The 60,948-nt window shown below is 33.0% G+C and overlaps 8 protein-coding genes across 10 annotated transcripts; 4 read left to right on the top strand and 4 right to left on the bottom strand.

Annotated features, from left to right (window-relative positions):
- Positions 1 to 578: 578 nt before the first annotated feature.
- On the top strand, positions 579 to 16,512 carry LOC101207609 (rho GTPase-activating protein REN1). Its single transcript, XM_011651398.2, has 24 exons — positions 579 to 956; positions 1,143 to 1,238; positions 1,442 to 1,519; positions 3,112 to 3,148; positions 3,255 to 3,331; positions 4,258 to 4,328; positions 4,433 to 4,511; positions 4,999 to 5,134; positions 5,807 to 5,932; positions 6,028 to 6,105; positions 6,440 to 6,495; positions 6,606 to 6,675; positions 7,562 to 7,646; positions 9,020 to 9,263; positions 9,660 to 9,863; positions 11,161 to 11,496; positions 11,740 to 11,789; positions 13,366 to 13,426; positions 13,507 to 13,590; positions 14,066 to 14,179; positions 14,265 to 14,434; positions 14,582 to 14,645; positions 14,996 to 15,199; positions 15,697 to 16,512. Exons 2-24 carry the CDS (start codon positions 1,209 to 1,211, stop codon positions 16,159 to 16,161), a joined length of 2,919 nt encoding a protein of 972 aa, XP_011649700.1. The 5' UTR covers positions 579 to 956; positions 1,143 to 1,208; the 3' UTR covers positions 16,162 to 16,512.
- On the bottom strand, positions 14,775 to 18,163 carry LOC101203029 (mitochondrial uncoupling protein 5). 3 transcript variants are annotated; one of them, XR_004214339.1, is made up of 3 exons: positions 16,915 to 17,969; positions 15,711 to 15,985; positions 14,775 to 15,263 (listed from the first exon to the last, which is right to left on the bottom strand). XR_004214339.1 is itself a non-coding variant. In XM_031880636.1 (2 exons), the coding sequence occupies exon 1, from the start codon at positions 17,883 to 17,885 to the stop codon at positions 16,926 to 16,928; it is 960 nt and encodes a 319-aa protein (XP_031736496.1). In that variant the 5' UTR covers positions 17,886 to 17,969; the 3' UTR covers positions 14,775 to 15,263; positions 16,915 to 16,925. The 3 variants fall into 3 exon arrangements, 2 of the variants coding, with proteins under 2 accessions (XP_031736496.1, XP_031736495.1); XM_031880636.1 differs by lacking the exon at positions 15,711 to 15,985; XM_031880635.1 differs by lacking the exons at positions 14,775 to 15,263; positions 15,711 to 15,985 and adding an exon at positions 18,027 to 18,163 and having other exon boundaries at positions 16,836 to 17,886.
- On the top strand, positions 18,154 to 20,217 carry LOC116401994 (serine/threonine-protein phosphatase 7 long form homolog). The gene is made up of 4 exons (XM_031880637.1): positions 18,154 to 19,210; positions 19,284 to 19,371; positions 19,445 to 19,843; positions 19,920 to 20,217. The coding sequence occupies exons 1-3, from the start codon at positions 18,987 to 18,989 to the stop codon at positions 19,742 to 19,744; spliced, it is 612 nt and encodes a 203-aa protein (XP_031736497.1). The 5' UTR covers positions 18,154 to 18,986; the 3' UTR covers positions 19,745 to 19,843; positions 19,920 to 20,217.
- Positions 20,218 to 21,917: 1,700 nt separating this feature from the next.
- Positions 21,918 to 23,217, top strand: LOC101203264 (mitochondrial uncoupling protein 5). Its single transcript, XM_004148369.3, has one exon. The coding sequence runs from the start codon at positions 22,124 to 22,126 to the stop codon at positions 23,081 to 23,083; it is 960 nt and encodes a 319-aa protein (XP_004148417.2). The 5' UTR covers positions 21,918 to 22,123; the 3' UTR covers positions 23,084 to 23,217.
- A 23-nt stretch (positions 23,218 to 23,240) lies between these two features.
- On the bottom strand, positions 23,241 to 25,382 carry LOC101203506 (aspartyl protease AED3). The gene is made up of 2 exons (XM_004148370.3): positions 24,810 to 25,382; positions 23,241 to 24,238 (listed from the first exon to the last, which is right to left on the bottom strand). The coding sequence occupies exons 1-2, from the start codon at positions 25,272 to 25,274 to the stop codon at positions 23,393 to 23,395; spliced, it is 1,311 nt and encodes a 436-aa protein (XP_004148418.1). The 5' UTR covers positions 25,275 to 25,382; the 3' UTR covers positions 23,241 to 23,392.
- A 2,874-nt stretch (positions 25,383 to 28,256) lies between these two features.
- Positions 28,257 to 31,504, bottom strand: LOC101203754 (universal stress protein PHOS34). Its single transcript, XM_004148371.3, has 5 exons — positions 31,137 to 31,504; positions 30,948 to 31,051; positions 30,424 to 30,542; positions 29,558 to 29,660; positions 28,257 to 28,801 (listed from the first exon to the last, which is right to left on the bottom strand). The coding sequence occupies exons 1-4, from the start codon at positions 31,339 to 31,341 to the stop codon at positions 29,561 to 29,563; spliced, it is 528 nt and encodes a 175-aa protein (XP_004148419.1). The 5' UTR covers positions 31,342 to 31,504; the 3' UTR covers positions 28,257 to 28,801; positions 29,558 to 29,560.
- A 5,586-nt stretch (positions 31,505 to 37,090) lies between these two features.
- On the top strand, positions 37,091 to 44,213 carry LOC101207855 (ubiquitin carboxyl-terminal hydrolase 16). The gene is made up of 11 exons (XM_004148386.3): positions 37,091 to 37,816; positions 39,001 to 40,441; positions 40,517 to 40,605; positions 40,876 to 40,961; positions 41,066 to 41,228; positions 41,336 to 41,456; positions 41,644 to 41,801; positions 41,994 to 42,078; positions 42,182 to 42,394; positions 43,186 to 43,247; positions 43,331 to 44,213. Exons 1-11 carry the CDS (start codon positions 37,536 to 37,538, stop codon positions 43,971 to 43,973), a joined length of 3,342 nt encoding a protein of 1,113 aa, XP_004148434.1. The 5' UTR covers positions 37,091 to 37,535; the 3' UTR covers positions 43,974 to 44,213.
- Positions 44,214 to 52,547: 8,334 nt separating this feature from the next.
- On the bottom strand, positions 52,548 to 53,977 carry LOC101203998 (AT-hook motif nuclear-localized protein 17). The gene has a single exon (XM_004148372.3). It carries the CDS (start codon positions 53,672 to 53,674, stop codon positions 52,814 to 52,816), a length of 861 nt encoding a protein of 286 aa, XP_004148420.1. The 5' UTR covers positions 53,675 to 53,977; the 3' UTR covers positions 52,548 to 52,813.
- Positions 53,978 to 60,948: the final 6,971 nt, after the last annotated feature.

Genomic DNA, 60,948 nt, shown 5'->3' with positions numbered 1-60,948 from the left:
TCTAAAAAACATCTTATTGAAATGAACAAGATGTAAGCCATGGTAAATTGTAATGAATCTACATGCTAAAGGATGGGTCTCAAACCTAAGCAGTTCAACAACATATACACCTCTATATAGATGCGACAAAAGAATCTATGATGCCTCACAAATGCTCATGCTAATTGATTTGTTCGGATACCTTTTTAATTGTCAGACTTTAGCATATTTTCTTTACAAATTAACAAGTAGATAGATTCACGCTAGTAACCTTTTACATATCAATTCAACCAAACATCATTCTACTACTACTTTATTTTATTTGATTTAAAAAAGAAAAATCAATCACTATTCAAACTATAAAAACAAAAGTGGAAATGATTAATGATGTAAGGTGTAACATGAATGATTTTAACTTTTTACCTTTTTCTCCAAAATCAGAATGATGCCTAAGGAATTATTATTAGTTACCGTAGATCAAATCACAGCCGTCCACGTCAGAAAAGGGAGGCAGGGTAAAAGGTCCCACATTATCCCTTGCAATGCTCCCTCAAACATAGGAACAAAACGACCACAGCGGACAAACCTCCAAAAGGAAGGGCAGAAGAGAGAGGATGTAAAATTACACAAAAGCCCTTCTTCTCTTTCCCTCCAACACGTTCGTAGCGCCAGGAATTGAGGTGACGTGTACAACTGCCGTCCCATTCGGAGAGACTCCGCTCCCAACGGCGATTGCTTGCTTGACCTCCGGACTTCCGTTGAGGAACATTTCTCTCTGCTTCAATCCATCACAGGAAGAGAGAGAGAGAGAGAGAGAGAGAGAGAGACGAGAAAATCCACAAGTCTCTCTGTTTCACTTTACGCTTCTTCTTCTTCCTCTTCTTTGTGGAAAAACAAAACAAAACAAAAAAAAAAAAAGAAAAAAAAGAAAAAATTCTTTTCCTCTCTCTTCTGCTCTTTTCAATTCACTACACGAGGTGTTTTCTTTTTGTTCTGATTCCTTTGTGTTTTTCGAATTGTTTTTATGATTATAATAATCCTACATTGTTCTTTTCGTTTCCTTGAATGAAAACGCATTCTCTGGAAAACCTTGATTCTCTTATCTGCTTTATCTGCGGATGTTTTAGCTGCATTTTGACGATGCTATTCGGTATTTGTTGCAGTGATTTTCGCTCGATTAATTTAATTGATGGTTGATTGATATGGTGCTTTGATTTGAGAATACGACGATGACTAACCGAAACGTTGAGCCTTCTCAGGTTTTGTTTTCTGTGCTAACTATTGCCTTGGTTATTTTGTTGTTTCAGCATTAAGCGTGATGAGTTTTTTTTTTTTTTTTTTTTTGGGATTTCGATGTGTTCGTGGCATTTGTGTCGAGATGTATGTGGACGAGCTGTTGGAAGAGGTAGTAACTGACGTTTGATTGAGGGAGTTAAATGTATCTTTTGATGTTGTGTTATAGTTAGAATGCGGCGCTCCTCCTCCTCCTCCACCTCCTCCTCCACACGATCCTTCGGCTGGTTCTCGTGCTGGCAATACGGTGAGTTTTTTTTTTTTTTTTTTAAAGGCTTGTTAATATCTATATTTCTTTATGTACATTGTACGAATGTGACTTTGTATCTCAAATGTTTGTCTTATTTTGTCATTTTCTCGATGTTGAGATTTCGTGTATAAACTTTGTTCTTGCTTAGCCGGCACGCTGAATTAACGAAAATAACAAATTCACTTGATTTGGCACAATTTGATGCAATTTTAGTGAGAAATGGACAATAAAGCTCTGGGAATCCTTGCAAAGCGACTTTAGGAATTATCATTTGGTGGTTTTTTTATTTACTGGAAGGAACGACAGTGTATAGAGGCTGCTTTAACATCCTACCTTAAGAGAAGGGTGAGTGCAACGACTGCTAGTTGGACATGCAAGAACATTAACCGAGGATGAGAAGGTAGTTTTTTTAAGCAGTTGGCAACCTGATTCAATGAGGGGACGTACTGAAGTTGAGCCAAATGGATATCAATTGGATATTTATAGCCAGAGCATTTGTTCCCATGTTGTCAAATCATATGACTGGTGGTTCAGGAAGAGGAAATTGGATTTTTATTATTATTATTTTATTTTATTTCATATTATTTTTGGAGAAGGACGAATCATCTATCCAAAACCAATAGTAGTTACTGAGAACTCTTTCAGCTGGAAAATAAAAGAAGAGGGAATTAAGTTCCATGCAGGAAAAAAGACAACTACGTACCAGATCTATCCACCCCATTTTTGTTTCTTTGAAGATCAAGATTTTAGGAGCTGCTAAGAATAATATCGTATGCAGCAATGGCTGGAGTGTTGATGTGGTGCCAAAGTAGTGGAGGAGTACATTAATAAATCTACACTGCAAGGAAAATAAAGACATCCTCTAAGGCTACTGACGCATGGTTAAGAAAGACTTTTCTTGGAACAATTTGATGACCCACTAAGACTTCTAGAGTTTCAATAGTTCCTTGGAACAATCTGATGGTGGGAGACCTCAAAGAGAATTTGTCTCAAAAGAAGGTAAGTGAAGATAAAACATGTTGAAGACATGTTTTTATTTAGTAAAAGAAGAGAAAATATACAGATCAAAAGAGGGAAATACAGCCTAAAGCCTTTTGCGACAAGAGGTCCCAAAGCCTAAGATTAGGGAATGTCAAAGAAAAGCTCTACAATCTAAGTGAATAAGGCAATGTTGTGTTTTACAAAAAGAATTGCGAGCACACCATGCAGAGGCACTAAATTGTATATTTTCACAAAGGAAAAAAAAGAACAAGAAATAATTGGAGAAAGGTTTGTCTCAAAGAGCCTGACAGACCACCAAACAGCCTGCTCTCATCACACCACAAAGTCCTAGCTTGATAGTAATTCACAAAGGCCAACAGTAACATCCTTTGGAGGGAACCAAGCCAAGGCGAAAAGATTCAAAGGCCCAAGTATTAATAAGCAATATATATATAGTTATTTATTTATTAAGTGTAGCATGTTATTTCTCTTCTCACGAATATTTTTCTGTTTACTTTGGTGTGTCGTATAAATAATATTATTATATATTCATCGATCGTGGGGTAAAATTTTAGGCTTCATACCTAAAGTATTTAAATCTATTGCAGGTTTTCAAGAGTGGACCACTTTTCTTATCATCCAAAGGTGTGTTTATTTGATTTTTATTTGTAGAAGTTGGAAAAGTTGTTAACTCACGAATCGAGTTCTTTTTTCCACCCCCCCCCCCCCCCCCCCCAAAAAAAAAAAACAGGAATTGGATGGACGTCCTGGAAAAAGAGATGGTTCATTCTAACACGTACTTCACTCGTTTTTTTCCGAAGTGATCCAGTAAGTGGGTTGTTCTTTTTTATATCTGACCATGCTTGTGTTGGCAGTGGTGAATTCATAAATTTTGTATAAGGGAGATACTACATAAAAATGTAAAACAATATTTATCGCTTGCTTCATATGTTAAGCAAGGTGCGGACGATTACCAACAATTCAAACAAACGTTTTGATAATTATTATGAATTTATTTATATAATATTAAATATTACTTGGAATGTATATTAAAAATACAAAAGGCGATAAATAATTTGAGGGCAGCACGTGCCCCTGTGACCCTTATGTGGATCCATCACTGTGTTAATGCCAAATGCTTTTGCTATTGTGCTGTCGTTAGTTAGTAGCTTGGTGCTGAGATTATATGGCAAGAAATCATGCATGGGGATGGGTATTTTATCATTTTAGGTAACGACCAAGAGCGAGGAGAGTTGCTGTGCCCCTCTCAAATGGTTGGGTTACATGCATGGTGATCTTTACCAATTTTGTTGTTTTCATATTTGGATATCCTTTTGAGTACTTAACAGTTTGCTTTCATTATCTTCGAAAATATTTATTTAGAGGGCGGATAATTGGATTTCAACTTATTTCTTTTGATCTTGAAGAGATTGAAGAGTTACCGTTACCTCAGGCGTAGATTTTTTCGATGATCTTTAGCCTGAATCTGGTTTTAAATTTAATTTAAATTTTGGTGATTGAAACTAGTGTCTTGACCTTGTTTCAAGCAGGAGGATGAACCACTTGGAGTTAGTAGTTTGTCTATCACATTAAAACAAGATAAAGCTATTTTATTATCACTTTTTCTTTGTATTATAAATGCACAAGAGGGTACATGTATATTATTTGTTATATGTTATCATTGATTATTTGTCATTTTAATTTCCTTTTTGAATTGTTGAGTTGAATTTTTAATCGTTTGTTACACATTTCAGAATGCTGTTCCTCAGAAAGGGGGTGAGGTGAATTTGACTCTCGGTGGCATTGATCTCAACAATTCAGGCAGGTTAGCTTGTTTTCTAAATTTAGATGGTACTTGCTTTATCTCTGCAAGGAAAGTAAGGCAGCAAACTAATTTGGTGGTGTTACCATTTACCATACATTTTCAAGTGTTGTTGTGAAAAGTGAAAAAAAACTCCTGACTGTGCTCTTTCCCGATGGTCGAGAAGGACGGGCATTCACACTCAAGGTGCTCTCTCTCTCACTACCTTTTCTTTTTATTCTAACATTTCTTTGTGTGAAGTGAAACTTTTGTTTTGACCTTTATAAGCATTTAGTTTCTCCATTTTGTGGCTGTCTGTTTTTTCATTTTTTTCACCCTCAAAGGTTAGGCATATGAACTAAATGAAAGAAGCTAAAAACTTCTCTTGGGTTGGATGAACTAAATGAAAGAAGCTTAAAACTTCTCTTGGGTTGGATGAACTAAATGAAAGAAGCTTAAAACTTGGGAACTTCCTTTGAAGCTACTCCGTTGTTTAAGTCTTAAATTGCATTCTTACATTCTGCTTAAAAAATAATCATTCATAAAATAACTCTAAGCATAGTTTCCATTCCAATATAACTTTGCTTTTGGATTGAATGCAAAGTGAGAATTCTAAAAACTTGAAAAAGGGTGTTTTTGTTCATCTAGTATGTATCTCACAGCCTACTGCACCTTATGTTATCTAATTTTGCAGGCTGAAACATTGGAGGATCTCTACGAGTGGAAGGCTGCACTGGAAAATGCTTTGGCACAGGCACCTAGTACTGCCCATGGTAACGGTATCTTGAAGAATGATAAGATCGAATCAAATGATGGGTCTTCAGAGACGTGTATGCCCTTTTCATCTGGTTTTCTTTAGATACCACTTATTCTATTGTATTTCTAGCTCCCAAGTTTATGCCATTCTCTTTATATTTGTTCTGTTAGCTTGACCTTATATGCCTTTTAAGAGAAATGTGATTAAGCTATATTTCAGATGTTTAGTTTCTTTGAAATGTACAATATTTTATCCTTCTCGTGGTTGCATTTGTCAGAAGCTTTGCCTTTTGTATTAGTGAAAAATATGTATATTCTACTTAGGCATAGGTGTGAACTTGCAGTCCTGTTTGGATGATGTATGGCAAAAGTACCAAAATTTTAAAACTTGGTCATGGAAAAATTGTTATTTCTAATTGAATTCTTGATACTTGTTAGAAATTTGCTGAAGGAAGCTTTATCAGATGCTGCGTTCTCGTGGATTTAAATATATTAGTTTGTTGTTCTATTAATGTTTGATATTTCTGTGATGCACTCATGATCTGTTTCTCTCTCTTGTAGTTTTTTATTTGAAACTTCACCTAAACATTGAATTAGTAGATTGGTTAGCTTTGTTTCATTCTCGTTTGACACCTGGATTTTCACTAAATTGGGCCTGCTTGTAATATGCTTCAACTTCAATAACTTCCATGCTCTTCATTTTTCGCCTCATTAATTTGTTGATGTTCTCTATTTGCCTTTTCTAGTGAAGGATAACCAACCACAGCCCGTAAGACCAAGAGTGCTTGGCAGGCCAATTTTGCTTGCTTTGGAAGATGTTGATGGAACTCCCTCTTTTCTGGAGAAAGCCCTTAGGTTTATAGAGGGCCATGGTAGATTAATTTATATTATAGCATACAAGTATATCTTTCTGTAAAATGTCTTCTATTATCTTATTTTTAAGTTAATGTATCTGAGTCAATAATAGGAGTCAAAGTTGAAGGAATTTTGCGACAAGCTGCAGACGTTGATGACGTTGAACGTCGTGTGCGGGATTATGAACAGGGTCAGTTATTTGATTATTATAATGATAATCTAGATTTAATATCCATAATATTGTTGGTAGTGTTCTGTTGTAATTATGTCACAGTCCATAGCGACTTACAAAATTCACAACTTATTTTTTCACTTACCGATGGGGGATGAATTGTACACGTACCTTCCTCTTTTCAAACTACGCACAAATAGTAGGTGGTTATTGCTAACAGTGACGTTTGGAGTCTTTTCTTTCCATTAGTAATAATTCATGATTATAAGAGTTATTACTGTCTTTAGCTACTGCTCTTACTGTCTCAATCAGAAGAACAATATTGTTTATTCATGCTTTCTTTATACTGCAGGAAAAAACGAGTTTTCTTCGGAAGAAGATGCACATGTAGTGGCTGACTGCGTGAAGGTAGAAAAGTTTTTCAAAATTTGGATACTACTGATGGCAAATCTTTAAAAAATAGTTGTTGCCTGCTGTAGAAGTTTTCTTCTATCTTATGTTTTTATACTCTATTTCAGTATGTCATCCGGGAGTTACCATCATCTCCAGTTCCGGCATCTTGCTGTAACGCATTACTAGAAGCATGCAGTAAGTCATTGGAGCACCTAATTTTAGTATCTTAAATAATTTAATTTACCAGGTGCACAACATACATTCTCACTCATAAAGTCATGACGAGACTAGAAATTGTGAAAGCATAGAAACATAATATATTGCAACAATTTAAAACATAAAAATATTTACATGAAAAATCGCTGAAAAGAAAAGGCAAGGGAGTTGGTGTTGCCTCAAGAAACTTAGGTGGGTATCGACTTCCTTTTATTTTATTTTCTAACATAATTACTAAATTTGCACCTGGGCTGACTGTGGTTCCTCAAGATTTTCCAAGTTAATTGAGCCTTTGGGTCTTTCTTTGAGCGATCTTATCTGTCCAGTAGTTACTTTTACCTTGTCCAACTTCTGAAAGGGGTGGCTTTTTGTTGAATTGGTAGATTTCAAGTGGCTAAGTTGTGATTGGACAGATTCTCCAACCGTAAAGCATATGGACTTGAAAGAATCACATTTTAACATTTTTCTAGTTTCCTTGAAGCTGCATTTCAGCTTGGGTGGGACGTTCCTCCTGTAGGGTCTAACATACGAGGGATAATCACATACATACACATTCTCCATAATCCCGCTTACAATTATCATCTTAAAACAGTCATTGACTAACCCAAAACCGACTAGGAGTTGCATCCTCAATCCTTCTCTCCTTTCAAATGTAATTTTTAGTTATGGGAGGTCTAATATTGTTGTTTTTGTTTTCTTTGGAGTCTCTCTGTCTCTGGGTAAAAGTTTGAATACTCTATTCTTTATTTTCAATTATCTTTTCATTGAGGTTTATGTATTTTCTAACTATTTCTTTGTTTTTAATTTTCAAAAACAGTTGTTTAAGATTGACTTATTTGCCCCCTTATTTTTGTATGCATACTAGAAACTGATCGAGGTATCAGAGTAAATGCTATGCGATCTGCAATATGTGAAACCTTTCCGGAGCCCAATCGCCGTTTACTGCAGAGGTAGCTATGCCTCCTGCTTTGTCTATTTTGCATTTGTTTTTTATTTTAATTTAGAAGTTAATAGAGAGGAAGTCAACCTTGGCGATGCATGCTATAAACAATTTCTATTGTTAGCAATGTAACATATATTTATAATTTATGTTTGAATCCATGCATCACCAAGGTTGACTTCCTATTATCAATGTGTCATTTTATAAGATATGGCTACCAACTGGCCAGAGCTATAGAAGTTTATTCGAAGCTTTGACTATTTACATCGTTTATAACTTCATCTTGTTTGTGGCGTATGTTCATCTTGTGAGTTCTCTCTGAAAAAGTATCTAGTAATTGGTCAACAAGACTTATTTTGATGCTGGTTTGTTTGATGTTTTCGTTAGTTTGTAAAATTGCACGTTAACTTGAACACTGCATACAAGCAATGGTGATGAGCGATAGACAAGTCATGCAGTGCGCAGGATTATATTGTTCTAAAACTACACTTAATAACTCAGTGGTTTTGACCGCTTGAGAGACTCTTGTAATAGCTTTTAATTAATTTTTTTAAAGAAACATTAGTCTTAGGGATGTGGAATCCGTAAGCCTAAGGGGAAGATGTATTAAAAAAGCCTAAAATCTAGATTGATGAGAATGGGAATATTACGAAAGGATTAGTGGGTGCCTCCCCAAATGGAGGCCGTATATTGTACATGAACACAAAAAGAATCTAATAAGATATTGTTTTGTTGAATGCATCTTTGGAGGAGTTGGTTATGACAAGGGAGATACCGATGTCAAAAGTTGCAACGGTAATAACTCAGTGGTTTTGACCACTTGAGAGACTCTTGTAATAGCTTTTAATTAATTTTTTTAAAGAAACATTAGTCTTAGGGATGTGGAATCCGTAAGCCTAAGGGGAAGATGTATTAAAAAAGCCTAAAATCTAGATTGATGAGAATGGGAATATTACGAAAGGATTAGTGGGTGCCTCCCCAAATGGAGGCCGTATATTGTACATGAACACAAAAAGAATCTAATAAGATATTGTTTTGTTGAATGCATCTTTGGAGGAGTTGGTTATGACAAGGGAGATACCAATGTCAAAAGTTGCAACGGTAAGGAGGACCAATTCTATTTCTTCTTAAATTATGAGTTTATAGAGGAATGTCTTGCTATCCTAGATGAAATAGTATTTCTTTGTGTAGATGGTGGGGCATTTTTTTCATGATTTTCTTGTGTCACGCTCCTATTATTTTTTGGCGATCAACAAAATACTTCTAACCGTGTCCCTATTTCATGTCCAACGGTGTTATTCTTTGTTTCATCTGCCTTTTTGTACTGTTTTAGCCTTTAAATGCAACTTTTTTCACAAATTCTTTCTTTTATTCATTCAACAGAATTCTTATGATGATGCAAACTGTAGCTTCCCATAAAGCTGAGAACCGAATGAGCTCTTCAGCGGTGGCAGCTTGCATGGCTCCCTTACTCCTTCGTCCTCTTTTAGCCGGTGATTGTGAAATTGAAACCGATTTTGACGTGGGGGGTGATGGTTCTATTCAACTTCTTCGGGCAGCTGCTGCAGCAAACCATGCTCAAGCCATAGTTATTACTTTACTGGAGGAGTATGGCAAAATTTTTGGGGTAACTATTATATCTGTTCTTATATTTGAAATTTTCTAATATGATGCAGACATTTTCAGAAGGCTATAAAGGTTTTTTTTTTTTCTTTTTAAAGTTTACTTTGACTAGAATGAGTTTAGTGCACATATCCCTTGGTCAAGTTGTGAGTTTTATTTACTGACTACTTCGGATTTCTATGGCTGCTCCAAAAAGGACAATTTTTTTTTCCAGAATTAGGCATATTATTTAGAAATGTTTTCTTTTCCTTACAACATCTATTATTAGAAAGAAAAAATAAATAAAACTTGAAATTATTCAAGGAATCTAATATTATGTATTTTGTTGTCATTGTTCGGAATACTTGGAAGATTAGTTACCTTGTAATTTGAGATCCATAAGTTACTAGTGTGATTGCAGGAATGTTCCATGTCCCCTATTATGTACTCGGATTCGGATGAGAGTGGAAGTGAGAGTGAAGAGGCAACTGATGATGAAATGTCTTATGACGATGAAGACCAAGATGATGTCACTGGTTCTGATGCAGAAACAGGTGACGAACTTGAATCAAGTGGAACCTGTAGCGGGAGTGTTGCCTCTGAGGATCATGAATATGATGATAAGGCACGTCTCTATACTTTCTCAGTTGAGTTATGCATTTATCTCATATAAACTTCCTACAAAAAATAGTAGTATCACCATCATCCTATAGAAATCTGACAAATCGGTAATATCAATTTAATCCTCTAATACTATTATCCTAGTGACCAGATTGTATGACAATCTTTTGTTTTATTTAAACGTTTATTTTCCTCTCTATCATTGGGGGGAGTTTCCATGCTGGATATTCATAATAGAAATTTAATCAATGTTTTGTTAAAAATCGGACATATCTTATTCGATGATCCCATCGCATTCTAGTTATTCGACATCTCTTTCTCCCTCACTATGTGATATTTTTATTCAGCATTTTCCTCAAACCTAGCCTTCTAAATAATCCCCCTTCCTTCATGCCTACTGGTTCCCTTTATTGATACACTCCAAACGTCCCTGCATAGGACCAAAATATCTTTTGAACCTCACTTGATCCCCTGCTCCCTCTTAAGTCAGTTGGATGTTTTCTTTTATAATCTTACTGTAAGTGTAATACTGTCCCGCGGTAGAGTTTAAGAAATATACAGTTCACTGTTTTTCTTCCAGTAAATTCCCTGGAGGGGTAGGTGCAATGGGAGGAACTTCTATATCCTAGGAATCAAAATAATAAATCTTCTTATGGCTCTTGTTGTTTCTTTTTTTTAAAAAAAAAACGTTTTGTATTTTCAAATAAAATAAACAATTTTATCTAACTTCATTGGAATAAAAAAAATCCCGGCTAGGAACCAGGCGAGGCCGTGGAACTAAAAAATAAAAGAAAAAGGCCTCTTTGGATGAAATAAAATAGAAGAGATATTTTATTTTTATTTATAAATACTTTTATTAATCTTTAATATATTGTTATTATTTATACATTAGAAATGAAATTTATAATAAAAAAAAGTTTTTATGGATTTTATAGATACCCATCAATATATCTAAATAATTGTCTATATCAATGTAATTATATATGTCTATTATTGTATATCTATATAATAAAAGGGAGATAAAGAGATAATAAATAGAGATAAAGAATGGCTTTTAATGCCTTTATTTTTTATTTTTATACAGTAATTATCCTTTTTCAATTTATTGGAGACATAACTTAATACAAATGTGTAATAATTCAATCCCAAATTTAAATGCCAAGACTTCAAAATTCTCTTGAGATCATTTAGAATGAGTTCATGGATTTTATAATTTTTAAATTTTCCAACTTCCTGGGTCGTTGATAAAGTTTAATAAAGTACCAGTTGGAAAAATGTCAATACTTGGTTCTATCTTACAGGGTTCTGAAGTATCAAGTAGTAGTTCGAAGAATTCAGACGCGTGTCAGGTAAATGGAACGAAGCCAAAACTTTCCTCAAGTTCCCCTAAAACTTCTTTGCCTCAACGTGGAGAAGTTCAAAATAAGGAGAGCATTCAGAACAAAGATGATCCAGGTAAAGATAATTCACCAATCAAGGATGAAAAGCCTTCTGCAGTTGAATGTGCATCTAATGAAGCGAACATGACGAACAAGTTGGATGTTTGTCCATCTTCAAGCTTTGAAGGTTCCCCAACTACGTCTAATAAAACTTCCCACGTATCATCAAGGCGTCTCACCGTTTGGGGACGCACGCCTGTGAGTAAAACATTTCATTAACAATATCACTCTTTTTTCTTCCCCTTTTCTGGCAAGTGCTCTGCATTCCATTTCACTTAAACCCTCATCATCTTCCTGAATTGTGCATCATAATGTTATTGGCTACTGTTAGAGATTCATAAGAGTTTTCTTATTCATTTGTTTCTTTAAATCTAGCACATTTTATTTTTTCATGTTCCTGCAGGCAGTTTAACTAGCTTTTATTTTTTGATATACGTGCAGGCAAAGAAGAACCTCTCCATGGAGTCCATGGATTATGATTTCGGGGAAGAGTAAGTGATGATTCGTCTTTCTTTTATTCTTTTTTTGTTTCATTTTGTTGTGGGCATGTTTTTCAAAGGGAAAAGAAATCAGATAAAACATATAATCACAAAAGAGGACATCTATAAGGGGTGGGGTAGAGAACTCCCTTTCGAGGAAGTACAAGAGGAGATCTTTCTATATTGGCCATTACGAAGAAGCTATAATTACAAAATAAATTTTTATTTGAATGCCACCAAGAAGTAGTATGTACATTGCTAACAAAAGAGCCAAAATACGAATTATCTTAAAAAAGTCTTTGGTTTGGTTCCATCCAAGGAGAGGGATTTGGTTCCGTCCAAGGAGAGCTCTAACCACACAATTCTAAAGAACCTTAGCTTTTACCTCTGTAAGACAATCCCTCAAGCGCCTCACATTTCACAAAACCAATGATCCAGATTTTGATGGAAACAAATTTTTTAAATTACAGTTAGTCTTTGTCCATTATACAAGACCAGGCCCCCCCTTGTCTGCTATATTAATGATTCTATAAAACATAGATCAAAGGGAGAATTTGACTTTATTTGGTGCTTTAAACTTCCAAATGGGTTTAGAGGAACGTTAGTAGTGGAGGACTAACCTTGTTTTCCTTTTTCTCCCTAGCTTTATATATGGATAATAAAATATTTTGAAATAGAAGTTAAATAAATTGATTGTTTACTATTTACCTAGAGGGCAACGGTTACTTGGCAGTCAATTTTTCCATTGAAAATTTTGCAATTTGGTATAGATGACTATCAAGACTGTATGGTTTGGTTTTCTAAAAGTTTTAAGTTTATTGTCAAGTATCAGAAACCAAATTGAGGAATGTGGATTGGAGCTTACTTTTTCTTGTAATTTTTTTTAAAAAAATCACCTGAGTTTATGCTTATAGTCTTCCATTTAAAGACTGGGCATGAAACTTCCTGATTATTCTATTTCTGGTTTACAGATTCTTATTTAGTGACTTCGTTAACTGAAATTTAAAAATATTCTTAATGACTTTGTTAACTGAACTTCTTAAGTCAAGTCCAAAGATATGAAATGAAAATGCTGCGGGGCAGGTGATTCCGTTTGGATTGTGTGTTTATTTTTTTTTTGATAAGAGACAAGTATATTCATATAACAAAACAGAACAACCTAAGGGCGAGGGATGAGAGGGCCCTCCCCGGAAGAAGCTAAGGAACTAAGACATAATGGCCTTCCAATTGTTGAAAATCATAGAAAGGCTATAATTACAAAAGTGTTTGGTGTAATTCGTACTCCACCAAGAGGCTGTGTGTTGAACCACAGTCCAAAAAGAATCAAAAGAATTAAATCTATCGTCAAAGATTCTACTATTCCTTTCTTTCCAAATGCTCCACAAATGGATTGTGTGTTTATATTCATGAAAATTTTCCTTTGTATATATATTTGCTAAGTCGTCTAGTATATCATGAGACATTATATTAATCTCTTCAAAAGATTACAATATCAGTTGTCTTTATCTTCTTGGTGTATGATGCACATTTTTTTCCCATTATCCTGTGTATTGTAAGTTTGATTTGATACTTTTTGTACTTTTTTCAGGGTTGAAATCCAGAGACTCGAGGCCACTAAAGGTGAACTGCAAAATAAAATTTTGGAGGAGGTAAAGGTTCTCGGTGGCTTAGGAGTTTCATTTCTGGTTCCTCGATCGTTCTTTTTATTTATTCAATGCTTCTTATTCAGGCTAAAGAAAATGCGGCTTTGCAATCCAGCCTGGAAAACCGAAAGAAGGCCTTGCAGGAGCGTCGCCTAACTCTTGAGCAAGAAGTAAACTCTTCATGGGCCATTAGTTTTGGTGCTCTTAGTTTTATTTTCTTCATTCTCAATAATGTGATTGATGTTCTAAGTCAATGGAACTTAAAATTGGAACCTTGTGATTCTTTCAAAATTTTCCACCATTTGTTTTGTTTGGTTCACAACAATGCACTTTATTAAATTAGTTAATTTTTTATTGTGTTTGTTAAAACTATGACCCAATAGTACATATAACATGTTAGTTTGCGTGCCTTTTAAGCTATAGTTCAAGTTATGGCAGCATATCTAACATGATTACTATAGAGATTTATCACTTCAAATGCTATAAGATCAAATTTTTGTTCTGTGGATTATTCAAGGATGACAGCTTGGACACCCACTGTTATACTAAAAAGTTTAGCATGTTTATGGGACTTATTAGTGGTTATCAAAGTTGCAAAGTCAATTAATGAGAAGACTTGATCATGACTATGAATTGAATGTTCAGGTGGCAAGACTAAAAGAACAGTTGCAAAAGGAGAGAGATCTGCGGATGGCACTTGAAACAGGACTTAAAATTTCTCAAGGCCCCTTACCAAATTTAGCTAATATTAGTGAAAAGGTCAGTTTGTTTTATGCCTTCTATTTTATTATGTAGAATTATATGACAGAGTTTCAATGGTTTAATGCGTTTCCTGTTCGTTTAGACAAAGGCAGATCTTGAAGAAATAGATCAAGCGGAGAAAGACATTGCCAATTTAAACAACATGGTGAATGCCTATGGAGGACAGCTTGATATGCTACGTGATCAGAAAAATAATTTGTCACCTGATTCACGTAATGTCTCCCAACAAGAACAGAATCATCAAACAAAATCGTAGGTTTCTCTTTCTGAAAGTTAGTGTTTTTAGCATAGTCATATCATAATAATATTTTTTGCACAGAACATGTTCATAACTTTTTCAAACTTTTCTTATGTGGATAGTAATTATGCATGCGAGATTAACGATTCAAATGGGTACAGGAAGGACAAGAAGAAGGATGCTGGAGCTTTTGGCCCTTCGCATTCTGAACACTCCAGAAATAAGGTGAATCTCCTTTTCTTTCCTTTCTTTCTATCAAGATTGAACTTATCTGATAAGAAATGATTCCTACTTCCCTAATTTTGTTGTTAGACACCTCATCTGAATTTAATTGTGCATTAGCCATATTTTCCATAATTTTAATCAAACCTTGTTTCTTCGCTAGAATGCTATGATTCTTTTGAAGCCATGAATCATGGGCATGCATTATAATAACTATTTTGATCATGCCGAAGTCAAGAATCATAGCAATGCATTTTAGTTACTGTTTTGGGCCTCGAGGAGCATTGTAGGATACTCGGACCGATTTTCAACAAATTGACAATCATTTTAAGTTCGTTATTGTGTTTTTGCAGGATGTCCTTTCAGGTCAAGCAGAAAATGACAATGAAAAGAAGATGGAATCATCATCTTCCGCAAGTAAACATCCCCCTCTCCACCAGCATCCAGATCCTCGTAATGCCACTGTCAGATCACTTGGGTTGCCGACCAATTCATCTGCTTCAGAGACATTACCAGCAAGGCCAACGGCTCCTAAGAGAACTGGTGCGAGGATTGAGGTGGGTAGTAAAGTCTAATGGTGCTTTGAAGTGCCATGTTGAACTGTAGTTCCTGTATGTCGTTCTGCAAAAGAAAGTTTGTTTTCCACTCATTACACAAGTCAATCACGCTTTGTGAAAAATGATAATAGTCTACTAGTTCAATATCGATAGAAATTTAAGATTCTGGTCATAACACATGTTGATTTTATGGAATTAATCTATATTTCATTTATTACTTAATAGAGATACAAGCCTATATATAACCATAGAGAAATACACTTAAGCAAATAATATCAAATAATATCTCCAGAATAATATCTCCTAAGAATAATATCTCCTAAGAATAATATCTCCTAAGAATAATATCTCCTAAGAATAATCTAATTATATTAATAACACAAACAGTTTATTTCGAAATCCTTGTCATATTATTAGTTCAATCGTAATTACTTTTTTTCCGTAGACTAATGTAACCAGATGCAGCTATTCTGTTGTCTAATCTGTGTATATTGCAGGGTCCAAATCATACCTCTTCAGCACTGACAAAACTTACTACCAGACTCAACTTTTTGAAGGAGCGGCGCAGCCAAATAGCAAATGAACTCCAGAATATGGACCGGGGACGTGTTTCAAGTCAACCATTCGAGAATTTGGATAAGAGCAGAGGACTTGAAGCTCAACGCTCACTCCAAAATTCGGATGAAACTCAAGGGTCATCCGATGTTCAATCCATGCGCAATCCAGAAACAAGTAGGGCAGCCAACAACCTCCTATCCATTCAGGACTCAGATAAGAGAGCAGGAACTGATAACAACAACCAATCTCGAAAATCAGATGCAGATAAAGGAACAAGAACAGGAGGCCAAAACCAAAACACTCTGGATAGAGGAAAATCAGAGAATCATATGACCATTAATACCGAAAAAGGTACTGGACAGGATAGCAGCAGATTTACAACTTCAAGGACGGTTACTAGATGATACTGGTGGAGTGTAATAAGATAAATCTTCATGAGTTGTGAGTTATTAAGTTATTATGGCCTTTCGGAAAAGGGATGGGGTTTTGATGATTATTCATTCTGAAGTTGCAAACATTAGAGTGAAGAATAATCCTTCACTCTTAATGAAAATGCCAAGATGATGTACAGATAAAGAGCCAGTTTCTTGATCAAAACTGCTTGAATTATTTGACTTATTGTTGGTTTCTATCTAATTCTTTTTCTTGTTCAGTGAATAGCTCAAATCTTTGTATAGGAAGGATTTGTTGCTATGCCCTTCAGCATAGGTGAGAGATTCCATTTTAAATTATTCTAAGTTTGCTGTTTGAACTTATATGCTATGCCTACAGGGGAGATTGCAACACAAGTAGAATGGAATCCCATTTGATCCTAATTCATGTGCTCATCCTCACATTAGTTAAGTAAGACATTGCATTACATAATTGGTTTATAAATACCATTTTGTTCATTCCATTCATTCTACTTCGATACAGTACACATTTTAATCCCTTTACAAAAAGGTGGATTAGGTTCTTTTATTTTTATTTTTATTCTATTTTCCTCCAATACATTTTTTAAAAGTTAAGAATTTTATATGAACCAAAATAGTTCATTCTTAAAATTATGAATTATTGTAAGAGTAAAGAAGAAACAGGATAGATGTAAAAGTGTATCTGAAATGTATTAATTAAAATTGAATATAAAGAATTTGGGAACAGTTTATAATATAAAGTACCCATCGTCAAATCAAAGTTGGTTGAAAATTTTTCTGACTTGTTCAAGTGTGACAAACAAGACCACCGTGAAAGGCCCTTGCCGTGAAATCGTCGGAATAAATCCTTTGTAAAGAGCCATCGGCCCTTCTGCCTTCACCGTCTTCATTGCACAGTCCAACGCCCCACTGTACGGTGCCGCCTCCCCTGCCTCCACCTTCATATTCATGACTCTCGTCTTTATCACATCCACCGGATTCGACGCCACCGCCGCCACAAACCCCGCCGCGAAACTTGCCGTCACGTGTGTCCCCAGTCCGTCCTTCATCACACCCTTCTCCAATATCGTCTCTTTTATCTGATCGTACGACGCCAACTGCGCCGCCGTCACGATCATTGCCCGGTTCACCGTAAGTGCCGACCCACGCCATAGACTAGTAATCCCCTCCTGCTTCGACATTCTCGTGATCGCGTCCACCACGCCGGCGTAATTCCGCCGCTGAGACACTGGAAGCCGTCCATCGGCCTGCATTCTCACCATTGCGACATCGGCCGGGTTCCCGACCGCTGCGCCAATCCCACCGGCAATTAACCCCGCGGTGATTTTCCGAGTCAGAGGCATACTTCCGGAATCTGGATTGGACCATTTAGTCTTGAGGATATCGTAAAGACCCATCCGAGTGGTGGAGTAAAGAGTTTGTCGGAGAACAGTTGCAGAGACACCGGAAAACAGAGCGGCAACGCCTTCGGACTGGACAATCCGCACGCCGACCGATATGGGTCCGACACGCGGAGGTTGGGGCGGCGGAATGTGAAAAGATTCTGGCGCAACAAGGGAACGAGAAGCATTGAAAGCTAGGGCAGGGCGGAGATTTGGAAGTGGCGGTTTCTCGCCATCTAATTGCATCCGAACTTTGATTAGATCAAGTGGGTGAGTAGAGCAACCGGCAACAATGGAAGCGATTCCTCCTTCGGCAAATCCCTTTAAACCCATTCTGAGATTGAAATTGAGGATTTGAGAAAGAAGAAAAGTGATTAGAAGAATTGAGAAGGGAAGTAATTGGTAATGGTGAAGAGAAGAAGATTAAATTCATTATATAGGAAGGAGAAAGAATGTGGGATCGGAGAAGCTTACATTTACGCGTTGAAGAATAAATGGCGACCGGAGACGGCGGTGGGTCCAAGGAAGAAGGGGATGCCCTAATGCGACTGCCCACTTCTTGACTTCCTTTGACTCTGACTTTATTTATATTAAGCCCTTCTTCTTCCAACCACTCGCTTCCTTTTATTTTACCTTCACTTATAAAAAAAACCCAATTAAGTTTGTTTTATTTTTTAGTCTTAAAATGGACTTCAAAAATAACACAAAAACACCCGATAATACAACACATATCATTATATTTTTTAAACATTTAGAAAAAAATAACTCATTACACAGGATTTTTTTTAAAAATAATGTCTTTTGGGAAAGTATTTTAAAAAATAGGGTAGTTGGGAAAGTATTTTCAAAAATAGGTGACTGAAGTCGTGTACGGGGTACACGACTTCCACAAATCGATTTGGTGTCGTGGACCGGGCTTACGATATCCGAGTGGAGTCGTGGACCCGGCCCACGTTTTCTGACTGGAGTCGTGTACCCGGTACACGACTCCCGTACAGCTGGCACATTTTGCCGCGTATGGTGGAAGTCATGTACCCCGTACACGACTTCCGTACAATGAGTCAACGGTCAACAGTCCAGTCAACCGTAGGGTTCACGGGTGGACGTAGGGTTCAGAGGGTGTGGACACGTGTCGCGCATGCAGGAAGTCGTGTACGGGTTACACGACTTCGCCTATTTTAAAAACCCTAGAATTCCCTCATTCTGCCTTCATTCCAAATATTTTTTCCTTCCTCTCTAAACTTTTCCTCTTCCTCTTTTTCGTTCTTCCTTCCTCTTTCCTTTCCTCTTCCTTCATCTTTCCTCTCCTCTTCCTTCATATTTCCTCTTCCTTCATCTAGTTTTTTCTCTCTTCATCTTTCATCTTTCCTCTTTCTAACCCATTCTTCATCCCAACTTCATCTTTCCTCTTTCTAACCCACCCTGGTCCACTGTATGTTCCTCCCGCTTTTAATTAATTTTGACCAGGCTGGTACGTATGCTTGGGGCGCTGCATGCCTCGCATGGTTGTATAGGGAATTGTGTCGAGCGAGTAATGCACGATCTTTAGAGATTGCTGGCCTATTAATATTGTTGCAAGTATGGGCGTATGACAGATTTCCTATTCTGGCACCACAAGTACCAGTTGAGGTGTCAGTTGGTCGACCTTTGAGTTTCAGGTATTTTATATATATATATATAGTAAAATTTGCAGGGTTTATAACTTATTAATGATTTCATTTCTCACATTAGATGGAGCGGTGTTATACCATTGTCAGAACTGCCCGCAAATATGTTGATCACCTACCGAATGTTTTTTGATCGGCTGATCAACTCTCAGGTAGTAAAATATTATATCAATATTGCGTAGGCATGTTTTTTGTTGTTTCCTTATGTTCGTTTTTTTTTAACAGATTAATTGGACACCATACACGTCCCACATTATGGCATTGTTTCCACGTCAATGTCATAACGGTCAAGCGATGTGGACATATGTGGGTCCTATGATTTGCTTTCATCTCGTTGAGAAGCATCAAGCAGATCGTGTATTGCGACAGTTCCATATGCTACAAATGCCACCAGAGTTTTGCTCCACAGATCAGGGCCTACACCAAATTGATTTAAGAGGCAAGCACGATCAATATTGGAGTAGGATTCATGCAGAGCATATAGCAATGTGGCATTCACGAAATAATTTTTGTGCCGAAGCATAAGCAACACAGAAGCCGACAGTATCAGATAACTACTTTTCCTGGTACACGTCGATTACCCGACGCTTCATGACACCTGATGGCGCTTACTGTTATCGCATGGTAATAGTTTTAATATGATTTATAAATTTAATACAAGCATGAACATTTTTTAATTATATTATTTACAATCGTTCAGAATAATTTTGTTGAAGACGTACGTCGAGTCTCCATGGAAAACAATTTTGAAATTTTTAGTCCAATGTGTGACGAAGTCATGGGAGATATAGACAGCCTTGTTCAGCGGACTTGACGTTTAAATGTTGCCGACACAGATCGTAGACGCATTCGACGGCGACGACGACGACAAGGCGATGATGTCGTAGAGGAAGATGGGGAAGCTTCTTAAGTTGTATAATTTAAGTGTTTTAAAATTTTGCTAGAACTTATTCAAGTTGTATAAATAAAAAGTTGAACTTTTTTAAATTAATTATAAATTAGAAGTTGCTAATATATGATTGAGATGTAGGAGTATTCTTAATAATATCAATATATAATATATATTTTTTAAAAGTAGAGAACCAAGTATTAAAAAAAACGTTCAAAATTCTTATAAGATATCACTAATGATGTGTTTACCTTTGGTTTATTTTTTTAATTTGTTCATAATAAACATAAACTACCAAAAATTTGGCCATTTAAACAAAAACTAATTTTGTTAATCTTTTAAAATATAATAATTTTAAAAACAATTATTTAGGAAGTCGTGTACGACTTCCGTCCACGTGGGTCAAACTCGTGCATACGTGGAGCGAAGTGGTCAAATGTGCTGACATGTGCATTTAGGAAGTCATGTACGGGGTACACGACTTTGTTCAATTTCATTTGGAAGTCGTGTACCCCGTACACGACTTCATTCAATTTAAAAAAAACATCTATTTTTTAAAATAGTTTGGGAAACAACCTTATTCTTATAATTTCTTTACCAACAACCCTATTTTTCAAAATATTTTCACAAAACACATTATTTTAAAAAAAAATCTCATTACACATTGTATTTATGTATATTGCGAATATGATAAAATTAGTGATATCGTACCGTTAATCCTATGGCTATTGAAAGCGATGGTAATTAATAGAGTTATTGATTTTTAAATTTGCTACTTTTACCATTTAAAAAATGTATATGACATGAACCCTATTATCTAAATTGCAAAAGTATCAAATCTAAAAGTGTACGATATTATTAATTACTTATCATATTTGTCATATTCGTAATATTTCATGAACTATTTTTTTCTAAATGTTTTCGTTATCTTATGCAATTTTTTTAAAAAACGTGGGTTTAAACTTTTAAAATTTGTTTTATGAAAATTGTTGTTTGAAAAATACTCTCTACTAATTAAAATTTTCATAAATAATCCTAAAATTTTAGAAAAAAAATCTTATTTGATCCAAAATTTACGCTTATCTTCTCAAAAATAAAAACCAAAATTTCAAAATAAATTTTTTTCTAAACATACTAAAACAATAATTTATTAAATAAAGAAAAATATATCACTGTTAATCCACCCAACTTAAGAACTAGTTTATAATTTAGGGAAATATATAGTTGGTGTTGATTTTGATGTGCACCCATCATTTACATTTAACTTGACAAATACAAATTAACCCACTAAGAATGATTCAATTCATACAAATTGAATAGGTCCAAACTTCACATCCCAAAATTTAATTCTCATGGCCCAACCACATGAGAATCACTATTCCAATAACAATAATAATTTAAATACTTAATTTCGTCCAAGTCGTGAAGAGTGAGCCAATCAAACATTCAATTATTAAAGACCATTCAAACTATATAATTAAATTAAATACTTTAGACTTTTCTTTATAAACAAAACTATTCTTTATTTTTTAAAATTATGTTCGTTATTGTATAACTTATTTTATCATGAAAAGCATGTTAGTTAAATAATTTGTGTTGGATGATATTTTAGTTGGTATATTTCAATAAACTTAAATGCAATTAAAAAGCTGGATGAATTTTACTCTTTTTGAAAATGCCTAAATAATTAATCTACCTTATAATTCTATTTCTATTTATAAGCTTTGAAATATGTGTTTACCAAATTTTGATTTAAAGAAAATATAGAAACTTTGAAAAGTTGTATTTGTAACCTAAACCCTAAACGCTCAAATTAAATTGTATGTTCACTTCCCGGCATCTTCTTCCAATTAATGCACCACGCGTAAAGATCCGCCGCCGTCGTATGATTTCCCTTCGCCTCCCTTTACTTATATAAACTTAACTGCCAAATTCCCCAAATTCATTTCCAAATCTCTCTTCTCCCCTTCTTCATTCCTCAATAAATTTCCCCCAATTTAACTTTCTCTCCATAAATGGGTTTCAAGGGATTTGCCGAAGGCGGAATCGCTTCCATTGTTGCCGGTTGCTCCACTCACCCACTCGATCTCATCAAAGTTCGTATGCAATTGGCTGGAGAGAAACCGGCGCTTCCAAATCTGCCTCCCGCCCTAGCTTTCAATGCTTCTCGTTCCGTTGTTGCACCGGACTATTACCACATTCCGCCACCGCAACCTCCCCGCGTTGGACCCATCTCGGTCGGCATGCGGATTGTCCAGTCCGAAGGCGTTTCTGCTCTGTTTTCTGGCGTCTCTGCCACTGTTCTCCGGCAAACTCTTTACTCCACCACTCGAATGGGTCTTTACGATATCCTCAAGACTAGATGGTCCGATCCAGATTCCGGAAGTATGCCTCTGACTCGGAAAATCACCGCGGGGTTAATCGCCGGTGGGATTGGCGCAGCGGTCGGGAACCCGGCCGATGTCGCAATGGTGAGAATGCAGGCCGATGGACGACTTCCAGTGGCTCAGCGGCGGAATTACGCCGGAGTGGTGGACGCGATCACGAGAATGTCGAAGCAAGAGGGTATTACTAGTCTATGGCGCGGGTCGGCGCTTACGGTGAACCGAGCGATGATCGTGACGGCGGCGCAGTTGGCGTCGTACGATCAGATAAAAGAGACGATATTGGAGAAGGGTGTGATGAAGGACGGACTGGGGACACACGTGACAGCAAGTTTCGCGGCGGGGTTTGTGGCGGCGGTGGCATCGAATCCGGTGGATGTGATAAAGACGAGAGTCATGAATATGAAGGTGGAGGCAGGGGAGGCGGCACCGTACAGTGGGGCGTTGGACTGTGCAATGAAGACGGTGAAGGCAGAAGGGCCGATGGCTCTTTACAAAGGATTTATTCCGACGATTTCACGGCAAGGGCCTTTTACGGTGGTCTTGTTTGTCACACTTGAACAAGTCAGAAAAATTTTCAACCAATTTTAAATTTTAACTTTACAAACCACATTACACATTAAAATTTTAAAGTTTGTAATTATTTTATGAGACTAATTAAAGAAGTGGGTGTAACTTAATCTGATGTCTCCAACAAATTTAAAAGTCTTACGGATTATGCACTATGATTTTTTCTTTAAAAACTAAAGGAAACAAATGTGGGCTTTGAGCCCAAAATGTTTAAAGTAAAGCCCATGAAAATGGATACAAAAACCATACTCTTAACTAAAATTGATTGATACAACTTTCAAATTATTCATAACTTCCTTCAATCTGCCAAATGTAAACCCCAAATTGTTGTTAATTACAAAGCTCACGAGCAATCCCCAATTTAGAATTATTAATATCGAACAAAATCCTATGATTTTGTTGTTGCAAATTAGCAATCACATTCACCACAGAATTCACATTATTGGGCGCTGCCGCCATCGCCAAACAAGCCAACGATCCCGCACTACTATGAATCAAACTATTTTCCATTGGCAACTTCAAATCCAATCCACTCAAATGCAACGTTATGGCAGGTGCCGAAACCTCATTGTTCGTCGCAAAACATGTGTCGAAAGCCCCCAAAGGCGAAAACGAACCCCCCACTTGCTTCCTAAACTCGTCTCTAACTGCTGTGTAGATCGCTGGCACGAACCGGGTTATTACCGTGCCTGAGTCGATGATGGTTCCTGCACCGGTGTTCGGGTCGAATGCGAGAAGCTCAGGAGATATCGGGACGAGGACTCGACCGACGCTGATGCCGGTTAGGTTGACGTAGTAGAGTGATGGCCGGTGTGGGTTGTGGAGGAGTGGGGTGGTTCGAATTGCTTTTGGTTGACCGACTGGTCCGAGTTTTAGTGAACCGGAGAAGTAGTAGGATTTGAAACTGGGGAGGCAGTAGGAGAATAGACCGGAGTAGAGTGAACCGGATTGGGAGATGAGGGAGAGGGGACCGCGGCCGAGACCCATTAGGCCTTGCGGCGGAATGGAGCTGCCGGAGGCGGAGCTAATGCAGCCGAATGAGAAATTGGGAATGACGTTAGGGCCTAGATGGAGAGAGTCTTGAACTAAGGTGGCGGAAAACGTTGAGTCGCCGCCGTATGTTTGATTGAATAGGCAATCCACGTTGCCGGTGGTCGGACAGGAAAGACCTCGAGCCTGTTCAAAATTATTAAAGAATTTTAGTTTACCCTAATGATTTAATTTGCTGTCAATAAAACCAAAAACTTTTAATTGGTTTTTCAAATTTAGTCTTAAATTAAATGCTGTTTTGAATGGCAAAATTGCTAAATAATATTTAGCAACACAGCATGATGTCAACTACAACACTGAAGTTTGAGTATTATTTTTATCTGTTTTCCATTTCTAAGACTTACATTTTTAAAACCTTGATTTTTTACTTTTAACTACTAAATCATTGAAATAAATATAGCTAGCAGGTTTTCACTAATTCTGCATCACTATTAGAATTATTGATTTTAAAATTTCACTTTCATATTTCATAATAATGGGTTTTAACAAAATCCAAAGAGAAAAGATAATAAGTTTGATTGCATATCTCCATACTTATATAAAGAAAAAATATATTTTTATTAAAAAAAAAACCAGAGTTACAAACATGACATTTGGAAAATCAAAAAATATATTAGGAACATTTTTTAATATTAAAAAATCAACTAATTTTTTTTATAAAGTATAGCAAAAAATGAACATTTTTTGACAAATTTACCTGAGTACACTCCGGTTTAGAACAATCTAAAGTGGCAAAAGTAGAGGAATTCTGAGCCGAAAAAGTGGTGGTACTGGAGCAACCGATGCAGCCGGAGCACGGCGCCCAGGCAGCGTCATTACTGGTGTCAAGAACCATATACATTGTTTGACCCGGAGTGCCTAGTTGAACTCTCACAACATAATTCCCAACGTTAAGAACCTGCTGACCGGACGCAATCGGAGCCGCCACTGTCTTTTGGGCGGTGAGGCTCGACAAGTATCTAATTCGGGCCGGGTCTTTCGAAGCCATGTCTATTACCGTGTTCATCCAAGATTCTGACTTTGGAGCCGTGAACGGCGAGCATTTGCCATAGATGGGGATGACAGAGAGATCACCGTCCGATCCAGAGGCGCAGAGATCGAAAGCATTGGAAGTTAGTAGCAGAAGGGCTAAAGAGAGGAAGAAAAATAATTTGAGAGCCATGACTCGGACTCAACTCGGTGGCCGGAGTTGAGAGAGACGGCGGTGGAAGAAGTGGAAAGAGGAATTATTTGGAGGGTTACCGGTTGCCGGAGATTTGCATGGGGTTTGTGGTGGATTTATACCAAAGATTGTGTTGAGAAATTACGAGAAAGGCCTTCTAATTATTTTCTTTGATTTAATGTCTAAGGGCTAATGCTTTCACGTGAGCCTTGAGATATACATTAATCAAATATACTTTTCATTCAAACAAATTTATAGAAAATGTGTTTGAACTTTTAAAAATGGTTGAAAAATCCTTAATTTTGGACTAAACTCGTGAATATTTTGTTTCAAGAATTTCTCTAAACTATTTTCAATCACGTGGTAGTTTTGTTTATTTGTTTTTGTCTTGATCAAAGACAGTAAACCAAAATATCTATCAACAATCATCCTTACTTAATATTATGTTAAAATACAAATTATTTTCATCTCTGAACTTTATAGTGAAAAAATTGAACCTAAATGATTGTCATATCACAAATTCTTTTGCACTGTGATATTTTGGATCGAAGTGTGGTACTAAGGGAATAGTCAAACAAATTAAAAATCATATAGTGTGTAACTTTTAAGTTTTTGAAAAAACGTTCTTATTTTCTCCCAATTTATCTAGAATGTTATATTCCACTTCTTCTCTAAGCCTATTTTGAGTTGAGAAGTGGGTTCGTAAATAGCAGTGATCGTAGATCTCAAATCTCTTTCTCGGAAAAGCCTTCCTTACTTACTTGAATGGAAATGAGCTTCTTAATGAGGGATGACGAAAGGCCTCTTGTCATGCCTATACGCGAGTTACAGGAAGCGACAAACCCGTGGTATGGAGCCACCGTCGTATAGTAGATAGGTCAATCCAAATGCTCAAATAGCCATTTTATTTAGGTTGACACTTTTATTCATGACCGAATATTTCTATATATATATATATATATATATATATATATATATAATCCATTCTTTGATTCTTAAAGCTTGACGTAGACACTGAAAATATGTAGAAGATAGAAATAATCCAAACAAATAAATTTGTTGGTTGAGAAAACCCTCTAATTCATGCAAAATCAAAATTTTAAAGTCGTTAGAACATAAACTACTAGTTTCGACTTGAATAGAATGTTGCAAATAAATAAATTTTTGTCACATATTTTAACCATTAAATTGAATAATCATAGTTTAATGAATCAAACTACTAATAGTGTTTTGGAGCAACATTAGTAACATTACATTAGAATTACGCATATTTATGAATATAACAGGGTAGACAAATCACTTGAACTACATATGCTCAAGTCCATTTATTGTATTAAGATGATTAATGGAACTAAGTCTAAATCTTTTATTAAAAAAAAGCTACAATACTGTTTAATCTAAAATAATAGATAGGATAATTTTTTATGACAATATTTATAAAGAACTTTTAACGTTAAAATTGTAATGCTTTAACTAAATTTGAATAGCTATTTAGATGAAAGTGAGCTTAATCGAACGAAAAACTTATTGGAAAATCAATCCCCATCACGTAATTATTAGACTAAAGAAATGATTAGGAGAGTAAGAAATTAGATTTATGGTGTAAAGAGAACTAATTATTTAATTTTGAGTGAAAAGAATATGATCTCGTGAACTCTGGAGTAGAAGAAAGTCAAGGAGGACAGTGGGGATATTTTTGTCCATACGCAACCACGGGACCCGGTCGGTCACGGGCTTCCTAATTTGTTTTCTTATTGGGCCAGGCCCACTATATATTATATCCAGCTGTTTCCATCAACCTTCAATAACAAAAGAAATGGAACAAAAAACAAATAAGACAACAAAACAAAATTACAAAACCATGGAGTCCAATTCCCACTTGTGATGTAGCAATTATATGCCCAAAATCACTGAAACATCATCCCTTGATATCAGATTTTTCTGCCAGTTTCGTCAAACATTGGATTTAATTCTTAAATTGGAAGCATGAGATTCATTAACTTGTTAGGTTATGCCTGAGAAACTCGATCAATCCAATCGTTTTCATGGTTGAAATAGATTGAGTTCGTTAAGGGTCATTTGTGTTGATGATTGAGCATAGTCTCAAACGTGTTTGAACTCTCAACCAAATCGATTTTTTTTCATTTAAAAAAGAGTGGGTATAAATAAAATAGTGAATGATGAAATAAATAGTTGGTAATTTCAAGGGAATTTGATATAGTAAGAAGTAAAGAATAGCAGGAGGAGAGAGGTAGAAGAAGACAGAGGAGAAGTTCATAATTAATTATGAAGATTGGTGAATGGATCACGGGGGAGTTCCACTGTTTTGACATAGAAACCATATTTCTCAATCACAATTCAATTATTGATTTGCCATTCTCTTCATCATCACATCTCTTTCGCCCCTTACATCCCATCGTTTGTTTCTTATCATAATTGCCAATTGGATCATTCCATTTGTAACCCCAAAATCATTATACAGAATTGACACTTCAATCTTCGTTGGCTTATTCCAACATAACTACCAATTATTATTTCAAAATTTTAAATGATTCCATCTGGGGTGGAAGGGGGGAGGGTTGGAGGAAGACCTTAATGCTTTTTTCATTATTGAAATATTAACTTTGAAAAAATCAAGCTAACCTCGACCCAATTGAATACTCCCTTCAATATTTGTCAAAATAAACACAACTCAACTAATATAATATAACATTTGTACCATCAACCTCAACCTTAAAGAGTTGATTCTCCTAGTAATAATAACATATTTCTACCCATCAATAAAAGGTAAATGGCAATCGAAATTGCAACTTTAGTATTTCAATCAAAAGTGAAACGATTCAAATATACTATATGTTCGTGGTGTCTGTAGTCCTCGTTCAGTAGGTCGTATGGTTCATACATGATTGAGTTTTGGGATAAGAACCAAATCATTATAAAATAGAAGAATTAGGACCCAAAATATTATAACAAGCCAAAGTATAGGACAGAGTATATGTTAATAATTTAGAAAAAAAGAAAAATAGTCACATGTCATACACAAGGGCCACGTGTCTCGCACTAAAAGGAATCACAGACCTTCAGACATAGGTAGAAAAAGGTAATAATGTCCAAGAGTTGAGGCACATGTGAATTTGAATTTTACAACAAATATTTGAAACAAAAAGATCCAATCCAACTTTTTGACATACAAGGACTTTATTTAGAAAGAATAACACATAAAAGTTACTCAATAAAGTAGAAGTTGGCAAAAGGCACGACAACTTTCAGTAGTCAGGCCATGGAAATTATTTGTATATAAACAAACGGACAACAGGTAGAAACAGAGAAGCTTACTATTTACTGTTTTGGATATTTTGCCGACGAAAATGAATATGGCGGCACAATGTGGCTCACGCAAGACACTGCAACGCCTATGCGTATACAAAAGAGCAGAAAGGGAAGCAGAAAGCCAATCCAATCGATGAATACGACACTTCAGAGCATCAATAAGACGGTAACTGGCACACATAACAAAAAAGAGAAACCTGCAGTTTAAGTGAAAAAAAATATATAATGATTAGTTAACTTAGCAGTGTTGGAATCAAAAGTAAAAATTTAGCAGTGCAGTGAATGTTCAGCAGGGGGTTGGGCGAATTAAAGGTGCATTAAATCTGGACCGCTATTGTTGAATAAGGGTATATAACATATTTGTTCATAGAATCATATCTTATCTCTTTTACTCAATTCTTGTTTATCTCTTCAAATAATATTTCAGTGATGTAGAAAATTTAAGAATTTTTTTCACAGAATGGACAAACTGAATCATTGCGAACATTTAATTGCCCTAGTTTCAAGGTAATATATGAGAATACTAGACAATCAAGATGTGAGTGAGACAAGATACGTCTTATATCAAAAGAACCCTACGAACATCATGCATCTATTAAATTAAAACATGATCCACAACATCAAGATTGTCTCTTTATAGTTTATCTCTATGAAAAAACTGTGGGAAGTAAACTGTGTTTCAGTATAACCACTAAAGCCCGCACAAGTAATGACAGGAAAAAACTTAGCAACTAACCAGTATGAAAATCAAGATATGTGCCCACAAATCAGAAGGCATTTAACCCAAAGAAATGGATTGAAAATTTTAATTTATATAAGCAATCTCTAATAACATAAAAGTGCCCAAGATATCTGTAGAATCACCAAAGCAGTAAGCAGATAAGAGAAAACCGATGGTGAAGAAATTTTTTAGACCAACGCATAAGAGTCCATGAATGAAGTGCTGTGTGTACCTATTAAGCTGAAGACGAGCTGCCCTTTTCCTTGTCCTTGACTATGATGACTGGGCATTCTACATGATTGGTGCAATAGTTGCTTACACTTCCCAAGAACATCCTGCATGAAGCAGTAAAATAACGAAGGCATGTCAAGAGTCCCTTCACTTCACCAGATGGTCGAAGTTAATTTCCAACAAAATACATGTAATTATATCTACTATAGAGGTCCTGAATATGATAACAAAACAAACTATAATGATAAGTAAAAAACGTGAAACAAGATGGTTATGATAGCAGCATGAGACCGCTGGTGTGCTGCATATTCGCCAGGAGGGTCAGTGGGAAAAAGGGAGACAATGATTAGTTAGTTTAGTTAGTGTAGATGGATGCCTTATTGAAGTGGCTACGGTCCTTAATTGTGTAATAGAACAGATATTTAGGATTCCGTGGTAACTGTTGAAATTCCTTCCTTGCCCATTCTAACATAATTATTAACAATGGCCATGGAAGAACTCACATTTCTTGTGTGGCAACGTGATGGCATTTTGGGCTTTAAGAGTTTTTTTCTAAGAAGGAAATTTCTTATACGTTTCTGTGCATCTGTTATCAAACGATAGGACTTTAGCTCTACTCCTTATGGTAAAGTCTTCGATGGTATCGCATTTCACTGGTTAGAAACATTCTACAGAGTGAAGTAACAGAGACTATTTCCTGAATGGTGCTATATTGTTGCAAAATCTACTTGCCGGAATTGTTCATACCAAGAAGCAACAGCTTGAAGTGTATATTATCTAACCATGCTGGAATTGTTCCGTGTGGCTTGCAGAAAAGTACAGATAGAAAATAGCTCAGACTACCTATAATACACTTTATAACCATACCTTTTGATGGGACCAAAGGCACGGGACCCCATAACTAGCAAATCAGCATGCAAATGTTCAGCCACTTCACAGATCTTTTCCTTTGGATCTCCGATTACTACTTTAGTCTCCACTTTCACCTACAAAAACCCAAAATGAAATTTGCAGCAACTATTAGATCAACCGGAGAAAATGCTACTCTGACTCGAAATGGTACCCCGGTAAGATTAAGGAAACTATAAGCACTTGACAGGCAAGAATACTTCATATATGCAAATTGTTCAACCAAGTTAGTCGTTAATTTCGGGAGAAAATAATTATTAAAAAAAACGAAAAAAAGTAACAAAAATATCCGGAGATTTCACTGAGATTGTTCTTTTAACTTTATAGTGTTTTTCTGATTTGGACGATTCAAATCCATTCATAACTAATTTACCAGTTGAAATCCACGCTCTCACAGAGTCCCAAATCAACAAGAATTACCAGGTGAAAAGAGCAAATGAAAATGAATTTAAGCGGAAGCTTCTAAAATAATGGAGCATAACTTGGTACTCGGAGCAAATCTTTGAGGCATGTTCCAATATCGCAGCTGTAATCCGCCTCTGATGCGACTCAATCGCTGCTGTGAAAGCAGGAACCTCTAGATCACCTACATCAAATTAAAACAAAAGATTCAGAGAACTCTCAAGAACAACACAGAAATGAGAGCGCGAGAGAATAGTACAGCACTCAACTAGGACCACCAAAGGGGATTGGATCAGGACTGAGACCAGCGGCGATCGAAGGCGGAGGCTGAACATGAAGCGCAACAAAAGTGCCGTCAGTGGAATCCGGTGACGATGAATGGAGCTTGAGATTTTGAAGCGCCCAACGTAAAGCGCCCATGCTCTCATCGCTGCCGTCGACGGCCACGATCACGCATCGGAGATCCGAAGACATGGTTCAGAAGATTCTGATTTCCGAGAGGGGGTGATGATTTGCCGGTGTGATTCTCAATCTCTCGGCGACTTTCTTTGCGGCGGGAACGGGAAGGTTCTGGAGCAAACGTGATGGCCACTGAGCGCGCCAAAAGCCGTTCACAGACAACCAGCCAACACCTGGCCATTACGCAACCCATAATTGGGCTTCGACCCAACAAATTCACTGGGCCTACCCTAGCCACAAACCCATATTTGAAAGATTCAGACAATCAAATGTCTTAATTTAAAAAATATTTTTTTAAATAAGAAAAATCATTTTTTATGGACAATTCTAACCTTTCATATTTAGATATTACGCTTATTAATTAGATATTATATTCCTAATGTTATTTGAAATATTTTTTTTATTAAAAATGATTTGAATTTAATATGAATTCTTTTCAAAATTATATTTTTACCTATTTTTCTCAATTTCTGATAGTGATTATTGTCCATCACTTGAAGCTTTTTCCGTTTCGTAATATATATTTCGGTCATGTTCTTTCTATTTTGTTTAATTTTTTTATTGTTCAATTCATCTTTTTGTCGTGTTCGACATATAATTTTTATTACAAAATGTCATGTTGTTCGTATATACTATGATATACCACTGAATAATAAATTTATGTCATGTGATTTGTAACATATATACTACTACATATATTTAATAATACATACACATGTTCTTTTTCATATTATGTGATTTTTTTAGTGCGTATATATACCAATATATACACAGATTATATATTCATTTTTTATCTTTTTTATATTTTTTTACATATATGTTACTGAATAATTCATTTATATTTTGTGATTTATTACATATATAACACCGCATATATTTAATAATATATACACTTTTTTTTATATATTATGTGTTTTTTTACTGCATTTAACATTAGTTATGTTTATTACATGTATGTTACTGAATAATTCTTTTCTTTTTTTTCATACAATTCTCTAGTTTTTCAATTTTTTCATTAAAGTCTCTACATTACAATCATATCAAGTTCTTCTCAACATTACATATACTATAAAACAATTAATGTTTTAATGACATATATTACATATACTCATGATAATTATTTATCATTTATGTTCCTGTAGCCATAGACAACTTTAATACATAATCAATATTATTTAAAACATAACATATTATTTACCACATAAGATGTGAATATTAAATAAAATACATAAACAAGTTGATATGAGAACCCTTCACTAATAAAATATACACTTAATTTATATACGTTATTTAGTATATATACCTCATATTATATACAATAATATCTACATAATTTTTGTTTAAATTTTTTGTTTGTAGAATAAATATTACTAAAATAGTAGTAAACGACATGATCGTACATACATATTTTTCCTTTATAAGTGTATTTGATTACATTAAACTTTAATATATCTGCAATCTATAATAGTTATGTTTTATGTTTTAGTATATATATACCTCGTATTATATACAATAATACTATATACTGACATATAGTTCTATTATTTTTTTGATAGGATAATCGTTGTTTTTCAACGTTGAATTCTTAATAAACTCTATAATGTATCGCATTCAAAACTAGATTTTCGTTTGTTTGACTATTTAATCGAATATTTAAAATATATCCAACATACCAAATGTTTCATATGTTTTAAATATAATCTAAAATATACCCAATTTACCGAATGTTTAATTTGTTTTGAATATATATAATATTAAGCGCAAACTTTATAGTTAGATTCTATGAGACAAGTTTTATATTTTTCGGTCATCGAAAGTTTTATTATTCACCGTCGAAATCTCAATAAACCCTAAAATGTATCACATTCAAAACTACGTTTTTATTTGATTGACTATTTAATTGAATATCTAAAATATAATATATCTAATGTTTCATATGTGTTGAATATATACAATACTAACCTCGAAGTTTTTAACTATATTATGTTCGAGAAGTTTTGTATTTGTCAGTCGTCGACTGTCTTCTTCTTTACCTCTGAACTCTCTAAAACTTCGAATTAAAAACCGCAATCCACGTTGAAAGGAGTAGACAACCGTTTTCGTGGAAGGAAAACATTAAAAGTTTTTCACTTCTTTCCAAAACCGTATCTCATTATTTTTTCCATTTAGGTATTCGTTATAAATCAATTAAATAATATAAATTTGTATTAAATTATTTTGGGTACACTTATTTCCAAAACGGTATCCCACCATTTTTTTCATTTGATATTTGTTATAAATCAATAAAATAATATAAATGGGTATTAAAGTAATTTGATGCTACATTTATGTAATATACTAGTTCATTTAGAACTTTTATGAAATTTATTAGTAATTTTGGAACATTCGTGTAATATCATATAGCAATTTAGACTATATGAGTTAAGCTAATGTTTTTATTAATAATATTTAGCTAATTTGTCATTCACATTCATTTCAAATATTTCATATTTTCAAAATATATATAACCTATTCTCATATCTAATTTATTCTACATTTACTATTAATATATTCACATTAGTTTAATTCCACATTACTTTATAATTCCATATAGTGATTTGATTGTATATTTCCTGGTATATATTTTAAATAATAGTTTAAATTATAATTAATTTTTTTAATTAAGAATACATATTTAAAAACACAAAATATAATTCAATCAATTTCTTACCAAACAAACTCCAAATGTATCTATTTTGTACATAAATGATAAATGTGTGTTTGATTCATTAGTTGTAATATCTAAATTTTGAAAATGTACTTTTTAGTGGAAAGTGTTTTAAATTATGTTTAAAAAGTCTTAAAGTGTTTTTATTTCAATAATAATAATAACATGGTATTTAAAATTAGAAAAAACAGTTTGCTGAGAATATGTAATTTTAGAAACTTTTTAATGTATTTTAAATATACCTTCTTAAAATTAATTAATTTTTTCAATGATTGATACAAGCTTTTCTGGGAGAGGGGAGCGGGAAGACAAAAGGTGTGACACGTGGCACGGTAGGAACATTTAACCGTTTGAAGATTAAATTTTAATTTATACTTTTTTAATCTTAGCATGAACGCATGTTTCTATTTTTTTTATTGGAATTATCATAAAGGCACGATGAGCCAAGCCGCCCATGCAGTTTGATTCGTACTTAGAGTCGTCATATCAATTTTCTTTTATTTCTCTTCTTGGTTAATTTATTTTAATCTTTTCAATTTTAATAATTAACAAATTACATTTCATTTGATGCTACCCAGCCCATTTTTATAAACCTTATAATTCAACTTCACGTAACGTTTGCATTATCGATCTCGATAACGCTAAAAATGACAATAAAAGTTGTACGTCTTTTTCTTCCTCAAAACATTATAAATTTGTTTTCTAATTATTTTATTTTTCATTTTTTAAATTTATGTACGTTTTGTCTCACTTATGTTTTTACTTTTAAGTTTAAAAAGTTACGTTTGCTTCCTTGAAAAAACCATGCATGAGATGATTTTCACATCTTTTTAATTACATGCTTGAATTATAAGTTAACTTCTAAAAACGTGACAAGGACTATTCTTTTAAAAAAAATATATACCTTTTATGTTTTTAAAATTTTTAGTATTTGGGTTTTTAAAACATTAGTGAAGAGCATGATAGACTGACTAACCGACCAAACTGAAGTTGATTGATCGGAGAATAAGAGAGGTTGATTCAGTTTGGTGAAGTTTAAAATCGAGAAATTTAAAAAATATTTTATAGAGTCAAAGCGGTCGATCGATCGACATTTACTCATCGATTGTCGATGTCAATTTGAACATTTACTAAATTGACCATAGTCGATTCAATGATGTTTAATTTAGTCGAGAAACTAACTCCAAATAGCCGAATATCACCACCAATGTCAGTATATTAAAAAATGAAAAAAACAAACCAATAACTCAACCGTTAAATTAGTTACTAATTATAAACCCTCACGAGTATTGTGAATACTACAATAAAAACAACTTTCAAATGTTCATTGTCTTTAATTAATAGGCAACATGTTGCCCTTGCAATAATAGGCAATACATTTAATTCAAATGTATAAATTAAAGTACACTTTATCACGTACCTTTTATCCAGATTTAAAGATTGTTAGGCAGTTAATTTTATAACAAAAACATATTTACACTAAAACAACAATGAAATAGCTAAAATTCAATAAATGTATTTTATTAATATAAAATAAATTATATTTATAAAAGTATCTACAAATAACGAATAACGCATGCTGCATGAAGTACGTATAGAACACATGGAAGTAAGACAAGCAAGCAATCACATACCTAAAACAAATAAATTATAAATAATAAAATGTAGGGCTAAGGTTCAATATTGAATTTTAGAATAATAATAATAAACCTAAGGACGATATGCCCCACAGAGGAGAGAATGAGTCAATCAAATAATTGAAATTTATTAGTTCTAAAATGACTCATGTCCAAGTCATGTACAAAACCATTGGGAAGACCTCAAATTTTAAAACCAGATCCCATCCACTATTATTTTAATAATAACAATTGTATATTAATAAAAATTGAGTATTAAAAAAACATTGATGTTAACAATTAGATTAGAATAGAAATAACTTCTGAATAGCCTCAAGAGCTACAAATGGAAATTGGTCCTCTTTTAGGCTTCTTAGGCTGTGGAGTGACCTTTCCCTACTTAGGATTGGCTACTGCATACTTAATGACAAGTCAACTATAAGAGTATCCTATGTGATTTTGGATCTCTATACACAATCAATACATCACTAAATGTAATTTTTTTTTTAATTTAGGTTATAATGATATACGATTAATTTGTAAATTATTTTAGTTTGAAACAAAAATAGAAAACACTATGATACAACAAACAAACAGTAAACAAGATAACAAGTTAAAGTTATGTTTAATAGAATTGATGAATTTTAAAATACACACCCCAATTATTCGAAGCTAAATGTAATAGATGTGAATGGATATACTTAGTTAAAATTATAAATTGATGGTGTTATGAGCAGAAAATTTGAAGTATTAAAGAAAATAAAAAAGGTTGAAGAGGTAAAGGGTCAAAATCATGGGCAACAAACCGAACCGGGCCGGTTACAAAATGGGGCCACCTTAATAACCCGTATATTAAGATGCAAAGAATTCACGCTTTCCAATGCCACCAAACCGGAGAAAAACACAAATACCTTACCCCCGACCATATTTTTCTTATTTGAGAATTCTCATCACCTTTTATTTTTATTATTCCTCCTTTTCTTTTATTGTTTTAAGGAAAACAATCATACTCTTCATCAATAAATTTGGAATTCAGCTTTTGTTTCTCATGCAAATTTTAGAGGTTGGAGTTTGATTTTTGTAATTTTCTAAATGTTGCGATATTATCATGGTTAAAATTTACTTAAAGATTTATTTTAAATTAATCAATAGATAGATTGAATTAAAACAAAATTTGACAATTTGACAATTTGACAGTAATTGTTAAAATGAGTTCATGACACTATCTTGAAAAAAAATAGTAACCTACCCATTTAATTTTAGATACTAAATTAAAAGCTTAAGATTTTGAAATGGAATAGACTTAAAACCTATGATATTTTATTTCTTATAATTTTACTTTATTTATTTTTTACCAAATTCGAAACTCAGAAGAATATTAAATTCCATTATTCCAATAAATAATACAATTTACAAAAAAAAAAAAAAAAATCCTAATTTTCTTTCATCCATTGGTTTTCATCTCCCTCCCTCACTCCAGTTTCTGACCTTTCTCTTTCCCCAAGAAAACGAGCCAAAGGAAAAAAAAGAAGAAGAAGAAACAAACTCCATTGATCTGAACACTGCAACAACAAGTTTTGTTTTTCTGCCCAATCCACTAGCTCCATCTTCTTCACAACCTCACTCCACTTTTTTTTTTTTTTTTTTTCATTTTGCAACATTCTTCTCTTCTTTTATTTTCCCTCTCTTTTCCGCCATTTTTCATCTTGGCACTTTCTTGTTTCATCAAGGGTTTCACTTCTCCTTGCATGACCAAATCACCTGCCGCCACCATTTTTACTCTAACCCTATTCTGCAAGCTAATCAAGGAATCTATGTGTGGTTACAAGCTAATGACCTTAGGTTTCTGGCGTTTCTGGTGGGTGCATTTTGGTTCTTCAGGATAAATGCTTGTCGCTGGGGATCTAGGGTTTCAGAGCCTGGTCCTTACGGTGTGTTTGGTTTTTCCTATTATTGGGCTTTTTCTTCGTCACAAATGGCAGCTTGGTATGGCCAGAAAAGAAGAGATCAACCGGCTTTTGATGTTTGCGTCCGAGGAAGCTGCTAGGGTTGAACTTCAGGCTTCGTTTGGGTGCATTCCTGCGCCGATTTCTTTGAATCATCACTGTGCTCTTTGTCTCAGTCCCACCACGACACGTTGCGCTCGGTGTAAAGCTGTTCGATACTGGTATTTCAATCTTTGATTTTTTTGTGGGGTGTCTTTATTTTCTTCTAAAATTGGTGGCTTGATGTTTTCGCTTGTGTAAATGGTGTGGAGTGAATGCCCTGTGATTGTCTACCGCTGTTGTTTTCATTGTTGGGCGAGAGGTTTTTCTTTTTTTATTTCTTTTCCCCTTTCTCTAATTTGAGATTTTTTGGGAAATTTGGGGACGAGCTGTTATAGTGGAATGAGGGGAATTGTGTTTTAGATCGTTATGTTTACATGCTGCATTATTACATTGCCACTGGATAATTTCTGACACTAGCTCGGTTATTCCATTCCTTTCCTCCAAGTAAAGACTGTTTTAAGTTCTTAACTGCTTAGCGGCTTCAAATTCTCTCACTTTTGCGACAAAGAGATTGGAGTCAGTTGCATAGTAATGGCATAACTAGACTGCAATCTGTTTAGGCGTTAGCTCATGGGTGAAGAAGTTTGAAAGTCTAACTACTTATCCTCTGTGTGAAATCCCATCCCATCTAGGCGTTAGCTCATGGGTTGGAGGAGGTGCGTTCCAGCAAACCCAAAGTCCGTTTTAAACTTGACTGGGCCTTAGGGGTTGTACTTCAGTCTTGATTGAGACGTGATGTGAAAAGTTGACAGATGATACTGAACTTGAACATCTATGGAGAGTTGAGAAAACCCATTTGTACTTTTTGACAATGCTCAAACCTTCCACGGATGTATGTTTGTTGATGGGTTTCTGGAGCAACTTCTGTAACGATGAATTGGTAATTAGTGAGAGGAGGAGATAATAAGTACTTTCATAAGAGGGAGGAGAAATATAAATCTTCTTAATTCTCTAGAACAGTTTGGAAAATAAATATTTCCCATTACTTTTATATTAATAAGCATAAAACGTCATCCTTAAACATCAGATCTTTCTGATGGTGTATGCATGTGGATTTTTAGGCTATAGTATCTGTAATCTGGAAAATCTTATTCCTCATTCACATTGCAAACTTATAGAGTGTGTACCACGGTCCAATTGTCTCAAGCATGCTTACGGGCCATTTTTTTGTGTGTTCTGTTTGAAAAAAATCATGGGCTAGTATGTTGCCAGATAATAGCACTAACATGTTTGATACAAGATAATTCTATCCATGCTGATACTTCCTTCAATGATTTCTTTATGTTGCCATTTTGACCTTCAGTTCTGGTAGATGTCAAATTATTCATTGGCGACAAGGACATAAAAACGAATGCCAACCACCGAAAACACTTGATTGGTCTTTGGAGAAGGAAAATGATCCAAAGGACAATTTAGAAAACCAAAACCACTCTGGAAGCTATGACAAAAACTTTGATACTGACAATGGGGAGCATGTAGAACCAGATAAAATCTTGTTTGCTAAACATGCATCACCAGACTCTGGATACTCTAGTGTTCCAAGTCAAAACGATATTAGTGTGAAACTGCATGCAGATGAGGAGGAAAACTCAACGCCAAAATTGCCTGATACCACTTCATATGAATTCCACACTTCCGCATTAGACATTGAATCATCTGATGATGCATCTGTGAGTGAAAACAATAGCGAGTCTGGTTCCCCAAGATCAGATGGATATTTGTCTGCTGAAAATTCATTTGACATGGATGGTGCTACATCCAAAGTGTTGAATGTTGATCATGATCCAAACAAGCCATTATCTTCCAACAATGCTCACTTGGTAAACTCTGTCGATATATATGCTAAACTGAAAACAGAAAGTCAACTGGTATTCAATAGGATTGGTCCAGAATATAATATCCCTTTAAAGGCTGCTAAAGTTAGAAGTGTAGCTGGGAGTGGCGAAGTTACTCCTTCCAATTCTGAAGAAAATAATGGAAAATTTGTTGGAGCAAAAGGTGATGTTCGTGAAGATTCTGTCCCATCCAATAGTAATGGTGCCAACAACAGAAACTTTTCTGAAGGTCACTCGTTGCTACACTTTTCATTTAGCTTACCTGGAGTTACTTCTCAGTCCAATGCACAAGTTGCTGAAGTAAATGAACATGTGGCAGATGGTAATCTTCCTACTACTTCGGGTATGAACAGAACAGTTGAATCTTCTTTGCTATTAGATATCAATACTGAATCTTTAAAGGTTAGAAATTCCCCATCAAGTTGTAAAGGGTCCCAAGATAAAGTTAACACCGCTAAGGGATTGCCAAATCACTGTGTAGTTAATTCAGTGTCATCTTCTTCCTCTTTTATCAATCCATTTCCTGTTGCTTCTAAATTTGAATCAAGGAGTATTCGTGATTCAAATATTAGTATGTCAATACCCACGAAGTCTGAAAGGTTGGGCTCTGTTTTCATTGAGCCTGGTACCACTTCAAGTATTTCAAAGCATAGTGGAAATGGGTCTTTAGTGGATGGTTCGAGTGTTCATTTGCCTCCAAGTAATGGAAGGGAACCAGTTCCTCCAACTGATTCTAGAAAAATTGGTACCACACAAGTTAGTGCTGGCGTTTCTTCTCTGGATGCTAACTTTTCATCCAAGTCGGCTTATGGCTTTAGACCTTTTGCTCCCAATGAGCTTAAAAGATCTAAATCACATCGCGGTTATGTAGCTAATGGCGGTGGGAATGCTGGGAAGTGCAATAATAAGGTTGGTTACTCGTTTATTTTTTGTCTGATTGGATTTTGGTTTGGTTGGTAACTTGAATAATGATGTTTTATACAGGAAGACTCTCTGTATGAGCTTTTTGTCAATTTATATAATTGGAATAAAGTGGAGCTCCAACCATCTGGCCTTGTCAACTGCGGAAACAGGTCATTATAGTTTCTGTGCTCATTTTTCTTTCTGTAATTACAAAAGTAGGGTCGCAAGCGTGAGGTGTATTCTATGTCTTCTAGGTTCATTACAGCGATTTAAGCTGTCTAATTTAGCTCCTGCTGTTTAAAGATGAATGTGCAAAATGTATGTGCAATTTTCTTTTTTAAATAAATCTTCATGTGTTTTTCTTTATACTTTTTGGTTTCTTCGTGGTGCAGTTATCTCATGCTTTTAAGACAAGTAACTCTTATTTTGACTTTATGCAGCTGTTATGCAAATGTTGTACTCCAGTGTTTGACATTCACTCCTCCTTTGACCGCCTATTTTCTTCAGGGACTGCATTCTAAAGCATGTATACAGTGCCACTTTTTATCCCCTTATATTATATTCTATTTTATTTTAGTAGCTTTAGATTTATATGGCTTAAAACCTTTTGTTTCTGTTTTTGCATATTAGGTGCAAAGGAGAGATGGTGTTTTACCTGTGAGTTTGAAAGTCTAATACTCGAGGCAAAAGAAGGCAAATCTCCACTATCTCCTTTCAGAATAATTTCTCAACTTAGAAAAATTGGAAGTCAACTTGTTAACGGGAAAGAGGAGGATGCACACGAGTTTTTGAGGTTTTATTTAAAGAAAACTATTGCTCATCTCCAATCTTTATTTTATCTTATTTATTGTTACTTTCCAAAGAACTGTGCACTGAAGGATTAATGAGTTAGTTTGACAGGTGTGCTATTGACACAATGCAATCTATTTGCTTTATGGAAGCTCAAGCAAGTCGATCAGGCCCTGTAGAAGAGGAAACAACTCTGATAGGCCTTACATTTGGAGGCTACCTTCTATCAAAGGTGATACAAGATTTCCTTTTATCAGCTAAGGTTATCCAGAATATCAGTTACACAGAAATTTTGTTCTATAAACCCATGTTGCTATAACACACTCGTTAGAACTGTTCCTTTCTATCTAAGAAGCCTGTAAGGAGTTGATCATGTTGTGCGAATACTAATGCTTTCGATCAACATACTTCACTTGCAGATCAAATGCACAAGGTGTGAGAACAAGTCTGAACGAATTGAAAGGATTTTAGATCTTACTGTTGAGATAAGTGGGGATATTGAAACAATCGAAGAGGCTCTTCAACAATATACAAGCCCTGAGATTTTAGACGGGGACAATAGATACCATTGTACCAGGTCAATAGGTTTATTATTATTATTATTAATACTACTATTACTTGTACATAAGGGGGAGCGTCTCTTGGCAGTCGCTTCTACTCAGTTTTTCTCAATTCTTCTTGTTTTCCTTTTTTTTTTGTTTACATTTGCTCCATTCCATCCTATTGTTTCTTTCCTAATTAGATGTATTTGTGATCCGATCTCATTCAGATGCAATTCTTACGTGAAAGCCAGAAAAAGGTTGTCAATATTGGAGGCTCCCAACATCCTGACCATTGCATTAAAACGTTTCCAGGTTTTCCTTCAAATCATTGATTGCCGTTAATTTAATTGCATATTTAGATAGAATTTAGAGCTTTTCTTTCTCTTATTTCTTTATGTTTGTTTATCCAATTTAGTCAGGAAAATTTGGGAAGCTCAATAAGCCGGTTATTTTTTCGGAAATCCTAGATCTGGCACCCTATATGAGTAGCAGAAGTGATAAGTCGCCTGTATACAGGCTTTATGGAGTGATTGTTCATTTGGATGTCATGAATGCCGCATTTTCCGGTCACTACGTGTGCTATATCAGGAATAATCAAAACAAGTGGTTCAAGGTTGATGACAGCACGGTATGTTATCAAATTCCATTATTCCTGGTTCTGTTTTTAGTATGTTGACAATCCTAGGTCATTTTCTTCATTAATCTTCTAACTTTCTTTATGTACACTCTTTAATAATGCTTCACTCAACATTAGCAAGATAAGAGGAAATATGTAAGTGAGAGACAATATCTCTATTGGTAGAAGACTTTTCAGTGAAAAAAAAATAATCACGAGGACTTTATGTCCAAAGTAGACATACCATATGTGGAGAGTTGTCTCGAACAAGTGGTACCCGAATCATGCCTCTTGTTTATAGTGTAAGTATAATCTTCAACCGTTGTAACTTGTAGAAAAGGAGAGGAGTTAGGGTAGATAAGAGCTAGATAGGAAGATGATTATTGATAAAAAAATTCAGAGGTGTTTTGTACGAAGGAAGGATTGTTGGGGGTCTGTCTAAAGTTCTAACGTTGACTAGATAAGAAAAAAATCAAGATTATCTGAGTGTTAATTCATCAATTGATAAGAGGCATTTTGGGTGAAACAAAAAGTGAAGTTATGAGAGCTTTGCTTTAAGTGGAGATCTATGGAGGGTCGTTCTTCTTAACATAAGAGAATAATCTATTTGCACTAACACTAAATATCTTACGTTTTCTCTCTCCCAATGACTGATATTGTTCGTTCAACTTTGTTCTAGTAATTAGCAGTCGATCCATTATCAACTTCTAAGCAAAATTTTATCTTCGGATTGCTTCTTTGAATTAAATTCACATGAATGCTATTTTCAGAGATGTGACTTTCGTTTTTTTATGGTCGGGTAGGTAACAGCTATGGATGTCAAAAATGTACTAACAAGAGGAGCATACATGCTCTTTTATGCAAGGTAAACTTTGGGGCTCAAATGATTTTATCTCGGTGAATTATCGTTTCGATTCTTTCATTATTTGACGACAGGTAACCTTGCAGATGCTCACCTAGGGCCCCAAGGTTGATAAGAAACAAAATTACGACTGATTCCAGAAACCGATTGATTTCATCTTTGATAAATGGGACGAGTAGCTCATCTAAATCAAGCCCCAACTCCACATATCCCGATTCCCAGAACCTAAATATGAACAACAATTCATCAAATGATCCTTCAAATATCAGTTCTTTTTATCGAAAATTCCACCAGCTTCAGAAGCTTTTGGAAGAGGACTTAACCAGCGATAGCTCCTCACTTTTCAGTAGCCACTCTGATGAAAGTTCATGCGGTACCAACAGCAGCAGTGACTCTACGAGCACTGATGACTTACCTGAGTACTTTTACAGCAGCGATTCTGGATGCGGTTGGAATGGTTTACAAACTCCTGACATAGATGCTTCTTTACCATCATCGTCTTCATCCTCCCCACTATTGCATCCGGGTGATTTGAGGCGATGTGGCGCAGTGGGTGCTAAAACAACTGAGCAACCTCAACCCAATTATACAAATGGAATCAGTAATCTGTCAAGTAGGCGAGAATGTAACGGTAGGGAGAAAACCACATGTTTGAAGGAGGGTAAAGATGGTGTTTGGTTACACTCTGACCCTAGCAGACAGTGTAGCAATGTAATGAGTAATGGGTAGTAGTTGTAGAAGGGAAAGGTTAAAAAAAAAAAAGAAAAAGAAAAAAAGGGTAAATATTTGATTATGAAAATGTATACTGAGTCCAGAGGGTGAGTAAATAAGAGCTTTAACATGGGAGAGGAAATGTACTTAGAAAATGATTAGAGAGCTGATTCTTTTTGTTTTGAAAAGGGTTAGCTGTTAATATTTTGTAACTCACGTTTCATATTATTATTGTTATTATTCGTTACGGCTGTTAAATAATAAAATGCATTCATATGCTCTTTTTTTCTTCAATATTAGAACATATGCTTTTCTTGTAGAATTGGACTCTGGATTACTTATTGAAGTTGACACATAACAAACCCTATAACACTGCTGGGATAGAGCATTTTCCCCTTTTTTTTTTATGTGAACCTTTCACCGTTTATAACTCAAATAATAATAATAACAAGAACTCTGTATGAAATTAAATTGTTATTTTAGAAGTCAATGATTCTATATTAACTCAGACCATCCTGATTTTATTTATTTATTTTTAATTAAGATTCATTTAACTTTTTTAATACTTTGTTCTTTTTTTCTCTCTCGACTCTCGTTTTGTATTCTCACTAATCATGCTCTTCCACGTCTTCTTCGATCTCACCTTTTTATAGTCATCCTACGACGAAATGGAATAAAGATGTTTCTTCTTCCTTCAATAACATGCGAGGATCAACAAGATGCAAGAGTTTTTTCAATTACCAAATGAACCAATTGTTGGAAGAGAGAGCGTGCTAGAAAACTCATGATGAGGACGAGAAAGTGAGAAAATTAAAAACCAGTAACAAAAAATATGAAAATGACAAACAACATGTTAGAAAGCTTTATTTAAAAAAAGCCAATCAATTTCTCAAAAAATTTAAAAAAGCCAATCAAATTTTATTTTTCAAATGATCCGTACAAAAGATCCATACCTCCAAGGAAACAAAAGTCAAGTACTCAAAAGAAAAAAAAAAAAGTCAAAATAAGTGATTGAAGATTGCAAAAACAAAAGAAAAGGAAAATAAAATAAATAATTGAAAAAAAAGAACAATCATCTCACAGGGCATGCCCTACCATTTATTTAATTTCAAACAAAAATCCCCAAATATGAAAAATGGAGGCTCTAAAAGGTAATTTACACATGTATAATTAACAATATTTACCGTTATTATAACAAAATAAAAAAAAACCCATTAAATTCTGATTTAATTTTCATAAATTATCAAGTTGTTATGAAAATTTTAAAAAATATAAAAACATGTAAAAGTACACAAATTTTGATAGATAAAAATAACCAAAGCAATACACAACTATTATCGGTTATCTCAAATAGATAGATATAATATTTCATCTTATACATACATTAATAAATGTCTATCACCATTATCTGTAAACAATCCGTCGACAAAATAGTATTCAACATTGAGAAAAACTTTGTTATTCAATTTTATTTTCTCTTTTCAAATTCCAATACTTTTGGGTTCATTAAAGTAAATATAATCGGTGGCTTTTTCATCAATATAATAATTTCAGACAAAATCCCACGTCAAAAAAGAATAAAGAAAAAAGTGAGGCCGCCGCCGCCGCCGCAGCACCAACCGCCTCGCTGCCGATGTTGACGGATTGCAAGTGGCTCCGGGAAAGCCTAATTGATTCGTGATTACGTGTCAACACAAAGCAATCGCCACGTATATATATTATATATATATATATCTGAACACAATAATTTATCATTTTCCTTTTTTCCCTTTCACATTGTTTTTCTTTTCTATACAAATAAATTCCATTTAAATTTGAACTTCTTTTTTTCTTTATATATAGATTAGGTCAATTCAGCTATGAAATCTTTTCTAAAAACCAATCTAATATCAAATTTATAATTGTATGGTATTTAAGTCAAACTCATTTCACAATATGATTTCGTACCTTACTTTAATCATTTTCAATCTTATTGGATTATTATTTTTCTTGTGTAAGAGACTCATCATTTCTTTCATTTCTTCCCTTTTAATTTCATCACTGACTCCAAATCAATTTAATAATACATCCATATATATATTTCAAATCTAATTTATTTCATTCCATTATTAAATATTTAAGAAAGCATTAAAGTAATTATTATTCTCTATAAAGAGTCCTTACAAATTCTTTTTTTATAAATATATCAAAATCTAAATTTTACGTATTTTACTATATTTTTAACATTTAAAATGTTGTTGCATATACAAATATTTTGAATCTAATTACTATATTTGTTCATATATAAAAGAATTAAACGACTAGAATTCAAACTAAAGTTAGATAAAGTAAATTGATTAGAGTTATGGATCCACGAGTAATTAATATAAAATAATTGAAGATTATTATTAAAATTTGAATTGTTGCAAACTTGGATGCAAAGGAAACAAATATCAAACTAATGAGTGTTTATTATTTTCTTAATTAATTATAATGAAGTTGGTCCACAAAGTGGAGTCCTAGGTTTTGAAAAAATTGCAAAGAGAAAGTAAAAGTGGAGGGCTTTTTAGGCAAAAAGAAGAAGAAAAATGGAGTAAAAAGCAAATAATATTAAGTTGGGGGTGCCGACCAATTTTGAATAGGTTTAATTTATCCGACAAAGGAGGTTGGAAGTCAACCACAAATCATTAAGCTTTTTCACCTAACACATTTTTCAATTAATCCAAATTCAACACCAACCTTTAACCCTAATTCCTATCAACTATGAGGATGCAATCTTCCAATCATCTCTTAACCCTAATTGTTGTATTCAATTTCCTTCACAAAATTCATATTACAATCAATACATCAACATTTCTGTTTTATATATTGCAAATATGATAAGTAATTAGATATATTATACAGAAGATTATTAATTAAAGAATTATTAACGAGCTATTAGAGGTTTATTCATTTTTAAATTTACTACTTTTGTAATTTAAAAAACGTAATGACATAAATTCTATTATCATAGTTTTTTTTTTGTTATTTTTGTAAATGGCATAAGAAGAAAAAGTTTAATCATAAAATTTCAAGTATTTTTTCATTCGATTTCAAAATGGTGTATTTTTTAGTTCAAGTTTTGAGTTTAGTTCTTAATTTTAGTTTTTACACTTTTACATTCATTTTTTCACTTGGTTCGTTTTAACTTTTATTTATCAATTAAAAATATTTTTGATGCAAAATTTGTTAGATTAATTTTAATATAAGATCAAAAAGTAGGGAAAAGTGATTTAAGTATAATTGTTGATTGATTTTTCTTAGTTGTTTAAAAGGATCTTCTTAATTAGTATTATTACCCATATCATTTATAATTTGTACTTATTTTCTGTACTTTATAAGTAAATTTATAAAATTTTATAGACCAAAAGTGATTTTTAACCGTTTTCTTATTACTATTTCTTTTCATGGAAGATTATCAAATTAGGTGCCACCATTCTAGAGTTTTATAAAGGACTTATTGAATAACTATATATATATATATAACCATTACCAAATAGTACTTAAAATATCAACAATTGCAAAACAACCCAACAACAAATTTATTTAAGGAATGTGATTGGCTAACACATCAAATCTATTAATAACAACTTTAATATATCTAAACCACATTTAACTTTTGTAATTAAGTTTAAACTAAAGCTAGCTTAATGTCCTCTTCTCTCTTTTTCTTACCATAATTTATAGTTCAAACAATTGATTATTACTTAATTCTTCTTTCAAATCTATTATTATTACTTTAATTATGGAGGTAGTTACATTGCAGTAATCCAACCACCACATACACACATATAAATATTTAGATTACTTCAAATAGAGATTAGTGTTTCTTTTTGGTAAGCTTTTCTTTCCTTTAATATATGACTCATTTTTCCTGCACATTCCTTTCCCTTTTGAGAGACTAACCTTAAACTATATATATATATATATATATATATATTGAGAAGTACAAAGTACAAACACAAGTATAACCAATTATAGTTTCTTATCTCTTTTTCAATAAGCATAAGCAACCCATAAGAGACCTTGACATTAGATTCTATCCATCTTGCAATTATAAGGTAAGATTGGTTTAATTATTCCAATTTAGTTCAATACAATTTTAAACAAAAGAATAACTTCCCCCAATTCATCATATGTTTGCTTGACCCTCATAGTCTCCTATCAGATAGTGAAAATTGACTGCCCATCCTTGATTTTAGATCCAAATAGTGATATTTGGTAAAGATAGAAGGGAAATTTATTAATGTTCAAAATTCTACGTTAAAAAAAACCAAGAGATCTCAAACTAAGATACATATGCATTACACTTTTTTCAAAGTCAAAATTTGTATATTGTTTTATTGATTTTGGCTTATCTCAAAACTTTGTTCACTCTTTACCCAAATTTCCTTTGCCTATATTTAAATATAAATAACAATAAATAAGATATCAATTGTGATTTCAAAATTTTAATCATGCTTAAATTTTTTAGTCAAATAGTAACTTTAAGATGGTATAATTAGATTAAGTGATCAAAAGCGTCTAAAATTCAATACCTTATCATGTATTTATTTTCTTCTCAATTGATATTAGTTTCTATTTGTTGTATCTTATTTATTTGTATATATCTCAAACTTACAAGTAAAAAAGGTGTTAGAATAATATAATACTAAATATACACTCGTAAACGTTAAAACATCATGGAAGGCAATAAGAGAAAAGTATATACAGCACATCAAATATAAACTCAAAAGTCTTAAACACAACTAGCAAATTGTGACATTAGATAATATCAAACTGTGTAATTTATTAAACAAAAAAAAGAGAGAAATTGGGTGAATTGATTGAATCATAAACAACTTGTTGAATCTGATATAATTTGTAATTATGAACAAAAGATTATTCTAGAGAGAGAGAGAAAAGAAAAGATGAAGTAAAAGGAAGTTGTTTGAAAGGATAGAGATTGAGATGAATAAGATAAATAATATGTGTCCCAAAACGACAACACTTTGTGTCCACTTCCATACTTTTGCTAGAAAATTCTCCAATCAACTCTCCTTATCCAAAACAAACCCATTATTATTATTTATGTAATAAAAAAAAACTCAATTAATTTTAGAAGCTTCAAGAAAAAGAAAAAGAAAAGTATTGAAATAGGAAAGAAAATATAAAAGGAAAGAGAGAGAGAGAGAGAGAGAGAGAGGATAGTGAATAATTATGATGGGGGTTTAGGGTTGCAAGTTGAAACCCCCAATTGGCTTAAATGTCAAAATCACATGACTTTCTTTAAGAGAGAGTATGTGTTGTGTTGTTTTGTGTTCTCACTTCCTTCTCTCAAATCCAAATCCAAATTCAATTCATTCAATCTTTTCTCTTTTTTTTTCCCTTTCTCCCCACCAAACCCTAGACTTTAATTTCATTTTTGACTTTCCACCCATCACCTTATTCAATGCTATTCATTTCATCTCCAATTTTATCTTCTTGTTTTTAAACAAAAGAAAATATTTACTTTTAACTTTCAATTTTCCCTAATTATTTTAGTATAACATTTCCAACGTCATAGATCCAACCTCTCAACTTATAAGATCAAGGATTATGTAATGTTAATTATTACTAAATTAAATTAGTTTTGATCAAGGACGTCTGGTTTTTCTATATACTTTTTCATAAATTCTGAATTGAATCTTCTAAAGTAATTTTTTTAATAAAATCAGTTAAAAATAATGATAATATTCATGTAAGGAAGTACACTAAGTTTGCAAATTTTAAAGTGATAAAGTTAGGGCTAATGTTTTCTTTAAGTATAAGGACTAAAAGTTCTAGCTAAACTTAAACAAATTAAAACTCTAACACTAAATTCATGTTTTGGGAATTTGTTTAACTTTTATCTTCTTGTGTTTTCAAAGAAAAAAACCCACATAAACATATCTACTCTTCATCTAACAACAACCACTTGATCTCTTGTCTACATAAAAATATTTAATTTAGTCTTATAAGTTATATTTGATCAATTTAGTGATAATTTTTTTATTTTATAAGATTGGTTCAACCGTACTTATGTAAAATCAAAGTTAATATATAACTTAAAGAAATATGAACTTTAATTATAAAAATTAGATGCGGAGGATTTAAAAGTTGAAGCATCAAAATTGACATCATCAAACAAAACCATGAAATTGGAAAAATGTGTGCTCATGAAAAATGAAAACTCTACAACTTTAATTAAAGGGACTAAAAAGATTACAAATAATTAAAGAAAATGAAACATATAAAAACAAAACAAAATAATCACGTAGCTAAAGCTGTAGACAAGGAAAATTAATTGTAAATAAATAAAGTAATAAAGTAATAATGAAGCTCATACTATATATATATATATATTAGATCCTTCTATTCTACAAAACCAATCTAAATAAAATATTATATAGCAAGTGTCAATCATAATATAATAAGGAAACAATCCATTATTATTCTAAAAGTGTTGTATTATTTCTTACGTCATATAAGAAAATGATGATTCAAAATGATTTTATTTTACCGAGATACATATGGAAGGATGACCGATAGACTCCACCATAAAATACAAAACGATCAATTTCCATGGCAAGATGAACAACGAGCCATGAATTTCGACTTTTATTGTCAACCATGCAATTAAAATCACAATTGAAGAAGCTGACTCCGTCCCCTTCATAAAGCCTCATTCATTGAGTCAGCCAGAGGAAAAAAAAAAGATAATTAAATATGAATTGACTAGCCCTATACGAACGATCATATATATATGTGTGTGTGCTTGTAGAAAACTAAATTCAATTAATAACCATCAAATCAAATATCTAAAAACTTAATTAGTCAAGAGACAGCCATTACAGAATCATTTTCCATATTATGAAAACATTTCAAGGTTTCTGTTTTCTAGTTTCTCAACCTCTTCTCTTTAACTTAATAGTTAAAACGTTAATGATGTAGCAGCGTAGGCAATTAATTTCTCAAACAAATAGTAAAGAAAGAAAAGAGTAATAATAAAGAGTGGATTTGGTGGGAAATGAGAGTGACTGTTGAGTACAAATTGGGTGAAGAAAAGTCCAAATAAAAGAGAAGTCGACAAACGCAAATTAATTATTTGTCATTGTTTTATCTCCCACGTGACCTAATTTTGCTCATTCTTGTCTCTTTATAATTATTACATTATCCCCTCTCATTAATATTCCTAACCACTTTATTATCCAATCTTTTTCCCTTTAATTATCATTTTCGTTCTATTAATTTCTTCGTCAACCATTTTTAACTTAATTATTCTTCCTAAATTCTTTTAATTATACTAAAGCTTAGAGACCAATATGATTAAATTAAATATATATTATGTGAGTTCAAGAGCTAATTAAGATGGTAAGTTAAACCTCAATTCCACCTAAAAAAATTATCATACTCTTTTTCTTTTGTTATAAATAGTTGAAAAGAAAATTTTAGTTATTATTTATAGCATTATAAGTCATGACCAGCCACCTTTAATTTGATTTAAATATATGTGTTTTAATTTTGCAAATAATTTTTTTATATCACTTCAAATGCATCGTTAAAGTTTAATTAACACAACTCAATTGCTAGTTGATGGGTTCATTCCCTTAATCGTCCAATTGCTGAAAAAATGGAGATAAAATATAGATTTAATTATTAAGATTGTTATCTAATAACATTAATATGATATTAATAACTAATAAATGTGTACTTAACAAACAAACAAATGAACAAAAATAAATATATAACAACACTTTGGTTCCCATGCAAAGGTGGTTTTTAACGATTCCTCACACCGCTTAATATTTAAATTATTTCTCCTCAATTACACAATTCTTGGCTTTTAGTTTTAATTTAAGATTTCATAAACTTTTTTTATTCATACCTTTTCCCACATTCTTTAATTTGTCGTTTTTCCTATCCATTTTATTCGGGAAAAATATATAATATAATTTTCATTGACGTATTTGGAAAGTGATTTCAAGTCCCATTTTCAATTCTTGAAACTATTATAAAATACATTGCTTTTAAGAATATAAATTAAATCAAATATTATATTGACTTAGTAATTTGATGAATGACAAAAGTATAGGCTAATAGGAAATTTGAACCAAATAAGAACAAATTGAAAACACACTTGAATTCAAATAATTAATCGTACTTATATTGAATTGAATTCAAATAAATTACCGCTAACTAATAGTTGAGTTATCAAATTTTATTTAAACATAGGTTAAAGAAAACTTCCATTCAAATCTTATTATGATCAGATAAATTGTTTATTGATTTTATCAACATTACGTTATGAGGTTATTTGATTGAACATTCGACTTCTTTCATTCTACAACGATTTTCTAAACTATAATTTCTCTTTTTTCCAAACTACGAACCTTATCACTTTTCAGACATGAGGAATATATAACCATAAAATAAAGCAGACGGAAATAACGAAAAACACAAACTTACCAATGATCTGTTTTAGAACTAAAAAAACTGAAGACTAAAACCCTGTTATGAACGCATAAATTACTCGATACACACAAAGATTAAATCCAAAAGAATTAGAAGAAGAGATGAGCTTTGAATAATCATTGTTATAATTTTATTAGAAATAATTAAAACGGTGCATTAACGTTTGAATTATTAGAAATTAACTAAAAACATTAATCCTCCAAAAAAAAAATTCAGTTCATTTCCTTTTCAAGTCATTTCAAATTAAAAAAAAAAATCTACAACAAACAACAAACCCTACAAATTTAACAGAAGAGTAATGGGAAATTAATGGGAAAAGAAAGGGGAAAAAAGAGAGATCAGCTGAAGATAGAATGAAAAGTTATGTATCAGTACGGCGGCGGTGGTTGCCTCGCCGTCGGCGCCCAAATTACATCGGACGGCGCGTGGCAACTATACATAGCCATTCCACACGTTTCCGCAATCTGCCCGTGCCCATGTCCCTGCCCGCTACTATCTCCGCCGCCGGAGACGTGTGGGGAGTGAACTTCGCCACCGCCACTGCCGCCACCGGATCCCAAATTCTTAATCTCTTCCTCATCAGGAAGCCGATGGTAAAAGGGATTATTAAAGGACGAGGCGACGACAAAAACGGTACCGGCGGCAATTAACGCGCCAGCAACCAAACCGCCGACGATTTGACCCTGAGGCCCGGCAAGGGAGATGGAAAAACCATTAGGTAACGGTAACGGCGTTGATTGAGGAAAAACGGTAGCGGAAATGGAGAGAATCTCAAAACGGCCGTGAAAAGTAACGGTAGCGCCAGGAGTGGCGGAGGGTTGACGGAGAGAGACATTAGCAACGGTACCGGATCCGTTTAGAACACAAAGTCCCAAATTTTTGCGACGGGAAAATCTCGAAATAGCTTCAACGACGTCGTTTCCACCAGGTACTTCTAGAACGTACGGCCGCATAGCCGGTTCGGGTTCCCGGGTTACAACAAGAGGCGGTTTGGGTTTATTTTTAGAACCCGGTGGGCGACCCCTGGGCCGTCGGACCACCTCGATGGTGGAACCATCGGCGGTGGAGGTGAGGTCCGTGTGGTGTTTAAAAGGGGAAGGCAGGGCAGCGATAGGCTCATCCACGGGAGGTTGCGGCGGAGGATGGTGGGTAAAAGGGTGGGGGGAGAGATGGAATTTGGATAACATATTGGAAGTTTTGCTCTTGGGATGAGCAAAATCGCCTTTCATTTCTTTTTCTTTTTTTTTTTTTCTTTTCCTTGAAAAATAAAAGATTTTATTTATGTTTTTTATTATAAAGAAATGGGTATTTTAAGAGAGTTTAGGAAGGGGGGAAGAAGGGGGAATTTTGAATTTGTTTATAGAAGGAAAATGGTGGAGGAAAGAGGAAGGTGGGTGAGGTTGAAAAAACAAAAGTGAAAAGAGAAAAGGGGCAGTGGCGCCGCTGTTTTGGGAGGTGGAGATGGGACCTACCCGCCATACTTATAATTCAGACTTTAACAGAGATAGAGAGATATGGCAAAGTATTAATAAAAAAGTTATTCCTTTCCTCCCTCATCTTAATAATCCTTTCTATCTAAATTTTTTCAAAAAAATAATTTTATGTTAGAAGGTTATTACATTTGTAACACTCTTCATTTCCACTCCTCATTTAAATAAGACTTGTAATTTTCATTTTTAAAAATTTGTTAATTTCAATCCAATACACTTGAAGTATTTTTATATATAATTTAATTTTGAAAATGTAAAATATTTTCTTATATTAGTAAGTGAAGCGTGTAGAGGCATTTATATATGGGTTGGTTTAATGAGATTGTAAGATTATAAAAGTATAGGATAAGGTATAATTGAAAATTTAGGGGATGAAGAAGGTGAGAAATAGAAAGAAGGCACCGCCTTTTGTGTTGTTAGAGAGAGAAAGAGGGGCATCCCCCATATCCCTAAACAACAAAACAAATAACAAAGGGAAAAGGGAGAGGGACTACTTAATTTGACCCTTGAGCCCACCCTTTCCTACTACGCCTAACATACAAATCCTTCACTATGTCTGGCCTTTTCCCCTACTAATCTTCCCATCATTCTCAAACACGTGTTTTTACTAATTTTACACGACAACTTATCTCATTTTTCAATATTCTTGTGTTAAAAGTATTCAAAATATCAAAGCTACGTAGTTGGATATTTGTTTATAGAGATTATCATCCGTTTACTGAAGTAATTTTTCAACCAAACTGTCTACTCAGTTTAGTAAATATTCAAACCTACCACAATCGAATCCATCGTCAATTTGAAACTTTTTTAAACGACAACAACCAACGTTAATCTATCATGTTTACCACTGTCTGTTTATGATTTAATTCTTAAGTTTTTGTTATAGATTAAGTTACAATAGTTTGAGAAGAATATTTCGTATAAATAGTTCATGACAAAAGTATCATAAAATAGTTGCTTGTAAGATTTTTTGTTTTTATTTTTATCAAACTACAAGTACTGAACCACGTTTACTGATTTGTAATGAAGATTTATATAACTATAATGAAACTTCATTGATAAATCATAATAGCCCACAAGCGCATATGTAATTGAACTGTTTTTAATAACTCAAACCATAATGGTAAACAAAGTGTATAATCATAATCATAACTCAAGCTATAATACTAACAATAATGATATGACATAATTTTCTAATGCAATCAAATTGATCATCATATCTTCTCACGATTGAATTGCAACTTTTATTTACCGTAAACTCGATGTATCATACGAATGTACAAATCGAATTACCATTACTCATTTTGTATGGAAGTGAGGTTCTAAGTTCTAATAATGGAAAGTGGCCGACTTAGTTTGACGAAGAAAAAATAGTGTGTTTTGATTCAATTCAAAATCTATGTGCTGTTTTTTCTCTTTTGTCATTTAATAATAATTACTACTTATAAATAAAGAAGAAGAAGAAGAAAAAACCAAAGGTGACTATCAGAATATTGAATGCGGCGTTACTTCTTCTTCTAATCATTTTTTCTTAAACCCTTAGTTTACTTAACCTTCATTTTTTCTTTTTATATTAAATTAAACTTCTTTTTAATCTAAATTTAACATTTCAATCAAAGCTATGATTTGAAGTCTACAAACTAAAAAAAGTTCAATAATAAATAACTTATCGTGAAGAACTTTTTTATATTATTTTTAGGACGATAAGCTTTTATATATATTTTTTTAAATAATTTTAATATTTTGTTATTCCTCACAATTTCTCTCTAAAAAAATTATTTCTATCCTTATATCTCTTTTTACCAATCTCTCAAATTTTAATTTAACTTTTTTATGTAACATTTAATTTTTTTTTCTCTCTCTTTCCAAGTTTGTTCTCTCTTTAAACAAATTACCTATTCTCTTTAAGTTAACTCATTAAGAAAGTGTAGTTTGAAATTGTAGATATTTCATAATTATTGTTGGTATTTTATCGTCCAAATTAATCAGTAAAATAAGTCATTATTTGCAAATAATGCAACAGGATATTATTTGTACTTTACAAATTATAAGTTTGAATAATTTTTTTCGATATTATTTTCTAAAATTTTGAGTTGAGCTATGCTCGTTTTGTTGTAGTAAAAACTATCTAATTTGTTGAATCTATTGATTTAATATCAATTAAAAGATTACACTAATTATATTATTTAAGATAAAATTCAATCGATTTATATAAATTTTTTTAATTAATCAGCTTAGATTTTTTATTTTAGAAAATTTTGTGACGTAAACCTTACAGTATCGTAGTAAAGCAATAAAGCTTTATTAAACCTAAATTTGAATATTTGATAATATATGATTTTAAAATCATTTTTATTCTTTTGAACGTAACTCCCAAACATTATTTTAATAATGGGATTTTTTTTCATTTTAGATTTGGTGTGACCTCTTTTCCTCTTAGCTGCTAAATCTTTCTATAAAAAGATAGTGGTTTGATGGCCTTAGTGGCGTAAATAAAATCATATGTTCTAAAAGAAAATAAAAACCAATTTTAATTATTCTAAATTTGTTATTGAAAGTATTAATTTAATTTTCTCAACAGTTAAAAAGATTAATCACTTCTAAATATATGTAGGTTAAATTCTTTTCAAAGTGTCTATACTGTATTTATTTCGTCGAGTGTTAATTTTTAAAATTTTAAGAGAATTTTGTCACGTGATTTAATATATAAAAAATATTTTATTTATTGATTTGATGTGATTGATGAGAAGTAGATGCACAAAATACAAATATAAATATAATTAATCTATCATATAGTTTACCAATTGAAAAGTTTAAAGTATATAAGTGGTAAATGTGCTTTAAAAAATTCTGTGATTTTTGCTTCCAATTCAGGAATCAGTGAAGACAAAAAAAAAAAGCTAAAGATAAGAATCAAATAAATATAAATTTGAAAATTGAAGAAGTAGAAAAAAAGGAAGTAAAATGACTGAATTTATCCAAAACTAAAGTTTAGGAACAATAATAAAATATTGTAATTAAAGTTGAGATTCCAAAATTAAATTAATGAGAATAATAATAGTAATAAACTTGTTGAAGAATACTCAAAAATGGAAAGAGGGAATTATCAAAAGAGAAAAGATCTCAGTCTTTTGCCTTATTTGTTTTGTTGTCTATTTTGTTGTGTAATTGGAAAACAATATAAAACTTTTCTTAATTACATAATTCCATGTGATAAGTTTCACTTTTTATTGACACATACAACCTGAAAATTTCATCCCAACTAAATTTTGGTTGCTTCTTCTTTTTTATAGTGCAATTTTGGTTGCTTCTCTTCATTCTAATGCTATGCCCAAACACCTAAATAATATATATACGATTAAATTTTTATTAACGAAATATAATCTAAAATTTTGTTATATTAATTTTTATTATTAAAAGTATTTACAAATACAACCAAATATTAGAATTTATTTAAGATATATGTAATATGGGTGTATTTGTTAGATAAAGATTGATGTGGCTATATTTGAAAAGAGGTGTAATAATAATAAATTGAAAAGGGAAAAGGTGAGAAGTGACAACACAAAAAATGCCCATAATTTGTATTGGGTTAGCATTCTCTTCATCTGCCCATATATTTGGTTAAATTGCACCTATTCATGAAATATTCCAATCCACATATATAATATAAACCCCACACACTCACACTCACATAATTATATATATATATATATATATATATATATATATATATATATATATATATATATATATATATATATATATATATATATATATATTCTATTGTTTATTTTCCATCAATTTTGTAATATGTTTTTTAATTTTAAAAAAGGGTTTATTTTAGGTTTAACTTAATTACATGTTTTATCTAACTTTTACTTTTAATAGTTTTTATTGGTCAAAAAGTATTTAATAGATTAATAAGTACATACTCATCATTTTTTAAAATCAGTTCAACTAGCTTATAGAAAAAAAAATTGTCAAATCTAATCTTTTTGGTTTTTCTTTTTTTAAAAAAAAAACTTTGTATTTGATTTCTTACCACCTCTTTGTCCTCATTTTCATTTTTTAAAACCATACAACGTCTTTCTTAAAACCAAGTTTTTGAAAACTCATTTTTAAATTTTCAAAACTTGGTTGGACTTTTGAATATTTATAAAAAGAAAAAAAAATAAATCAATATAAGAAAAATGGGGTTGATTTATTAATTTAAACAAAATAAAATGGTTATTAAACAAAATTTGAAAAAGAGTAATTACAATAAGTTAATAACTAAGTGTATGTCAATATTTTAAAAGAATTGCTAAGATAGCAAATTCCATCGATGCTAGACCCTATAGTCGATAGATTTCTATTAGATAGTTGTTATGTACGTAATCAGCATAATAAAAAATAGGGATAGTTGCAAATTTAGCAATTAGATTTAAAATAATTGAGTATATAGCAACAATTTTTATAAATTGCAAATATATTAAAATTTGTCAAATTCTATCAATAATACAAGTCTATCATCGATAGATCATGTTGTAAATATTGATCTATTACTGATAGACCATACGAGTGTATCAACGATATAATTATATCAACGATGGTTTTGTTATATTTGCAATTTTCTTTAAATGTTGCTATATTCTTAATTATTATTCCTCAAATGACCGTCAATTATAATTACCCTACAAAATATAATGGTGCGTGTTAAATATAGAAAAATATGGTTTGATTGAAAACTGCCTGAAATGAATGAGTTTTTAATAACAAATATCCAGACTCACAACGGTCGCTCCAAATATTAAATTTTTTATTACATAACATTTCATTCAAATACAATTACTGATATCCAAATACCCTCTTAGTGAAAGTTTCAATCACGTACAAACTTCTATAATTGATATCATCGGCGATGGATAAAACGTCGAGAAATTGATCTAGTTTGTAAATGATTTTACATTTGCTAGTACTTAGAATCTAATTACAACACTTATTTCTTCATTCAATTAATTATTTAGGGTTGTAAAGAAATGTTGAAAGCAAGCTTGGAGATGCATGTGTATAGATGAAGTACACAATGTAAGCAACGGACAACAAAGATACGTATTCACTACTTTTCTGATCACTCCCTTTGGGCTCATTACGAATTTTCTTTACACACTTTATTCCATTTTTGGTAAGTAACGAATATTATTGAGCCTCCATTTTATTATTATTTAAGCTTTGTCAGGTAGATTTACTTTTTACTTTTCTGTTTTGTATATTATAATTTTAGTTTGGGTTTTTCCTAGACGAAAATTGAATATGAAAACAATAATCAAATGGTGTTATCAAACAAATATTTATTTTTTAATTTTGGTTTTTTAAAATTAAGTTTATGTATATTGTTTTCGCCTATAAATTTTATATGAAAATTAAAAAGGATAGAGAAGAAAACTGAAATTAATAGTTTATTTTCTTTCTTTCTAAAAAGAAAGAAGAATCAATGCAGCAGATTTGAGATTAAGATGAAATTGTAGCCCAAAAAAGAAACATTCTTAATGTTGAGATAGGGAGTTTTGTTTATCCTTGAAAGGAAAGAAGAAGAAGAAAGAACAATAAGTTTTATTCTATGCCTAAATAATATTTCAACAAGTTTTATTGCACTCACCAAATCAAAAGCAGGGCATATACAGCCTAATTAAATAAATAAATGATACAATCATTAAGCACTAATTAACCAAATTTAATTACTATAGTAAGATTAAAAAGAATCAAAATGTAATGTTTAACGTTGGCCTGTAAAGAAGAATTAGAAAATTATTTGTTTTACTTTCGGATAAATACAAATATTAGAATTACGATGTATTTTCAAATTGACCAATAGAATTAGTATCAAATACGAGTAATAAAACTAATATCAAAATACACTGTATTTGATATATAGATTATATATATGGATTGTTTCTAATCAATGCATTTGTGAATGTTGCCAACATTGCATACGAGTCCTCGGATTTACTTCTAATAGAATTCAATACAATCTCATGTCCTTTCTAAGTCTTATCATAACTTACATTTACTCTGTGATTAATCTTCATGTAATTAATAACATCAAAATGGTGACATGGAGCCTTGTCATTCATTTTTAAAAATGACTTTGTACACTAATAAACAATCCAGGATGTTTGCATAAAACCATTTTTGAAAATGTCAACAACACACTAGTGGGTATCTGTAAATTTGCAAACAATCTAAATATCGCTTTATTTTAACATAGAAGCACATAAATATCATGTACATGACAGATCTTTGCATCGAATGTCAAACGATGTGCGACTGGACCTAACTGTAACAAATTCAAAACGATTGTTCATGGCCAACAAATAAATCGTTTTCTTCATTATTGTCTTAGTTCTAAACTTTACTCCCAACGTAATAGGTATTCCAGCATTTGGTGAATCAAACGAATCAATGTCAATAATCCATGATACATCATGTGAACGTTGTTGCTTATCTAATCCATTATTCAAATACAATGTACTTTCAGTCGAACCAACAGGTGCAGAATCAACAACCGCAACTAAATCATTGTCGGAGAATTTCGACATAACCAACATAGTACAATACACGTCCTTGTCTTCAACAATCACAATAAGGTTTGAATTGTTGCATCCGTCTCAATAAAGAGTAACCTCGCATACAAAAAGAACTAAAGATGGAAAAAGTCTACCTTGAATGCATTGTATGAATTCTTAAAACGAAGATGACAATGGAACGTATACATCAATCATGCGGTAATCAATATATTGAGAAGATTTCACCCATCTACCATTGGAAACAGTCTTCACACGTTGTAGTGTCATTACAAATCACGCTAAAGAATAAAAATAAACAAAATCTAAAACAGCCGAATAATAAAGTCAAACTACCGGAAAAGAAATTCGTAGGCAAACACGAGATTATTCGTAGTAGGGAAAATAATATTAAATATTAGTGTAATTAAAAAAATCTCATAAACAAAATATTGGTACAATCAAATA

Source organism: Cucumis sativus, chromosome 2, assembly GCF_000004075.3.
Source record: "Cucumis sativus cultivar 9930 chromosome 2, Cucumber_9930_V3, whole genome shotgun sequence".
NCBI lineage: Eukaryota > Viridiplantae > Streptophyta > Magnoliopsida > Cucurbitales > Cucurbitaceae > Cucumis > Cucumis sativus.
Note: the sequence above shows the minus strand (reverse complement) of the source record. Positions and strands in the feature narration are given on the sequence as shown.

Bases quoted from the DNA above. Each gene is read 5' to 3' on its own strand.
- LOC101207609 (XM_011651398.2), top strand. From the start codon at position 1,209: ATGACTAACCGAAACGTTGAGCCTTCTCAG. The intron at 6,106-6,439 runs GTCAGTTATTTG...TTTATACTGCAG, and splicing joins TGTGCGGGATTATGAACAGG to GAAAAAACGAGTTTTCTTCG. The intron at 13,591-14,065 runs GTAAACTCTTCA...TTGAATGTTCAG, and splicing joins GCCTAACTCTTGAGCAAGAA to GTGGCAAGACTAAAAGAACA.
- LOC101203029 (XM_031880635.1), bottom strand. From the start codon at position 17,885: ATGGGTTTAAAGGGATTTGCCGAAGGAGGAATCGCTTCCATTGTTGCC.
- LOC116401994 (XM_031880637.1), top strand. From the start codon at position 18,987: ATGTTCCTCCCGCTTTTAATTAATTTTGACCAGGCTGGTACGTATGCT. The intron at 19,211-19,283 runs GTATTTTATATA...TTCTCACATTAG, and splicing joins GGTCGACCTTTGAGTTTCAG to ATGGAGCGGTGTTATACCAT. The intron at 19,372-19,444 runs GTAGTAAAATAT...TTTTTTTAACAG, and splicing joins ATCGGCTGATCAACTCTCAG to ATTAATTGGACACCATACAC.
- LOC101203264 (XM_004148369.3), top strand. From the start codon at position 22,124: ATGGGTTTCAAGGGATTTGCCGAAGGCGGAATCGCTTCCATTGTTGCC.
- LOC101203506 (XM_004148370.3), bottom strand. From the start codon at position 25,274: ATGGCTCTCAAATTATTTTTCTTCCTCTCTTTAGCCCTTCTGCTACTA. The intron at 24,239-24,809 runs GTAAATTTGTCA...AATTTTGAACAG, and splicing joins CTAAACCGGAGTGTACTCAG to GCTCGAGGTCTTTCCTGTCC.
- LOC101203754 (XM_004148371.3), bottom strand. From the start codon at position 31,341: ATGTCTTCGGATCTCCGATGCGTGATCGTGGCCGTCGACGGCAGCGAT. The intron at 31,052-31,136 runs GTTGAGTGCTGT...AATTTGATGTAG, and splicing joins AATCCCCTTTGGTGGTCCTA to GTGATCTAGAGGTTCCTGCT. The intron at 29,661-30,423 runs GTATGGTTATAA...TGCTTCATGCAG, and splicing joins GCCTTTGGTCCCATCAAAAG to GATGTTCTTGGGAAGTGTAA.
- LOC101207855 (XM_004148386.3), top strand. From the start codon at position 37,536: ATGCTTGTCGCTGGGGATCTAGGGTTTCAGAGCCTGGTCCTTACGGTG. The intron at 37,817-39,000 runs GTATTTCAATCT...TTTGACCTTCAG, and splicing joins TGTAAAGCTGTTCGATACTG to TTCTGGTAGATGTCAAATTA. The intron at 40,442-40,516 runs GTTGGTTACTCG...TGTTTTATACAG, and splicing joins CTGGGAAGTGCAATAATAAG to GAAGACTCTCTGTATGAGCT.
- LOC101203998 (XM_004148372.3), bottom strand. From the start codon at position 53,674: ATGAAAGGCGATTTTGCTCATCCCAAGAGCAAAACTTCCAATATGTTA.